This window comes from Gadus chalcogrammus, chromosome 8 (assembly GCF_026213295.1).
Source record: "Gadus chalcogrammus isolate NIFS_2021 chromosome 8, NIFS_Gcha_1.0, whole genome shotgun sequence".
NCBI lineage: Eukaryota > Metazoa > Chordata > Actinopteri > Gadiformes > Gadidae > Gadus > Gadus chalcogrammus.
In genome coordinates, this window is record NC_079419.1 from 739,278 (window position 1) to 804,277 (window position 65,000).

At 47.8% G+C, this 65,000-nt stretch overlaps 6 protein-coding genes across 6 annotated transcripts in view; 3 read left to right on the top strand and 3 right to left on the bottom strand.

Annotated features, from left to right (window-relative positions):
• The window catches only part of exoc3 (exocyst complex component 3), a 15,871-nt gene extending 9,618 nt beyond the window's left edge, over positions 1-6,253 (bottom strand). The window contains exons 1-7 of the mRNA XM_056596797.1: positions 6,122-6,253; positions 4,938-5,123; positions 3,980-4,199; positions 3,171-3,343; positions 2,311-2,523; positions 1,599-1,777; positions 1,139-1,255 (exon numbers count right to left, since the gene is read on the bottom strand). Coding sequence (XP_056452772.1) covers positions 1,139-1,255; positions 1,599-1,777; positions 2,311-2,523; positions 3,171-3,343; positions 3,980-4,199; positions 4,938-5,081 — 1,046 coding nt within the window. The 5' untranslated portion in view covers positions 5,082-5,123; positions 6,122-6,253. The remainder of the gene's footprint in view (positions 1-1,138; positions 1,256-1,598; positions 1,778-2,310; positions 2,524-3,170; positions 3,344-3,979; positions 4,200-4,937; positions 5,124-6,121) is intronic.
• Positions 6,254-28,387: 22,134 nt separating this feature from the next.
• mcm6l (MCM6 minichromosome maintenance deficient 6, like) lies at positions 28,388-39,328 on the bottom strand. Its single transcript, XM_056596790.1, has 17 exons — positions 39,061-39,328; positions 38,684-38,830; positions 38,429-38,539; positions 37,747-37,996; positions 37,217-37,382; positions 36,922-37,067; positions 36,249-36,399; positions 35,294-35,435; positions 34,736-34,877; positions 33,839-33,946; positions 31,892-32,047; positions 31,243-31,371; positions 30,631-30,792; positions 30,207-30,318; positions 29,515-29,700; positions 28,917-29,056; positions 28,388-28,560 (listed from the first exon to the last, which is right to left on the bottom strand). Exons 1-17 carry the CDS (start codon positions 39,162-39,164, stop codon positions 28,444-28,446), a joined length of 2,469 nt encoding a protein of 822 aa, XP_056452765.1. The 5' UTR covers positions 39,165-39,328; the 3' UTR covers positions 28,388-28,443.
• Positions 39,329-39,415: 87 nt separating this feature from the next.
• cul1a (cullin 1a) lies at positions 39,416-55,510 on the bottom strand. Its single transcript, XM_056596795.1, has 22 exons — positions 55,315-55,510; positions 55,134-55,183; positions 54,562-54,739; positions 53,471-53,638; positions 52,784-52,834; positions 52,522-52,612; positions 51,060-51,227; positions 48,707-48,865; positions 47,995-48,125; positions 47,563-47,670; positions 46,379-46,485; positions 45,528-45,576; positions 45,099-45,230; positions 44,506-44,623; positions 43,736-43,812; positions 43,461-43,592; positions 43,109-43,201; positions 42,968-43,015; positions 42,404-42,486; positions 42,126-42,231; positions 41,356-41,469; positions 39,416-41,050 (listed from the first exon to the last, which is right to left on the bottom strand). Exons 1-22 carry the CDS (start codon positions 55,405-55,407, stop codon positions 40,970-40,972), a joined length of 2,337 nt encoding a protein of 778 aa, XP_056452770.1. The 5' UTR covers positions 55,408-55,510; the 3' UTR covers positions 39,416-40,969.
• Positions 55,511-58,809: 3,299 nt separating this feature from the next.
• LOC130387635 (retinol dehydrogenase 12-like) lies at positions 58,810-62,364 on the top strand. Its single transcript, XM_056596827.1, has 7 exons — positions 58,810-58,897; positions 59,131-59,246; positions 59,402-59,557; positions 59,698-59,802; positions 60,402-60,611; positions 60,923-61,109; positions 61,432-62,364. Exons 1-7 carry the CDS (start codon positions 58,875-58,877, stop codon positions 61,532-61,534), a joined length of 900 nt encoding a protein of 299 aa, XP_056452802.1. The 5' UTR covers positions 58,810-58,874; the 3' UTR covers positions 61,535-62,364.
• Positions 62,365-62,405: 41 nt separating this feature from the next.
• On the top strand, positions 62,406-63,943 carry LOC130387649 (protein transport protein Sec61 subunit gamma-like). The gene is made up of 4 exons (XM_056596849.1): positions 62,406-62,541; positions 62,730-62,852; positions 62,996-63,098; positions 63,706-63,943. Exons 2-4 carry the CDS (start codon positions 62,759-62,761, stop codon positions 63,713-63,715), a joined length of 207 nt encoding a protein of 68 aa, XP_056452824.1. The 5' UTR covers positions 62,406-62,541; positions 62,730-62,758; the 3' UTR covers positions 63,716-63,943.
• A 1,005-nt stretch (positions 63,944-64,948) lies between these two features.
• cntnap2b (contactin associated protein 2b) overlaps positions 64,949-65,000 on the top strand; it is a 27,330-nt gene continuing 27,278 nt past the window's right edge. The window contains exon 1 of the mRNA XM_056596788.1: positions 64,949-65,000. This exon is cut by the window's right edge and continues 400 nt beyond it. The gene's annotated coding sequence lies outside the window, so the exon portion shown is untranslated.

Sequence of the window (65,000 nt, forward strand, 5' to 3'; positions counted from 1 at the left end):
GATAATTTTTCTTATAAATAATAACTAAAAACCTACATTATTTTTTATCAAAAATAAATTAACTTGTTGGCGTTGAACAGGGTAGTTATGCTTGAACCAAACTACCACAACTACTACTGCAACTCTCAAACGTGTAATTGTGTGAGAAAAGAGAATTGTTTAGTATTTTGGTGATCTTCAGGGATGCACTAAAAAGTCCAACGATGACGTAAAACATACGAATACCTCAGGGCACTGAGGGATGAAGGTTTCGGCTAAAAAGTAACAAAGGCAGATAATCAAGCAAATAACGAGGATCCCTCGTGATTAATAAGATGTTTCTGAGTTGTGGTAATGGTCTGAGACATGCTTGCATGTCGACAGCCTGGTATTGGACATTTACATTCAGGGCAGGCAGCAGACTCTTTTATCAAACGTGACTTACAATAGGTACATTAGTCATAACAGAACATCAAAGACGGGCGTGATTCTTGCACATTTTGGTTTGTGTTCATAGTTGAATGAAAATATTGTAAGTCAATCTTTCAAGGAATATCTCTGAGTGGTATTGCGTAGGCAAAACGTAAAGACCTTGATTTATAGGGATTTCTCTGTTCTACAAATGTGATGAGAATAGACAAAAATAAGAAAAATATGGTTCTCCACATGGTGTGTGGAGGGCAGGCCGCCTGTACCTCTTATAGGTGTTGAGCACCCAGGTCACATGGTGTGTGGTGAGCCGGCAGCCTGTACCTCTTATAGGTGTTGAGCACCCAGGTCACATGGTGTGTGGTGGGCAGGCAGCCTGTACCTCTTATAGGTGTTGAGCACCCAGGTCACATGGTGTGTGGTGAGCCGGCAGCCTGTACCTCTTATAGGTGTTGAGCACCCAGGTCACATGGTGTGTGGTGAGCAGGCCGCCTGTACCTCTTATAGGTGTTCAGCACCCAGGTCACATGGTGTGTGGTGAGCCGGCAGCCTGTACCTCTTATAGGTGTTGAGCACCCAGGTCACATGGTGTGTGGTGGGCAGGCAGCCTGTACCTCTTATAGGTGTTGAGCACCCAGGTCACATGGTGTGTGGTGAGCCGGCAGCCTGTACCTCTTATAGGTGTTGAGCACCCAGGTCACATGGTGTGTGGTGGGCAGGCAGCCTGTACCTCTTATAGGTGTTGAGCACCCAGGTCAGCAGTGAGACGATCTCATTGGCCTCCAGGTCCTCAGACGCCAGCTCCTGGACACGAGCAGACACCCCCCGGTGGTAGAGGCAGAAGAACCTGAACACACACGCACACAAACACACAGTGATTGACCCTCAATCAGTATTGCTTTGAAAAGCTGCTTTGATATACAATAGAGAACAACCAATTATCTTCAAATGTATTGAATTGTGTTATACTTGCACACTTATATATTATAGAATAATGAATTGATTTAGTTCATTTGTTTGAATAGTTGATTCCAATAAAACACGGCCGCAGCCATGTTGTCTCTTTATGAAGGAACTTCATTAACGTCTAACCGTATTGGTCGGACAGCGGCCCACTTAGAAAGCAGCACAGAAGAAGAAGCTCTGCTGATTGGCCACCCTCTGCCATCGGCCCCTCCCATTGGTCCTACCTGTGGAAGGTGTTGTAGTGCGGCGGGAAGCACTGGGTCATGAGGTTCTGCACCACGATGAGGTCGTCCAGGACGTACTTGCGGGTCAGCTCCAGCAGACGGACCAGCCACATCTTGTCCGACTCGCGCGTCTCCGACTGGGTGCCTTCGATGCGCGTGCTCACCGTGCTCTCCAACACCTGGACCGTGGAGCACACGTTATCACACTACCACCCTCAGGACGTGTTCAGAAGGAGAGGAACACAGTGAGGCCCGAAGGCTTGGTCCACTGTGGACCACTGTGGTCCTTAGGATGGACAGGGAGAGAGGACAAATAAATAAAACAAGGAATAAGTACTTCAAGGATCTCTTTATAGTTTATGAGTTTGCTAACCATTTGAGATCAATGAATAGCCGTTCTTCTGAGACGTACTAAACCCTGCTGCTGTTGTACAGCGCTGTGTTGGGCAGACAGGTAAGACTAGGAACCATGCATGTAAAGATTATTCACATCATCAAAATCCAAACATAACAGCGCTCTAACATACGAAAACAAAATGCCACACACCCACGTTCTCACGGTCGACTGTTAGGCACACACCGTGTGAAGAAGACATAAAAGAGGTCCAAAGAAACAAAGCAAGTGTTGCCTTGTTTCTAAACTGATCTGTAATCAGATCCCGATCTCGCGCGCCCCGGTGGGTGGGGGTGCTCGGCGCCGCCGGGGGCGTACCTTGAACATGTTCTCCTTCCACTGCTTGGGTCGTCCGGGGGGGATGAAGCCCGTCTGCTTGTTGCGGTCCGTCATGCGCCGGTCGATCTTCTCCTCGCGCTCGATGATGCGGACCACCGACACCAGCATGGTGGGGTCCCGGCGCACCGTGCCCATGGAGCGCTGCAGGACCATCCACAGCTGCTTGGCCAGCTCGTCAGAGAGGGACTGCACCTGGGGGCGGGACAACGGCCTCAGGGGGGGGGCGGGACAACGGCCTCAGGGGGGGGCGGGACAACGGCCTCAGGGGGGGGGCGGGACAACGGCCTCAGGGGGGGCTCAGCTCAGGAGGTAGAGCAGTTGTCTCGTAACCGAAAGGTTGCTAGTTCGATCCCCGGCTCCTCCTATCTGAGTGTTGATGTGTCCCTGAGCGAGACACTTAACCCTAACTGCTCCTGACGAGCTGGCTGTCGCCCTGCATGGTTGACTCTGCCGTCGGTGTGTCAATGTGTGTATTAACCGATGTAAGTCGCTTTGGATAAAAGCGTCTGCTAAATGCCCTGATTGTAATTGTAATTGGGTCGGACGCGGTCAGACTGTGGGTCTGTTCTCCTCGTTAAAAGCGTCGCTCTTTCCCTCGCTCTCCATTGGCCATTTGTTTTTATTTATTTTACTTATTTTTCGTAACATACACACTCACACACACACACACACACACACGTGTGTCCCTATATATATATATATATATATATATATATAAAATATAAAATAACATAATGTTAATTTTCTATTGAGCAGGGAGCGGTTTGAGCTCTTGGTCTTAATTCGTCCCATTATCAGTAAATAATTTTAAAAAAAGTAAATAATTATCAGTGGCTCACGTCTTCGAAGTAGATGCGGATGAGGCTCATGTCGCTGGTGTTCTTGCTGTCCATGCGGTACTGCTCGTACATCAGGTCGTCGCGGGAGAACTCCAGGTCCATCAGCTTGCGGTGGGCCTTCAGTAGCTCTGCCTGCTCGATCAGATGCTTGGTCTCCTCCACTATCTCAGGTACTGCTCAGAGACACGGGCACACAGCGGGGAGATAACAGAGGAGACGCTTTAACAATAGTCCAATGAGCTGCAGGTCCGTAGCCTCTTCAGAACATCAAGGGTGCATCAGTGTAAAGCTGAAGATGGGGAACATCTTAAAATGTTAGTTGCAACTTGAACGTTCACTCGGGACGTCTACATCATGGATATTGGCTCTTTATTTGCACACTCTCACTGTTCATAGGGATATGTACGTATATATATATAGATAGTCATACAGTTAATATATACAGAACATTACTTATGTATCGGTATTCCATCAATCCTACTAGATAACACCTCATTCTTGGTGATTTGCTAAATAAATCATTTCTTCAGCTACCCTCCCAACCACAGCAACAGTAAATGTGTCTTGGATCATGTTTTCAAGCAGACCCTGTCTGCTGGAAATCTGTGTCTGAATTGGAGGTGGGCCAGACACATAAGCCAGGGCAAATAAAAGATGAGCTTGTAGAGTAATTTTACAGCTGACACGCCTGAATTTCCCTTGTGGGATAATAAAGTGTCCTTGTTCATTGATTCTTAAAACACTGGCAGCATTTCAAATGGCCTCCCCCCGATCCCATCTGAGTTCGGTACTCCGGGTTTTGGTTTTACCAGAGAAGATGTTCTTGAGGTTCTCCACGGCGGACGCCAGCTGGCTGTGCTGCACCACGGCGTCCTTCACGTCCTTCAGGCTCTCGATGGTGTTGATGCTCTGCCTCCAGTCCTTGCTGACGTCGGCCAGCGAGCCCTGGATGTCTTTGACGTCCACCAGGGCGTTGTGAAGCTGGGTGAGCCCGGTGCGCACCCCGTCCAGCTGGGACTGGATGGCCGCCTGGAGGGGGGGGGGGGGACACAAGGAACACGATCAGGCAAGGAGAAGGTAGGGGGAACAGTACCTCAAGGATTGCACATTCAGAGATAAAAGACCCCAACATGTGATGAATGTACTCCTGGAAGGAAAGGTCCATCCTTTGAGAACGGGGAAAGGTTGTGTTAGGCAAAATACAAAGAGACTTGAGAATCTTCTCACATGCGTCACTGACTGCTTTATTCAACCCACTTCCTAGTGTCGGTCATAGTTTAGGTGGCACTACAATACTGCATTACCGGTGTTCTTTACACTCATGATGAAATGTGCCGAGAATAAACTGTGCTGTTGTATAGTATTTTAACTTCATATGCACAGGGACTCACTTCCATAAAACTCCAAAAGATAAAGCTTAAAAGAATAAGCGATGAATATGAGGATATGAAAACATCTGCAGTTTCAGAAAGTGGATGCCGAATTTCGATCGCGTTTTAGATTATTGGGTCAAACAATCTCCAAACTGATATAATCGAGTTGAAACGATTATTTTTTAGTTATTTTTAAGTATAGTTATTAAATGTTTTTTAGAAATTGCTGGATACATACTCCTAGCTTATTTTCGATTTGAAAATTTTGTGTGTATTTTTAAGGGTTTCTTTTGGAGATTATTATGGTCCAACATTGACCATAATAACCGTGGCCCTGTTCCTCCCTGACCCGGCCGCCCTGACAGAGAGCCGCGGCGGTCGGCGGCGCTCTCACCTTCAGCCGGGCCTCCACGGAGGCCTTCTTGCGGGCCTCTCTGCGTCGGTACTGCTCCACCTTGTCCAGCTGGTCCGACCGCTGCAGCATCCCGGCCACGCGCTGCACCGCCGTGGCCTCCGCCTCGCGGTTTGTCTCCTCCATGGCGCCGAGGGACCGGCAGCCCGGTCAGATGATCAACCCCGCCTGGGAGAGAGGAACCCGGTTCAGGGTCTCATGGAGGCAACGCTGTTGCTATGGTGGCTATAGATCCGATACCCGGGACTGGAGCAGGTCACTTTTGGAAAGCTGCAACTGTAAATGTGCTGTAATATTATACTGTTTATATATAGATATAATTATAAGAGATGTCTACTGATACATATAACTTTGACCTCCATCTTCTGATGAAGGACCGCCCCCTCAAACAACACAAATGCATAGTCCTTAGCATTTCAGTCATCCACACTGCACTATAGTCAAAGAGGGGTGCGTGTGTGTGTGTGTGTGTGTGTGTGTGTGTGTGTGTGTGTGTGTGTAGTATACCAATTGGATTTCTATGTATCATTATCAATGGTATCATAATCTGATATGATTTATTTATTTCAATCTGTGACTGCTGTGTGGCATATTTGTACTGTACAGCACTGTGGTCAATGACGGTACAAGTAAACTCGATTTGATTACCGATTTATATTTTTATATATATCTCAGCAGGGGTCAGGCTACCTGGTGTCACATTACAGTAATAGCAATGACATGACAACAAAGCCACTCACTAAATGTACTTCCTTACAAAAATGAATGACCATTGTGCACATTTCTTCAGTGTCTGTGTGTGCAATTTTTTAAAATATTTCTATATTTGAATAAATTGCTGAACTTGCATTGTAAAATCATTTGAGTTTGCGGCTATAACGATGAAGGTTGAAGCTTTATGCAGCTGGATGCCTGGCGTTAATGAACAAAGGATGAACTCACTAAGAGGCCAATTTATCTTTCTCGTTTTTGGTATCCTTCAACTTAGGAATGCTGATTGTAATAAAACATGCATGTCTTCTCGACCAAATTGTCTAAGTTAGCCAGCGATGCTCAAAACAACCCATCTAAGATATAGCGCAAGCTAAGCCCAGACGAATTGACATTGAACGGTCATTGATGCGATTTATCGGGCTGACTATTCAAACCATTTTAAACGTTCTTACCGATTCAAGTCAAAACAGTAGCGAATGCGAAGACATGTCTCTTCAATCACTGCTAAAAGAATCGATGTTTATGTTCAACAGTCAGGGACAGTTCCTGGTGAGTGAAGCTAGCACCTCGCCCAGCATCAGCTGATCGCTAGGTAGCTGCTCAGGCACATCAGTGCTGCGCATTTTCTACGCAGGACGCAGAAGTATTTGCGCAACTGATGTTTTGAATTCTAGGACCATCATTCAATATCCTTCAACATATTGCGTATTGCAAATTGAATAATCTGCAATAAAAAAAAAGACGAATATTTTTGGGAAATACTCAAAACGATATTAAAAAAATATATATAGACATAAAAATACTGTGAAAGTGTGTGAAAAGTCATTTAGCAAATGGTATCAAAGATGCAACTGAAATTGTTTTATAAAACTGATTTTATTAACAAAATGATACTTCACTCAATTCATTTTATTTCAATAACAGGGGGGCACCAAAGCAAATAATAACTATACGAAATGACATCATTTAGTACAAGATTAGAATAGAATAGAAATAGAATAGAATAATCTTTATTGTCATTGATTACATTCTACTGATAAGCATGACGCAGAGAAATATCCAATAAAAACATATGCTCCAAATCAGGGATGTGGAGGCACCACTTCCTTACATCCTTACACTGCAATACAAACACCAACAACAGGCTGTCATTTCATCATGGTAACCCTTTCTTCAATGCATCTCCCTGCCTCGCCATAACCGCCAAACCTCCATGTCACAAAAAGGTTTGAATGGCAATAGTTACGCTCCCTGGCACAGGCTTCAGCCAATCACAGCAATAGTAATAAACTATGTTTCACCAGAGACGGTTTTCCTCCTGCTTCGTTTAAGTGATTTGTCCATTTTTAAAAATATGTGTCTCTCAAACTTTTTTCATCCATATATAATTTTATACCTAATATAACATTGAACAATACAAAGAAATAAAAATAAATGAATAAATGTATGAAAACTTGCCATTTGCTAAAGAATTAGGGAATTTTGTGTCATCTGAATTCTATAACGTGCAATTGTCTAAAAGTAAACAAATAAACAAGATTTCTGTCTGTACACAAAAATATATTACTATTCTGAATTCATTGCCTTTCGTTACTATAATTTTCACAAAATATTTCCTTCTTCTTTAGAACTCTCAGTATTCTTCAGGAATATGTCTGCATCTGGCAAATTGAAAACTCACTTGAAATGTTTACAAAAGTAAAATATAACTCCCGGAGATCCAACCCTCAAGCCACTGTTTCTGCATCCCTCCCATCAGCTGCTTGGGAAGAGGGAAATCAAGCTGAGAGGGGAAGAGGAATTGTCATCAAACTGTACACACACAACGCTGTCCCAACCATAGATAGGAATAGAGATACTGTATATACATATTGTACATTGTACAAAACAAGGGCCGGAGAGATCAAGGATTAATTTCTCCAGTATATTATTCAGTATCTACTTTTTGACCAATATGTTGTCTCCTGTCAATCACTAGTGCTATGTTTTATTGACTAGTTCTTGGATGAATGGTAGAATAAGGTGTTGGACAATTATGTTGATAAAATAAAAATAACCTGACTGCCAGAGCTGCCACACATACTCATGTGCGTGTCCTGTTGGTAAAACATTTATTCTTCCTCTCATTTGTCCTGTTTGCATCAGGCACAGAGTGCGTGGCACAGCTGATAACAAAAGAGCAATATGCTGGAACGCAGCTTCGCTTCAGGTTATTTCTGTCCATGCATCGTCAACCATCAACCCTCCATTTGGATTATTCATGTTTGCATGTGATTCGTTGATCCAAATTGATTGGTGCAGGGCAAACGGGGGAACAAAATGGGATATTTTCTGGATGTGCATGTCCGTTGGATAAGGTAACGTTTCATTCTTTTACATCTTCTTTCCCTCCAATCATCTGAACTCGGTACACATCTACACAATTCTAAAAGCCAAACACTGAGTGGTCACTAAATACATTTCAAATACAAAAATAATTGTGAGCAGCATGTTTTTGAGGTTACAGTGTGAGTGATGTTAAACTTTTGAGGCAATTGCAAGACCCTGACAAGCAAATACAAAAGGATGGAGTACTCCCAGAAACATACCAAAATACTTCCTTCATATCGATCCACATTCCATGTAAAGAGGACTTCTATACAAAAATAATTAAGGTGGGGGGGGGGGGGGGGGAGAGGGGGGGGCACAGTCTGCGTGACGGCGCCTACTGCATGTAGATGTACTGGTGTGGTATCCTCCCCAGAGCGTTGAGGCCACAGAAGGCCGGCTGGCCCCCGTCCCCCCTCTGGCCGTCCGACCAGGGGGGCGAGTCCAGCGGCTCCCTCTTGATGGCCGCCAGCCCCCCCCCCCTGAACTCCAGGTACCCCAGCTTGTCCGCCTCGCTCGCCCGGCCCCCGTAGTCCTTTGGCTCCGCCCCGCCGTAGCCGTCGGCCCCCGGGTAGGCCCCGCCCCCCGGCGACGGCCCCGGGCCGGAGAAGGGGTCACCGGGGGCGGGGGGCGGGGGGCCGAACAGCGCCGGGCCCTTGTTGGCGTACAGGGACCTGGAGGAGAGCCGGGTCACGGCGGCGGCGTACAGGTACTTGTGATGCCCGTTGAGGGGTCCGCCGGAGGGGGGGCTGAGGGCGGGGGCCCCGCTGCCGCCCTTGGCCCTCTGGCAGGGGCTGTAGGGGTGGTAGAAGTCCTCCTCGGTCTTGACCTGGTGGGCGGGGGGGTGGTGGTGGTGGTGGTGGTGAGGGTGGGGGTGGTGCTCGGGGTACACGGAGGCCGAGGCGACGTAGTGCTGCTTCTCCCACGCGTCGCCGTACGGCCGCCGGCCGTCGCGCCCCCCCGGGTCCGGGTCCTCCTCCTCCGTCTTGACGGCGGGGGGCTCGGGCAGCAGCAGGCCGCCGAAGCCCTCCACCCCCCCGCCGTACCTCTCCGCGGGGTCGGGGACCCCCCGCTGTGTGCACCCCCCGTTGGAGGCCCCCCGGACCCCGCAGCCCTGCCTGCCCTGGGGGGGGGCGGGGTACCTACCCAGCTGGCCCCGGGCGGGGTCCCAGTAGGGGAGGGGGTCCCCGGGCGGCGGGGGGGCTTTGGGCCCGCCCCCCGGGGAGGACAGGCAGAAGTCGAGGGGCTCCTCCTGGGGGTAGAGCCCCCCGCCGCGGCACCGCAGGCCGGGGGCTCTGGGGAGCGGCGACCAGGCGCCGTGGCGGGGGCACGGCTCGGCCCGGGGCCCCGGGGGGCCGGCGCTCCAGTTGGGGAGCAGGAAGTCGCTGCTGTCACCTGATCCCCGCGAGGAGGGCGGCTTCCTGTCGCTGCGGAGAGAGAGAGGGGCGATCAGGACGGACGGACCGACAGCAGGACGGGGGGACGGGGGGGGGGACGCTGGGGGGAGGCTGGACGGACGGACGCTGGGGGGAGGCTGGACGGACGGATGCTGGGGGGACAATCAGCACCGCTCGGCGTCGACCTCAGGGACGACGTGGATAGGGTTGTTTTATCGATAAGATATTGGCTGACATCTTATTTACATATTGGTTACCCAGCTCAGAAGGAAAGAAACCAAGAAGACACACGTACAGTCGTTATCTAAATATACTCAAATCTAATTACGATTCCTTGCATTACACACGATACATACGACAACAGAGGAGTTCAGATTCCACAATGCACTATAATCAGGAGATAAATACAGATCCTAACTCAACGTTTAGCGCGTCTCTTTTAAGTATCATTTCTATCCCGCTTTGTAATGCAGAGAGAGAGTATTATGTTTCATTGATTGATGTATTTTAGGTAGAATATACAGTATATCGCTGCCACTTCATACTGCAACCGAAGACACAGCGATCCTCAGTTGTGCTCCCTGTTCCGGGTAACGCCCCCCGAACCCCCTGACCCCTCGCGCAGCACCCCGCTGTCTACCTGCTGTCCGGGCTGTCGCCCGCGGGCCCCTTGGACTTGCTGCGGCCGGCCACGCCCTTCAGCCGGAGCTCCGTGCCCGAGGGCGCGGCCAGGGGCACGGCCACGCAGAACAGAGCCAGCTGGGGCGGCAGCAGAGCCCCGGACTCCGTCCTCCTCTTCTGGCCCTGCAGGAAGCGCAGGCTGCCCTGGAACTGCATGCTCTGTGGGAACGACGCGGGAACGTTCTCTGTCAGCGGGGGCGCTAACGGGGAACGTTCTCCGTCAGCGGGGGCGCTAACGGGGAACGTTCTCCGTTAGCGGGGGCGCTAACGGGGAACGTTCTCCGTTAGCGGGGGCGCTAACGGGGAACGTTCTCCGTTAGCGGGGGCGCTAACAGGGACATCGTGCTCATGTTAAATGATCACAATTATCCCAGTGTTGTAATGCTACCTGATTGGACTGGTTTGGGGCCCTGATGGTCTTCGTCAGATTCCTTTCTTTTTTATTATGTTTATTATTATTTTATTATTAAGACATTGATTTTTAGGTTTGTGTTACTCGTGACCAATCGGACGAGTAGAACTCAAGTTTGTGTCCAATACGTATTGCACATTTTACACTCCATGTGACATGACGTCATTCCACACATACTCCCTTGTATCTTTGACTTGGTCACTCTGGTGACCAAGTCAGGTGGTCAATTGGTGATATTGAACACATGAATAAATACACACACACACACACACACACACACACACACACACACACACAGAGACACACACACACACACCAGGAAGCCGGAGGTGCTGTCCAGGAGACAGCGGACGCGGGCGATGAAGCAGCGAGTCAGGAAGGACGTCAGTTCTGACGGAACGCCGTCGGGCTCCTTGACGCTGAACAGACTGCCCACCAGGAACTCCTCCCCTTAAGACACACACATGCACACGCACGCACGCACACGCACGCACACGCACGCACACACACGCACGCACACGCACGCCCACACGCACACACACACACAATTTGAATATTGAATTTATTTTTATATTTCTATATGTTTATTTATGGAAAACAATGCACAGTGATGACCAAATTGAAGAACATACATACCTGTGTCAGTCAGAGTAGACATGTCCAGTGCATTGCACCCATCTTTGAAAAAAAAAAAGATTATAAACACTTTGAAAGTATCCATCCACAAAAGACGAGATAGATTCAAATGTTGGTTTTTAAATGGTGTAAGTGTTCCATGTGTTAAGGTTCAATGTAAACCTTGTTTTTCGCTCAGTTTTATAACTGAGCGCAACTTAAATCATTTTAAGGAAAGGCACGCTTTCTCATAGAGCACCATTCAAACACGAGGCAAACACACAGCACCTATTCTCAGAGAGGGGATCAACGGTAAACGACTGTGAGTGAGTGAATGTTGAGTGACTGAGTGAGTAGAGAGTGAGTAGAGTGAGTAGAGAGACCTGTGGCTCCGGGCTCTCCGGCCTGCTGGAGGGAGGAGCTCTGGGAGAAGGGCGGACTCATGGCCCAGTGGAGCTGCCGGCGGAACTCCTGGCGCTCCTCCACGTGGATGTAGTCAAACACTTTCTGGTGCATCACGTCCGTCTGGGGAGCACATGTGGGGACGAGGAGGGCTTTAAAGTCTGACTTCACCGTCTACTGGAAACAAACTCACTGTTGTGGTATGAAGGCTGGCCTTTTGACACCACACTTCACCTCTTCATTCTGCACTCCATTGCACCACAACAAGCGGTTTGAGACCAAACTAGAGTAGTCTCACATCAGCGGTCAATGTGTATGTATATATGTATGTCTGTCTCTCCACCCTTATTGGTGATTGGTTGACTGCAGCTGAATGATCGCCAAACTGTGCCGTCTTTGCGTATCTGTGTGTCGTTGTGTATGTGGGACAATACAATGAAAATGAGTCTCCAAGAAAATATATAATTGCTTGTTTAAACAGACCGCATTCCGAGAGCGAGAGCGAGGGAGAGGGAGAGGGAGTGAGAGAGACAGCGAGAGCGAGAGCGAGAGAGAGCGAGAGAGACCAGAGAGAGAGAGAGAGAGACACAGACAGACAGACAGACAGACAGACAGACAGACAGACAGACAGACAGACAGACAGACAGACAGACAGACAGACAGACAGACAGACAGACAGACAGACAGACAGACAGACAGACAGACAGACAGACAGACAGACAGACAGACAGACAGACAGACAGACAGACAGACAGACAGACAGACAGACAGACAGACAGACAGACAGACAGACAGACAGACAGACAGACAGACAGACAGACAGACAGACAGACAGACAGACAGACAGACAGACAGACAGACAGACAGACAGACAGACAGACAGACAGACAGACAGACAGACAGACAGACAGACAGACAGACAGACAGACAGACAGACAGACAGACAGACAGACAGACAGACAGACAGACAGACAGACAGACAGACAGACAGACAGACAGACAGACAGACAGACAGACAGACAGACAGACAGACAGACAGACAGACAGACAGACAGACAGACAGACAGACAGACAGACAGACAGACAGACAGACAGACAGACAGACAGACAGACAGACAGACAGACAGACAGACAGACAGACAGACAGACAGACAGACAGACAGACAGACAGACAGACAGACAGACAGACAGACAGACAGACAGACAGACAGACAGACAGACAGACAGACAGACAGACAGACAGACAGACAGACAGACAGACAGACAGACAGAGAGAGAGAGCGCAAGAGAGGGAGGGAAAATGGGAGAGAGAGCAACACAGAGAGAGAGAGCGAGAGCGAGAGAAGGAAAGAGAGCGATAGGATGAACGGCCATTAGTGACAGTCGGCCAACAGACCCAGCAGGGGTCCCTGCTCCCCCATTAACCCTGGCATCGGGGGGTCGGCCGGCTTTGTCTGAAGCTCCGGCGCGTTGACCTCTCCTCTTAACCCCCATCACCCATTGCTCGATCGCCCCCCCCCGTCCCCCTGTCCCACGCTAGCGAAGGTATCCACCAGACGCCGGGGGTGTCGTGACGAGGCCAGCCGAGCGTGACACGGGGCCCGGGGGGGGGGGGGGGGGGGTAACAGGGAGGGGTACAGGAGGAGGGAGAGGGGAGGAACACTATAGGATGGGAAGGACCCAGAGCTGGAGGCAACCTGGGCCAGGGAAGAGAGCAGCTGAAATGAAAGCCTGGGTGTGTGCGTGTGTCTGTGTACGTGTGTGTGTGTTTGTGTACGTGTGTGCGTGTGTGTCAGTTAGACGTGTTTCAGTTCACAGTATCTCTGGTCATCTCTCAGTGTGTTCTCCCGTCGACCCATCAGCCTACAGGAGGCTCTGTGGTGTAACTATATAACCTTCGCTTCCACACGGTTACCAATAGACGTCTCACTTATGGACCTCCTCAACACAGTAATCCTTTCCATTCTCTCACTCTCCCCCTCTTCCTCTTGTCCTTTCTTAACTCCTCTAATTCGTGGCAGTGCTTCGCGTGCCCCCCCACCCTAAATCCGCTGGCATGTTTGGGGTAGGAGGGAGAGGGCGAGGGAGAGGGAGCAATTGTTCTTCTAATGTTCTAATGGGTCCATCCCACCCACTTCCATCTCTCTCCCTCTCCTCCCCATCGCCCTGCCCGGCCATGAGAACAACACCAGCCATGCCTTTGTTTCCATGACGACGGGAGGGTTGGAACACAACGCATTTTTCGCATTCACACGCATTCAACGTGTTTTCAACTTAGTCTCCTGTTACTGACGTGCATTATATACCTAGCTTTGTTCCACTTCCTGTCTCTGCCCCGGGTCTGAGACTATAGAAACCGGGGTCGAACATGTTGTGGTGCTACCATAACCTGCTCATTATCTATATTATTGTTATATTATTACACGGAACCAACAAGTGAGGAACGGAAGGAGGCATCTGACATAGGCGTCCGGCCCCCGGCCCCAGTGTGGGGGCTTGGGGCCCCAGTCAGGGAACCCCTTTTGGCTTTTCTCAGCTAATGGCGCTAATAAAGTGACTTGTGGGCTTACTTTTAATACCATATTTATTTGGGTTTTTACGCTTTATCCTACAGTGAGCTAGAGAGGAAGGTCTGGGAGACAGAGGGGAGGACGTGCAGCAAAGGACCCCGGACGGGAATCGAACCCGGGTCGCTGCCCTCAGGACCGAGCCATACGGTACCGCTCTACCTGGGGAGCCACCGGGGCGCCCCCGGGGCCTACCGTCCACCGGACTGAGAGCTGGAGGTCAGAGGTCACCTGGTGGAAGCCCAGGTAGTCCACGATGCTGGCGGAGGCGTAGAAGATGAGCCCTTCACTGGTGATCACCAGGGCGAAGCCGGTCAGACACTGGGACCCCGGATGAACCATGAGAACAGAAAGACCCCAATAAACCAAACAGCAGAACGAGACAAAGAACTCAGAACATTTACTGGAACGAAAACAACAACAAGCCGATTCCATCAGTGGCAAAAATGTAACTTTGTCCCGCCGCCACCACATCGCTGAGAAAATATCTGACGAACCACAGCAGCGGCGGTGGTTAAGATAAACAATATGTGAGGGTTAATAGTTTTATTGGCATTTCCTGACATCAAACTGTCTCAAACTCTCATAACTGTCTCACACCCTCGTAACTGTCTCACATCTCATAACTGTCTCACACCCTCGTAACTGTCTCACATCTCATAGCTGTCTCACATCCCATAAATGTCTCATAACTGTCTCACATCATAATAGCTGTCTCACATCTCATAGCTGTCTCACATCTCATAACTGTCTCACACCTCATAACTGTCTCACATCTCATAACTGTCTCACATCTCATAACTGTCTCACATCTCATAGCTGTCTCACATCTCGTAACTGTCTCGCATCTCATAGCTGTCTCACTGTCTCATCCTAACTGTCCTCCCTCCAGTCCGTCCTCCTCACCTCCAGCAGCATGTCGCTCTCCACGGGGCCGGGGGCCAGCAGGGGGCCGGGGGCCAGCAGGGGGCCGGGGGCCAGCAGGGGGCCGGGGAGGCCGCGGCTGTGGGGGTGCGGGGGTGGCCCGGCTGGCGGTGTGTGACCTGGGGGCCACTCCGACCGGAGCCCCTGGCTCGGCTTCTCCTGGATGACTGGATGGGTGGGGGGGGGGGGGGGTATGGAGAGTGAGGTCAGAGCGCGGGGAGGAGGAACGGGGGGGCGACGTGCCGCAGCATGGAGGGCAGCGGAGGAGCCTCGCCAGGCGGTAGTAAAGTCAAACATGGGACTTTATTGGTTGCGCTTTTCATTAGGGATTTAAAGACGCTTTAGAATGGAGTAGTGGCAGGTTAAACTAAATGCATAAGAATAGGTCTCCACACGCCTCTAGACAGAGATACGCAAGGCTAAACAAGTTAAGAGAGGACAGGGACGCATAGAATGCAGGGAATATGAAAGCTACACAGAAACTCACAAAAACATGACATTTAATTACTAAAGAAAGGCCTATTTTTTTTACATGTAGAAAGAACATTTGAAGAAGACACGAGACATTAGAGGAATAACACCAAATCCTGTTTATTTATGTTACTTGACTCAGAACAGACAAACATGTGCAGGACGGGACGACAGACTAATAGACTAATGCTGGAGCAAGTCAAGAGGAAGGAACGACATCACAGAGAGGGAGAAGCACACTAACGACTAACTGATGTGTGATTGAGTTCCACCACCAGCCACTTTCCATTCACTTCATCCGCGTCGCTCTGGGTTTTCCAGCGCCAAAAACGTGCGACCACACCTCACGATAGCTCCTCATCACAAGAAGCACCCACACACACGCAAACCAACGCACACAGAGACAGACGCACACACACACACACACACTTAAACAGACACACACTTAAACAGACACACACAAACACACACACACGCACACACACAGAGGATGTACACACCAGAGTAAACCAGCAGTCTGAACCAAAACACAAACACTAAAACACACTATGGGATGAAATGCAGAAAGCAGCAGGAGGCTATGAGTCACCGCAGTGAGAGAAAGAGGAGTGATTAAGCTTTTGAATATCGTGACAAAAAGAATCTCAGCGGTCACGCACACCCCGACGGATGGCTCCCTATTGGTACAAGCCGAGAGCCTATCCGAGAGCAGGAAGGCTACATGGGCGGGGCCAACTGATTCATGGCAGTGTGGTTTAGTGCTGTGAAGAAGCAGAGTGTAAAGGGGCAGGGTGTCTACTCCCAGATGGGCGAAGGCTCCGAGACAATACCCGGCCTGTGGGACCTTTACTGTGGAAACTGAGATTTGAGGATAAACCAATAAAACAGTTTCGGGAAGAAAAGATCAAACTGCTTCTGAGCAAGCACAACCACGAGTTTTTGCTGTGACTCACACCTACTGCAAGCCCATCGAATACAAGAAATAAGAGCGAGAAAATAAGGGTGTGTGTGTTTTAGGTAAGACTGGGGAGCCCCTAATATCCCCAGCCCAGCTCCAGCAGCGCCTCTTGGCTGTGGCCCTGCCACCATCTCCGTCCTCAGAGACGCGTCGCGGGAGAGACGTTTACAAACGGATCGGACTGAAATTAACTAAGAACCAAAACACCTCAATGTGGATGGAAACCAAGAAGCAGTTGACTGAAGAGACATTCTGAATAACGTCTATGACACCTAAATACCAGCGGCTGTTTCCATACTACCGAATGTGCATATCAGTTCATCATTCATCATTTGCATAATACGGTTTGACAAACGAGGGACTTGAGCTCCCCCAGCGTAGCGTCAGAAGGCTGAAGCAGCTCCTCATCACGACCACCAGTACACCTTGAGCTCCCCCAGCGTAGCGTCAGAAGGCTGAAGGAGCTCCTCATCTCGACCATCACTACACCCTCATCTCCTTTTAATCCTCTTTGATTTTTACTTTGACCCTTCAGTGCTAATGAGCGGCCCCTCCTGAGTGGACGGGGGCCCCACACCGCCCCCGTCCACCGCTGGGAGCCCTCCCGGGGGCCCGGGGGCCATAAGCGCTGAGAGGATCCGGGGCTGGGTCCTCTTGGCCCCTCCTACCTCACAACCCTCCATCGCTGTCACCACCGTGCGCCCACACAGCCGTCTACACACAGGCCCCACCCCTTCCCCCCCTCCCCCCTCCCCCCTCCACCCCCTCCAGCGAACACACGAAGGCTTGACTCCAGTCACGCAACCCCTGGGGGGGGGAATGAGTGCGTGTGTTCACATCCCTATTTGTCCGTCTTTGTGTGTGTGTGTGTGTGTGTGTGTGTGTGTGTGTGTGTGTGTGTGTGTGTGTGTCTGTGTGCATGTGTGCGTGTTCGTGTGTGTGTGTGTGTGTGCGTGCATGTGCATGTGTGTACGCGCATGTGTATTTTTATGTGTGTGCTCGCAAGTGTATTTGTGGATTTATCGTTTTACGACCGATACGTCGGCGAACAAATGAACCGACCGATGTTGTGCACTGCAGCGCACCGATCACACACACACAGATGATACCCCACACACACACACACACACACACACACACACACACACACACACACACACACACACACACACACACACACACACACACACACACACACACACACACACACTGAGCACAGCAAGGACTGTTCTTTGTTAGGACACTTTAAGAGTATTAAGCATTGGTATCAGAAGACTTTCATGACGTCTGCCGGAACACAAACAAACCCACTGAGAAGTTTTGGAAAAGGCCTCTGATGTAATGGACTGACAACTCATGGATGCACACACACAAACACACAAACACACACACACACACGCACACAAACACACACACTCATACAAATATCTTTTTGCAGTGAACTTTACAAAAAATGCAAACACTTAACACCAAAATATGCAAAACAACCCCAGTTTCATACTTAACATCTTAACCTTGTGAATTTCCCAGGATTTCCCATTTTATAATTGTCCTCCGTTGGGCAGATTTTTTCCCTCAAAACTTAAACGGCCAATTCCCCATAAAGATCTAAACATCATTCAGGCCAACATCCCTTCCCAGGCCAACCTCGGGGACAGTGTACGGCGGCTGTATGTGGGTGCAGCCGGCTGCTGCACCCCAGGGTGCTGCATGTGGGTGCAGCAGGGTGCTGCACCCCAGGGTGCTGTATGTGGGTGCAGCAGGGTGCGCTGGCTGAGCCCTAGAGCACGGATCCTAAACTACAGGTCCCCGGACGGGTCAAATCTATAATCCTCCTTAAAGCAAAACATCACGCGAGGCCTGGTAAGCAGGCCTGCTGGGTCTTCCTTGCGGCTTCGCCCAAACCCTTTAAGAGAAGAACGCAGCAGAACAAAGCCCAGCCTTCAACCACAACAACAAAGAGCAGGGAAAAATCCATTTTACCAGCCTGAGTGTTGCACGCCACAATGACACGGTTCAACCCTGAGTCTGAATATATGGGAGAGAGGAAGGAGACCACAGGAAGAGGGTTTGTACAAGAGCTGCACAACAAACGGTTCATGAGAGAATTCAGAAGGTCTGGAACTTAGTCGGGGCACAGAGAGGTCAGGAAGGGGTGGAGATCGCCTGGGCCGAGGCACCGGAATCACAAGGGTCTCATTCATCCACAGCCATCCGTCCATCCATCCATCCATCCATCCATCCATCCATCCATCCGTCCATCCATCCATCCATCCATCCCTGCAGGAGGCAACCAAACCCACCAAAAGGAGGGAGGGTTACTGCTCCTCATCACAGGGAGACACGGAGAGGGCACACATGAGACCACCGGTCTGCACGAGAGACATGGGAGAGAGTGTGAAACGCGAGAGCGATGGAGGGAGAGAGACGCCCGAGAGAGTCCAGCAACCGGCCTTAACAGGCCCTCCCACCATCTTTGTGAACGGACTGTAGTTTGAGTGTGTGTGTGAGTGTGTGTGTGTGTGTGTGTGAGTGTGTGTGTGTGAGTGAGTGTGTCCGTGTGTGTGAGTGAGTGAGTGTGTCCGTGTGTGTGAGTTAGAAGGTGTGCGTGTGTGTGTGTGTGTGTGTGTGTGTGTGTGTGTGTGTGTGTGTGTGTGTGTGTGTGTGTGTGTGTGTGTGTGTGTGCGTGGGTGTGTGTGTGTGTGTGTGTGTGTGTGTGTGTGTGTGTGTGTGTGTGGCGATTGTAAGCTAAGTTGACAGCTCAAAGTGTTTGGGCGCTGTGAGGGGGTTCCTCACAGCGGGCTTTTAACCTGAACTGTTCAGGCCTCATTGACCACGTCCAGAGCTGGTGGGACAAACACACACACACACACACACACACACACACACACACACACACACACACACACACACACACACACACACACACACACACACACACACACACACACACACACACACACACACACACACACACACACACTGTATCCAGCACCTTGTCTGATTAACGGCTCCACACCCACAGACATGTTGATACCGGATTGAACACACAGACATGTGCCCATACGTATGTGCACATGTCTGTGTGTTCAATCCGTACGTATGTGCACATACATATGTGCACATACGTATGTGCCCATACATATGTGCACATACATATGTGCACACACTCTGTGTGCACATATGCACACAGAGATTAGGCATCACCACATACGGCGAAATTAATGCAAAGGGGTGTAATTAATCAGGGATGAATGAAGAATATCCATAAGTGGTAAGACTGGTGGTACCTGGTACAGATTGACCTATACTGGTGTTTGACCTCAGAAAAGTTAAAAAATATTGAAAGTGTTGAACTATTTTCCACTACTTTATCGATTTTTTAATTCCTCTATGACTATTTTGATGATCCCTCTGCTTGTAAGTTAAGAATATCTTGAAAGCACAAAGCTAAAGTCCTATCTTCTATCATATGTTTAAATGAACGGAGCTGAGGCAGAACCGGAACCGTGATTGAATGTCATAACTTCCTCCGTGAGTTTAAAAAATAAACCAATAGCTGAATGGACTGCACGTGATCTGGTGATGACTTCAGGCTGTTGACCGTCCCCCTGTCACCCTCTCTGTGACCGTCCCCCTGTCACCCTCTCTGTGCCCGTCCCCCTGTCACCCTCTCTGTGTCCGTCCCCCTGTCACCCTCTCTGTGTCCGTCCCCCTGTCACCCTCTCTGTGTCCGTCCCCCTGTCACCCTCTCTGTGTCCGTCCCCCTGTCACCCTCTCTGTGTCCGTCCCCCTGTCACCCTCTCTGTGTCCGTCCCCCTGTCACCCTCTCTGTGTCCGTCCCCCTGTCACCCTCTCTGTGTCCGTCCCCCTGTCACCCTCTCTGTGTCCGTCCCCCTGTCACCCTCTCTGTGTCCGTCCCCCTGTCACCCTCTCTGTGTCCGTCCCCCTGTCACCCTCTCTGTGTCCGTCCCCCTGTCACCCTCTCTGTGTCCGTCCTCCTGTCACCCTCTCTGTGTCCGTCCCCCTGTCACCCTCTCTGTGTCCGTCCTCCTGTCACCCTCTCTGTGTCCGTCTCTGCTGCTCCACGTTCCTCTCAGGCTCATTTCTGCCTGCCGGGTCCTCCCCTCTGAGGCCGCTTCTGGCTCCGTCGCCCACGGATCATTTTCACTGCATGGTTGAGGTCAGACCCTCAGTCTGTTCCAGTCACGCACGGCACTGCCTGCCTCCTCCGTCACCCGGTCACTACACCACCCAACGCACCGGGGCCCTGCTGCTGCCCGTTCACACACACACACAAACAGGCGCGCGCACACACACACACACACACACAGGCGCGCGCACACACACACACAGGCGCACACATACACACACAGGCAAATATATGTGTGAGAGAACACACGTGCACATCAACACCCACCAGATCTAGTAGGTGGGGGGGGGGTGCTACTGCCTCATCAATGAGGCCCTGCCTCATCAACTGCCTCATCAATGAGGCGGTTTCGAGGTCAATTAGGCCTTGAATCACGAATCACTCGCAATACACAACGAAGAGGGACATCTGCTGCTGAGGTCTGAATTAAAGATGAGCTGATGAATGTGCCGGGACGGTGTGGAAAGTCCTCTCTCTCTCTCTCTCTCTCTCTCTCTCTCTCTCTCTCTCTCTCTCTCTCTCTCTCTCTCTCTCTCTCTCTCTCTCTCTCTCTCTCTCTCTCTCTCTCTCTCTCTCTCTCTCTCTCTCTCTCTCTCTCTCTCTCTCTCACAAGCCTGACCCTCGTCCAATGAGAGACGCCCTGCATGTGGGCTTGGCACCACGTCACCACAACTCACACACAGACGCACACACAGACGCACACACAGACGCGCACACACAGATGGCGTCGTGCTACCGGAGGACCATAGAAGCAGCAGAGGTACTCATGTGGATGTTTAATTGACGGTAGGTCTGGGTGGGCGTGGCCAGAGCTCTGACAACACATCCAGACTGCTCCTCCGGACGGAGTCTGAACAGGGGCGTACACGACAGGGGCAGTTTGGGGAGCGCATGTAGTACATCCTGTTTGGCCCTTACCGAGTAAGGGCCAAACATGTACGATATAGTGAGGGTGAACAACGTAAGACATAGTAAGGGCCAACAACATAAGATATAGTAAGGGCCAACAACGTAAGACGTAGTAAGGGCCAACAACATAAGATATAGTAAGGGCCAACAACATAAGATGTAGTAAGGGCCAACAACGTAAGACGTAGTAAGGGCCAACAACGTAAGACGTAGTAAGGGCCAAACAACTGAGATAAAGTAAGGGCCAACACAGTAAGATATAGTAAGGGTAAATCCCGTAAAAACTAAAGTAAGGGCCGACCATGTAGGGGGGGTGTCGTGGGGGTCCGGACGTGAGCAGCTCAACATCAGACATGTGGCGCCATCCCGTCAACGCCACAAAGGAGAGCGCGGCGTCCACAGACGACAGCCGGCCCTCACACGGTGGCGTTGTCATCCTCCAATTAGGACCGGGTCCCTGTTGACACCGAGGCCGATGGAGCTCTTTGTGGGGCTGATAGATGAACTCATTACCGCTGACCCCTGACCCCTGACTGACGGGACGGGGTGTGTGCTCCTCGTGTGAACGTGTCATGGTTCCCTGCTGGCGTGCGTGAGGGGCCATGTGTGTGTTCGTGTGTGTGTCTGCGTCGCTGCGTCACCAAGCATGTTGAAGCCAATGAGCCCAGCTCTCCCGTTTTAATAATTGACCAGCGTGTCAGAGTGCCTTTGTGTGTATGTGTGTGTGTGTGTGTGTGTGTGTGTGTGTGTGTGTGTGTGTGTGTGTGTGTGTGTGTGTGTGTGTGTGTGTGTGTGTGTGTGTGTGTGTGTGTGTGTGTGTGTGTGCTGCCACCATGAGATAATGCCCCTCACCAATCAGTGTTTTCAGACGACCTGATGAGGAGCTAACCCTAACGCCCAACCACGTCCCGTCATCCTCTAACTCAGTTCATTGTGTGTGCACATGAAAGGAATTTAAATTCAGCAAGTACGAAGAGGCATTATGATTAATATTCCAGGGATACGTCGTAGCTGCAGCGCAGAAAGGAGTTCAACGTATGATGTGTGGTTAAATTGGTTGAAGTTGTTGGTTGACATTTTTAGCAATTCAATCTATTCTAAAGAATGATTTTGGAAATGTGGTTCAACAAACTGCCTTCATATCAGGTTGGATTTGTTCAATGGCAAAGCTTTAAAAGAAGAGGGAAATGTACTAAAGGGATTTCTTAAATTCTTCCCCAAACTCAAGCATATTCAGCAAAGGAGACAACGCAATCCTCTCCATCAGGTTAACCTAACGCCGTTTACAGACACGTCCACAAAACCAGGACTTGTGCTTCCACTTGAGGTCCACCAGATCTACAGAAACACAGCTCATCACGCCCAGACGGAGACCCAAACCCCAGTGCTGGGGGTCGTGGTGGGGCTGTTGGGAGCCCGATCCCCGTGTGGCCCGGGCTGTATCGGGGTCACGGCTACCTCACGCGATACGGTGACAAACAAGACCCCACATGTTTTACTCTCTGCCGTCTGTCTGCCCAGGGCGTCTGTCTGCCCAGGGCGTCTGTCTGCCCAGGGCGTCTGTCTGCCCCGTGGCTCAGAGGACCAGACTCCACCGCTACAGCGTCTCGTGTCGTCACCCCTCGCGGGGCCGTTCACACGCGCGTGTGAGCGGGCGCTAAGTGAATTGTCTTGCTTCACGTCAAACTACTGCTAGTGCTACATGGCGCTGCTACATGGCGCTGCTACATGGCGCTGCTACATGGCGCTGCTACATGGCGCTGCTACATGGCGCTAGCAGTGAAGTCAGGGAGGGATTGAAGCTAACTTTTTTTCTTTTTTTAAGGAATAGGCACTTATGTTTGGGGTTTTGTTTTAGGGCCTGGCTACAAATGGTTGATTTGATTCAGTCCCCCTAATGGAAGCACTTGGGCCCTTTTTTTTTTTAAGCCAAGCTGGTGCTGCAGCACACATAAATAACACCGGCCTTAAGGTCGAATTACAGGAATAGGAAGTTACTTTACCCTATTGGTGACCTGTGATAAGGGACCAGACGGGCACTCACTACCACGACACTGATAAGCATCAGATCAAAGCTCATCTCAACTTGTGTCTGAATCACACATCCTGTCCACAGCAATGCTCTGCTTCACCCGTCTCTGCCAGACAGTGGAAAGTGACAAAAGGGATTAGAAGGGATGCTTTAACATGTTAATGTCACATGTGCAACTACTCTACTGTAAACCGCTTCACACGCCATGGAGCTAATGTGAGAGAGAGAGCCTAAGGTATCAAGGGTTCTGCTATGAGTAGTCACGCTATTCCACCCTACCCTGTAGGGTTGCATGGGTACATATCCCTCCCAATACAACTTAATTACTCTCAATACTGTCTAATATAGATATATATGAAAATACATTAAGTATCCAGAACCTTAATGTTGGAGCACTAATGTTTTTATATATATATATATATATATATATATATATATATATATATATATAAAATGAACGTTCTGGAAACAAAATGTATTTTTGTTTTGATTTACATCCATTATTTTCAGATGTAATAGTTTAGAAATGCGGTCATATTGAGGGAATCAGATTGCAACAATCTCTGAGTTGCTGCCGAGAAGGCTTCAAAAGGAAAACGATATATATCCTATGTAATCAGCCTCAGTCTCTCCTTCCTACCTTCACTGTTCATACTGCATGACTCAACCTTCAGGCCGACAGGATGAACCCATGAGGTGAATGAGAGAGCAGACTGGGTCCTTAAGGCCTGGTAGAGTGAGCTGAGGTGATGCCTTTGTATTGCAAACACTCGCTAGGATCTAACATAAGGTGATAGGTCAATGTTTGCCCTACCAGAGACTTCTAGGATGGATGGGTAGCCTCTAATTTCAATTTTTTTTGGTCAAATCACTTTACAAAAGGTTATAATAAGGTTCATGATTAGCCATTGATTAACAATAGATTATGCCATAATGAGCAATAATGAGCATGAACCCAAACCCTATTCAATAATGTATAAATTTATATCTTAGTTAACATGAATATTATAACTGGACCATTAGAGAACTAACTTATTAAGTTACTGCTATTTAATAGTAAGTTCATGCTTATTACTGCATTTGATTATGTGGCTTAATGATTAATCGATGTATTCTAAAGTGTAACCAAAGCGCCTGAAAAGAAAGAAGTGGATTCTGAAGCGATAGATTCCGCTGGGCGACCGCGGGACGGCCGTTACCCATGAGCCCACGGGGCAGGTCAGCTGTGCGGAGCAGCAAAGTCATGTGTAACCCAGCGGGGTAGAAGCCGCGCGGCCGGACTGACCCATGTCCCCGTCATGCTGCAGTCGGCCTTCTGTGTGATGTGAGTGAAAAGGACAGCAGGATATCTGCCGTCCTTCGGGATGGTCAGAGCTGTTCTCTACAAGGAGGGGGAGGACAGCCACACCGTGGTCCGATCGCGATCACACCAGGTCCTTTAGCACACATCCTGGGGCTTGGGGAGGCCTCTGCATACTTCTTTTGCTAATAAATGGTATATTTACCATTTATATTTACCATTTATATTTACCATTTATATTTGCACAAGTCCTTCCAACTTCTACCATCAGGCCGCCGATATAGAGTACCCCTATCGAAGAAAACTTACACAAAAACTCATTCATACCCATTGCCATAAACAGCTTAAATAAACAATGAATAATGGCCTAAATAACCCTGACTCACTGTCACTTTACACATATCCACAGATTTTTTATTGTTTATTTTTCCAATTTTTAATATTTATACTTGTTTTAAGATCTACGTATACACACTATGTGTGCTCTCAGAAATCAATTTTGTATGACTGCCTATCAGTACATTGTCCTGTTTGTATGTCGAGCCACGTCAAAGATGGTTTTCTGTTACGACAGACAAAAAAGTTTTCTGAATCTGAATCTGAATATAAGTATATAATATATCACATGGCTATTGATTTATTGTTTACATTATACATGGTACATTTTTATTGGAAGGAGAAAATGAGTTGGGTTGAGTTGTTTCTGTGCAGTGTCATTTCATTTCAAGCAACTGAATAGTAGTATGCTTGAATGTTGATTGAAATGTTGCATTTTTTTATATAAGTTTGGAAGAAAATGTGCAAAGATTAAAATAATGTAAATAACATGAACCAAACGCTCCTTATTCAGCAGTGAGTCCCCTATCCCTCACTAACCGTCCGTTGAACATGAATGGATAGGGTGTACAGGCAGGGCCTCACAGGCTGGAGAAGCTGACGTTATGCTCAGGCTTCTGTCCACAGAGTTTATAGGAAAAGAAAAGATTGGCCCTTCCACCCCTACTCTGTATGAAGATGAAAACACCTTCCTATATATTTGGAGGAATAGAATATGATGAGGGAATACGATAAATGCACTACAATAAAGTGTTTTTCCGCATGTAAACACTGATATAAGAACAAAAATAGAGATGCAATCTGAACCTACGAGTGAATACAGCACCATCTCCGGTGAAACAGGGCTGTTGTAAGGATGCTTCTAATTGCCACTCAACTGTACCAATCACAGACAAAGAGACCAATCGATAACCTCATTCTACTACAAATAGTGCTACGGGTTACAGGTCCTACCTTGTAGTCTACTACGAGGGTTATTATGTGTACAGTGGGCTGATACTTCATTTATGTTTTCCAATGGGTTGGTTTAGGGTTTAATTGCCAACACTCTGCCAAATTCCCCCACGAGGAAATACAGTTATATTCTATTACATTAAGGCCACAGGTGGCACACACACCTGCACACACATTTAGTGACAAAATACATTTTTTAAAATCAAACTCAATTAAAAAAGGTAAAAGACAAAAGCTATTTTTTTTGCCGTGTCCGACCACTGACCTTGGAAGAAGCTTTTGACCTTGAGGTAGGACACGGCCAGGCGTAGCACCGACAGCTTGTCCAGCTTGGAGATGACGTCGGGGCTGAAGGGCAGCATGCTGGCCAGCCGGTCCAGCTCCGCGTTCAGCCGGTCCCGGTGCCTCTTCGACGGGTTGGTCTTCACGCTCGCCACGGACTGCTTTCTGCAGGGATCCAATCGCAGGACAGGATGGGGGTGAATTGAGAAGCAGGGGAATGTCATCTGAGTTTTTAGTTTGTTTGGGGAGCTTCTGTTGAGGACAGGACCGTCTTGTTTTAACCACTTGGAACGAGAAGTTGACGGTGCTGTCCTATATCAAAACTTTATCTGGAATACTCAAAACTACTGTCAACTACTAATTATACATGGCTAAACCAAAGTTAAAGTGTATGGCATGCCATAATTATAGAAGTATTATTTACTCAAAATGTTTATTATATATTTCTGAAAAGCGACATTTTATACAGGCTAAAATATATGTATTGCAATATAAAGACCAAAAGTGCTGCAGTTCATAAACAAACTTTTAGTTATTAGTTAAAAAGTAATAGTATTATTCTAAATTACTTTACGTATGTTGACAAAGGTTTAGATTTATGTAGGATATTCGATCTGTTATTACGAGGTTTTTGGGCATGAACAAATAAAAAAGTTTTGTTTTAGTTACAAAAAAAGTCAGTCAACGTTAACTACCTCTTCCTCCGGAAAACATGCCGAGACTAGAATCAGAAAAAAAGGAAATGATGCCCACCACAAAGGTTTGCCTAATTCCTTAAAATAGAGAATAACATGCGGAACATCAACTCAACTGTTTTTGGACGGGTTTCCTTCTCTTTCGACCAGCGTACAGACACTCTCCCGGTGGAATCATCATCTGGTGAGAAAATATAACAAATAGCCTACAAAAAGACATTTCGGTGTCATGAAAATAAAATACAAAATATATACCTTATTTTTAAAGTGTCATTGATGACTTCGAACTATAAAATAATAATAAAATACGGTCTTACCTAAATCGTTTGAAATGTCCAGTAATTCAAATGTAAACAAAGTGTAGTTCAACTATCTGGTCCAAAATGTTGTTAAAGTCACAAAAGCTTCAGGATCAATGCAAATGTAGCTGCACAATGCTCTGGGAAGAGATGCAGCTGTAAAACGGGCTTGATTGAGATGCTTAAATGCAGTGACAGGGCAGGGCTGCCTTTTAAGCGTACTCCTATTGCAGGTGGCGGATTGAATCTCATTGACCCCCCCCCCCCCCTCCCCTTGCGTCTTTCGCACGCAACCTTCCTCGGCACGCGAGGAGGAGGGCTCCCGTGAGCTCATCCACAAGCACGCGCTTCCTCTGGGGACTCGGAGCGGCGGACGCGCCATCCTCCTTCAGGGACGGTTACAACGGACCGCGCCTCGCAACGTGCGGATGGAGAATGAAGTGGTCGGGATGTATTCGGTTCAGCTTTGTTTTGTTGACGTGTGGTGAGTGTGCAGGCATTTCGATTGTTTGATGTAGGCCTACTTGTAGTTTAAACTTCAAATATGTATCTAACGTAACACTACTGTATCCACTACTACTGTGGATAAGTGCGTTCATTGCTAAAAGTAGGCCACGTATTCGTTGTCAGCGAGAAGTGCCTCTACATATAAGAGCAATAACATTACTCTGGGTAAAATGTATATGGTGCATTATATATTTGAGTAAAGCTATAATAGTTGGCATAAAACAAATGGCATTAATAGTGAAATGCATTGCCGTTTCATCTGGGCAGCCAGCCGGTTTGCCCTCGAAGCATACGGATAGCGACACCCCCCCCCACACACACTATTCTGACAGGCCAATATAAGCAGGAACCAATGTGCTCTTCATATATTAGAAAGCGTAAAGTGATGGTCGAAAGACCTCGCCAGTTAGTCAACCCATAGCCTAAAATGAAATAATTTGACATCAGAAGACTAGTTATGAAAATACAATTTTTTTAATGTTATTTTTCAAAGCACAGATAAGAAAAAATGGGTTATTCTAATGTGTAGTTGGGATTGACCACCAAGACGGGGTCCTCTTCAGTCGTCGGAGCCTCCCCGTTCTTCGACTGTTTGAGGCCCGTTTGAGTCAGCTCAATAATGACGTGGTCCTGAACGGGTGGAGGAGAGAGAAGGCAACGTCTTAAAGCTACGCAACAGCGCCATCTCCTGCTTGACACTGAAAACGATATGCCTTGATCATCGATTTGTAATAGCAGGGCCGTTAACAGCTGTAGCTCATTAGGTTAATTAAGGATCTATAGGCAGGCTAGTGGCCATAATTAACGCCATGAGATACACTCATTGGATGTGCACCCCTGTGATTAAGGTTTAGAGAACTGATGCAACTGTAAAGATTTGACATGCACAATACATTCAGAATATATTATCAAAGTTAAAATTGAAATGATGCGAAAAAGTATGCAGGGCATGAAGACATAGAATAACTCTTGACAGCATTTCTTACATAGTTGATGAGCCGGTGAAGGACTTTTTCAAACAGCGTTTTCTTTGAGATCAGCTCCTCCTCTGTTTCAATTTCACTTTCCATCTCTTTCAGATACCAGTTGACCAATTCACTCTTTTTCAAAGAACCCTCCTCATCGACTGTGGATGGAGAAATAAAAATCAACGCCATCTCCCACTGAAACATATTCAAAGCATTCGCCTCAACTTGCATTAAAGATACACATTGCAAAATGTTCTTCCTTGATCTAATGACCACATAAAAAAAACAGATCCTCCACAAAGCAACATCAGCATGCATGCATTTTAAATGCGGTGGTTAAACCGATGGGTTAAAGTGGTTGCCCACCTGAAAGTAAACCCAAATGAGACCACTAATGAACTGTGGTACCGTCATTTGTCTTGAGTAGAAAGTCGTTATTAAAACTGGGTTTTCCCATAGATTTAGAGTAAGCCTGCCCTCATCACTATATCTAGAGCTGTACTTTGCCTACACATCAGTATTTTGAAACACCAGTTATATCATGCACATTTACTTCTTATGCAGAGATCGTATAAGGTCCCCATTATATGCAGGTCAGAAAAAGGGTTGAACTCACCCTCCTCCATCCTGTGCATGTGGAGGACGATGAGGTTGGAGATCTTGCGGTACTCTGCGAACGACATTTTCAAGACCGCCTTAGGGGCAGAGGTGCTCTCTGTGATTGGCTGTTGCTCCTTGTCCGTCACCGCTCCGTTGACCCCATTGGTTCCCTTCTCTCTCGCCTCTGCTGCATCGTTCTGGTCTGCAGAGTGAGAGCAGAGGGTGACTGAGGTCGTTTGGCCGTCACTGCTTAATGTTAAAAGTTTAAAGGCTAAGGCCCAATCCCATTTCTACCCCTTACCCCTCCCCCTTGTTTTGAAGTGGTAAGGGGAAGGGGTAAGGGGTAGAACTGGGATTGGGTCTAAATATATCGCCTTTAAAAAAGGGCATTTATTTAAGTAGCTGCCACCATCTGTTAAAGGCTACATCTTGATGAGGGCAACATGGTGAATACGGTGGTAACAATACTTTACTCATGACAATATAGATGGGACATTTTCAGCGTGCCATATTACAATTCATTTTATGCAAGAAAAATAAACGGTACACAAACAAATTGATGTTATACAGCGTCAGTGGTCTTTATTTTCCCTCATCTGTACCCCAACAAGTATGACAAAACCCAAACTAATCGTTACCAGTATCTCGCCCTTATTCCCACCCCCTACGGACACACACACACACACACACACACACTTTCCCTAGTACCGTGAATCTCCTGCTCGTCTTCCTCGTTGTCAAAGTTGATGTCGGGAGAGTCCACGCGGATGATGGATTTGTTGAGCAGACGAAACGCCTCCTTCACGTGTTTGGGCTGGACCTGGGGACGAACGGCAGGCTGGAGAGAAGGTCTCTGGGTTCGGCTCTTCACATTACAACTAGCAGGTTGCCATGGAACACCCATCTGGGGTGAACAAAGCAGTACCCCGTTCTACGCTATGACGCCTTTCTAGTGCCGTGGTGCGACCGTCTTCTCCCAGACGCTGACCAGCGGTCTAACATCAGCTGGTCTCTGTGTACACTGCAACCGTCCGCTAATGGGGGGCACACGTGATTCAGAGACCAGTGAGGGGGTTTGGGTACCGGGCTGGGGGGGGGGGTACCGGGCAGTGGGGGCAGTGGGGGCCGGTACCTCGTCGGAGCAGTACATGCGGGTCATGGCCTCGGACAGCCGCAGCATGCTCTCCAGCTGGCGCACCGTGATCCTCCAGGCCGACTTCATGCTGCCCGTGCTGTCCCTCTGCCGCAGCAGCTTGTACTGCTCCACCACAAACTCCCGGGCGGCGGGGGTGATCTGGGGGGGGGGGGGGGGGGGGGCGTGATAGGGTCATCATGGTACACCATTCACAGAGAAGGGTCAACTACATCGGGATGAATCTATATATTTATAAAAACTAGAAGCTACATAAATGTGAAGCTCTTGCCTCGGATGGAGTACCATGTTAAATGGATCAGGGCCTGGCCCGGTATTTATACGCCGGGACAATGATAATACTCTCACTCTGTAGCCCAAGCTCAGTGTTGAAACGTCACATCAAGGCCGTACACTTGCTTCAGTTCTATTCCATCCAGGGCTGTCCTGTGACGAATTAGCGGGAAATCTACCCCTTTTCTATAACATTAATATCATACTACACTAGGGTTCAATAGTGATGCAGACAACGAGAGTCCACACAGCCTTAGAAAGTGGAGGAGCTGTATCAAAAGTTCATACAAATAAAATAATAATAATATTAGAACTGACCTTGGGTTGGAACTGCCTGGCAAAGAGAATATACCTCTGGACCTCATCCGGGGAGTAGACCCTCTGCACAGACTCCATGTTCCTGCAGTGCAGGTCCACAATACGCCGAGCGATGGCGTAGTCCGTTACCTGGGATACACATCACACAGGGAGCGTCACCTTAAACCAGAGGGACTTCACCAAAACAGAGACAGAACTGACACATTAAAACGGCAATTATTTGAGCTGAAGCACTGCACACTAGATCTGTCAAACATAACAGGTTTGTTTATGTACGTTTGAGATTGGGCCCTTCACAGAGTGCAGGGAGTGATTTGATAGAACCATTCTTCAAACAAAATGAGAGGTAAGCATTGATCAGTTATAGAATGTGGTACTATTGATAACATAATTGAAATAACCATCGACAAGCATTGACTAAAGATGATCAATTTATAATATGTTAGCTATCAGCTAATTCAAATGTCACACATTGTGACTTTAATTCCGGTACGACCATCCAGCAAAGATGGAGCGCTGAAATGTGTCCAACGCCGCCCCCAGGTGGGGGGGCCCCCGGGTGGGGGGGGGGCCCCCAGGTGGGGGGGGGGGGCCCAGGTGGGGGGGGGGGCCCAGGTGGGGGGGGGGCCCCAGGTGGGGGGCCGCCCACCTCATTACACTCGTCCACCAGGATGAAGAAGAGGTCGAAGCGGGACATGATGGGGGCGGACATGTTGATGTTCTGCTTCAGGGACTTTGAGCGGTTGTAGTGGCCGTCGATGGGGTTGGCCGCGGCCAGGATGGACGTCCGGGCGTTGAGCGTGGCCTTCAGAGAGGAAACTAACGTTACCCTCCAGTCATTGGTCGGTCACTTCACACGGTGTTAAACTAACGTTACCCTCCAGTCATTGGTCGGTCGCTTCACACGGTGTTAAACTAAAGATACCCTCCAGTCATTGGTCGGTCACTTCATATGTTAAACTAAAGTTACCCTCCAGTCATTGGTCGGTCACTTCATATGTTAAACTAAAGTTACCCTCCAGTCATTGGTCGGTCACTTCACACGGTGTTAAACTAAAGTTACCCTCCAGTCATTGGTCGGTCGCTTCACACGGTGTTAAACTAAAGTTACCCTCCAGTCATTGGTCGGTCACTTCACACGGTGTTAAACTAAAGATACCCTCCAGTCATTGGTCGGTCACTTCATATGTTAAACTAACGTTACCCTCCAGTCATTGGTCGGTCACTTCATATGTTAAACTAAAGTTACCCTCCAGTCATTGGTCGGTCACTTCATATGTTAAACTAAAGTTACCCTCCAGTCATTGGTCGGTCACGTCATACGGTGTTAAACTAAAGTTACCCTCCAGTCATTGGTCGGTCACTTCACACGGTGTTAAACTAAAGTTACCCTCCAGTCATTGGTCGGTCGCTTCACACGGTGTTAAACTAAAGTTACCCTCCAGTCATTGGTCGGTCACTTCACACGGTGTTAAACTAAAGTTACCCTCCAGTCATTGGTCGGTCACTTCATACGGTGATAAACTAAAGTTACCCTCCCGTCATTAGTCGGTCACTTCACACGGTGTTAAACTAAAGTTACCCTCCAGTCATTGGTCGGTCACCTCACACGGTGTTAAACTAAAGTTACCCTCCAGTCATTGGTCGGTCACCTCACACGGTGTTAAACTAAAGTTACCCTCCAGTCATTGGTCGGTCACATCACATGGTGTTAAACTAAAGTTACCCTCCAGTCATTGGTCGGTCACTTCATACGGTGATAAACTAAAGTTACCCTCCCGTCATTAGTCGGTCACTTCACACGGTGTTAAACTAAAGTTACCCTCCAGTCATTGGTCGGTCACCTCACACGGTGTTAAACTAAAGTTACCCTCCAGTCATTGGTCGGTCACATCACATGGTGTTAAACTAAAGTTACCCTCCAGTCATTGGTCGGTCGGTTCATACGGTGTTAAACTAAAGTTACCCTCCCGTCATTAGTCGGTCACTTCACACGGTGTTAAACTAAAGATACCCTCCAGTCATTGGTCGGTCACTTCACACGGTGTTAAACTAAAGATACCCTCCAGTCATTGGTCGGTCACCTCACACGGTGTTAAACTAAAGTTACCCTCCAGTCATTGGTCGGTCACTTCACACGGTGTTAAACTAAAGTTACCCTCCAGTCATTGGTCGGTCACATCACATGGTGTTAAACTAAAGTTACCCTCCAGTCATTGGTCGGTCACATCACATGGTGTTAAACTAAAGTTACCCTCCAGTCATTGGTCGGTCACCTCACACGGTGTTAAACTAAAGTTACCCTCCAGTCATTGGTCGGTCACCTCACACGGTGTTAAACTAAAGTTACCCTCCAGTCATTGGTCGGTCACCTCACACGGTGTTAAACTAAAGTTACCCTCCAGTCATTGGTCGGTCACATCACACGGTGTTAAACTAAAGATACCCTCCAGTCATTGGTCGGTCACATCACATGGTGTTAAACTAAAGATACCCTCCAGTCATTGGTCGGTCACATCACATGGTGTTATGGTGACTGTTAAATTGGTTCCTAACATTTAGAGAGAGGTGAGTGAGTGGGGAGGGAGTGAGGGACCTTGATTCCAGCCTTGGTAATGGAGATGGTTTGCTGCTCCATAGCTTCATGAATTGCCACCTGGTCCTTCAAGTCCATTTTGTCAAACTCGTCGATACAGCACACCCCCTAGATACAGACGGAAACACAAATAAAACCCATCAGAATCAAGGCTACTGGCACACAAGAGAGCAGCTAATCACTAACACACAGACAGCAGTAAACACAGGCTACGCCTGAATTTCAGATCATGCATTCTCCGTGGTATAGGGCTGCAACGAATCTTCGATCGACAATCACATTTATTAAAATTTGTCTTGTTCAATTTTATAAAAATCGACCAAATGAATGAAGTACAAATGACAAAAAAAATGTTGCACTTCAATTCAAATATTTGGGTCATTGATCATTATTAAAGGGCTAGATGACGGGTACTGGTTAAAGACAGGAGGGCGGGTCGTGGTTAACAGGTCGTGGTTAGCGACAGGGGGGGGGGTCGTGGTGGTTAACAGGTCGTGGTTAGAGACAGGAGGGCGGGTCGTGGTGGTTAACAGGTCGTGGTGGTTAACAGGTCGTGGTTAGAGACAGGAGGGCGGGTCGTGGTGGTTAACAGGCCGTGGTTAGAGACAGGAGGTGGTCGTGGTGGTTAACAGGTCGTGGTTAGAGACAGGAGGTGGTCGTGGTGGTTAACAGGTCGTGGTTAGAGACAGGAGGTGGTCGTGGTGGTTAACAGGTTGTGGTTAGAGACAGGAGGTGGTCGTGGTGGTTAACAGGTTGTGGTTAGCGACAGGAGGGCGGGTCGTGGTGGTTAACAGGTCGTGGTTAGCGACAGGGGGGGGGGGGGGGGGGGGGGTCGTGGTGGTTAACAGGTTGTGGTAAGTGACGGGGGGGGGGGGGGGGGGTCGTGGTGGTCAGTACGTTGTCAGCCAGCATGAGGGCTCCGGCTTCGATGACGAACTCGTGGGACTCTTCGTCCCGGACGACGGCGGCCGTGAGCCCGGCGGCGCTGCTGGCTTTGCCGCTGGTGTAGATCGCCCGCGGCGCGAAGTCCACCACGTGCCTGAGGACGGGAGGGGCGAGGACGGGAACACAGAGCAGAAAGGAAGGTCCCGTACCATACCGCCAGGTGAGAGCGGGATTAGCCTTTAGGAGCCGTTTAGGAAATCGGCCTCTTCTGACATCACCTGCGGGCGCGTCCAGAGGTGCGCTGATAGATCAGTACCATCGCACCCAGTGGACTGGAGAGAACGTTGCTCATCTGTCCGTCACACATCTAGGTGGACACGCCCACTTGTTATCTAAGGAGAGGTCGATTTTCCAAACGGCTAATCACACGCACACCTGGTGGTATACTGTCCCCTTTATCACCCACCGGTTCCCATCCCATCAGTCTACTCTGTTGAACTGATGGATGCAATCTAGAGACTCTTGCGGCACAATTTGAGGAAATTAAAGGAGTGTGTGAACGGGTCGTACTTGAGGAACTGGCTCTTTGAGGTGCTGGGGTCTCCGACGATACAAATGTTGATGTCCCCCCTGAGGGATGTGCCCTCCATGGTCGTCTTGGCAACGCCGCCAAACAGCATCAGCAGGATACCACGCTTGATCTCATCGTTACCTGGCAACCACGGGAGAGTCATTAAGTAACTTTTTCCCGTGGTAGAAAAAACTAATTGGTTTAGTTTTACAAATGTAGGCTTGTTTTCTTCAGGTTGTGTAATCTAGCCCCATCCCCCCCCCCCCCCCATCTGTTAACTGGTGTTATCTAGTTCCTCTTTGTTAATCTCTTTCCTGGGGGGGGACCGGTCACAAGTTCCCTTTATCTCTACCAGAAAACCCCTGCATGTCAACATTTCCCCTCACATGACACATGGACAAATGCCTTGCGGGGAGGGGGGGGAACTGTTAAAAGGCCGTTTGAAACTTTATTCTAGGCTCCCTCTGCTAGAGAAGAGACTAGTGTATAAGAACTTGAATAGGTTCATCTTCTAAAAATATTGAGGGCTTTTATGAATTTAGACACTCATCTGAATTGGACACTGCATCTCATAAAGAAATTGCCACAGAAGTGGGACAAACAAAGATCAAACCATTATGCATGTAGTTTACTTGAAGCAGATTTGTGCAGGCTGATGTTTGGAATGTCAAACTATAGTACTTTAATTCAACCATAAAAAAAGCTGAAGGTGTAACCAGTGTTTGGTTAACCTTTTGTTAATTAAAACGTAGCTCCACTAACCATATTATGCGATTAATAAATATTAAAGCTATGGGAACACAAAACGAGAATACATCCAGCTGGAGTCATGAGGTGAGCATAACACAAGATGCTTCTGAATGAGTCAAAAGCCCAAATCATCCAACTTGGTTGAAAAAAAATAAATAAATAATGGGATTTCGATCCTTCAGATCCTGTGAGGAGCGGGGTTACCGTGGATGGTGGGGAAGAGGCTGGTGCACAGGTTGTGGTAGAGGTTCTTGTCCTGGGTCATCTCAAACACCTTCTCCCACTCCTCCACCGTCATCTGGTTCTTCACGCTCTCAGCCGTCTGGTCCTCCTGTCGCAGGGCCTTCCCCCCAAACTGACCACACACAACGTTACGATGACATCGGGCTGCACTGCATCAACGTCTTCATTAGAGAGATGATCCTCCTCCATTTGTACACGTCTACCACAAACACATTGTCATTTAACTACACAAACACGGGAGCTTCTCAGCTCGTCAGGGAGCATCCTGGGGGTTGGTGGGCTCGGGCAGGGCGAGTAACCACATCTTTATTGTGATTTTGATCGTATTGAAATTATTTTTTCTATATTTTGTTGATTTAAATGTATTTATTTTATTCATTAATTGGTTCGTAGATATTGCAGATCTGTTGCTGGATACATATTTGTACATTATTCTCGATTTGACCATTATGTATTTTTTATGCGCGAGAGGCTGAATAAATGCATCCTGTTCTCAAACTCGTTTGAATAATCATGATTTCAATAATGACCAAAACTAAAATCGTGATTATGATTTTTTGTATAATCGAGCAGCCCTCGTGTAGGCCGATCACACGGGGTCAGACAGGAGGTAGTCCCCCCCCCCCCCACTGACCCTTGGGTTGGTGGGGGCCACGTGAGAGGCCAGGAAGGCCAGTCGGTAGGACAGGTCCCGGACCCCCAGCGCCTTCAGGCCCGCCACGCCGTCCGCGTCGAAGCCCTCCCTGCCGGTCAGCCGACTGCTGGTCTCTGAGCGCACGGCTAGGGGGGGGGGGGGGGGGGAGACGAAGAGGAGGAGACGAAGAGGAGGAGACGAAGAGGAACGCACATCAGACGAGGACAGACTTCAGACGTGAATCAGGAGTCTGCTTCGTGAGCGAGGGGGGGGGGGGGGGGGGGGGGGGGGGGACCTGCGGACGCCAGCGCAGACACGTCGGGCACCACGATGAGCGTGCCGGTGAAGTCGCTGTGGTCCCCCGCCTGGGCTGTCTCCACCGCCTCCGCCCGCAGGACCACCTCCACGCTGCGGGGGATGGAGCCCCGGGGGAGCTCCGCCTGCGTCTCCTGGATACGCACCTGGGGGGGGGGGGGGGGGGGGGGGAGAGGACATCATTAGAGAATACAACCCAAACACACAAGTGTTCAGGTAAGGACTGAAACTAAGACACACACACACACACACACACACACACACACACACACACACACACACACGCACGTTTCTTTTTACATTTTTATGCTTGATGATAGAATGAGAAGGACAAAGGTACGGGAGACGGAGGGAAGGACGTGCAGCAAAGGACCGCGGGCAGGGATCGAACCCGGTCGCTGCGATCAGGACCGGGCTGCGATGACCCGCGCTCTACCCGGAGAGCCACCCCCCCATAGGGGGGCTTTGGTAGCCAGTGTACTCCCATCACTCCATCCACCCCGAACACACCTTCTGGAAGTCCACGAAGCGCGACTTGTTGGCGTCCAGCATGAAGCGCTTGCGGTTGGCGCACACGGGGTTCTTGCAGATGTTGGGCTGCGTGTAGCGGAACTGCTGCTCCACGTCCTTGACGAGCGACTGGCAGTCCAGGCACAGGAAGGTGCCGCTGACCAGCTCGGGGTGCACGGGGTGCGTGCGCACCACCTGCCCGCTGATCCGCAGCAGCGAGCCGATACGAGCCGCCGTCAGCTCCCGGATCCTGGAGGGGGGAGGGGGGGGGCGCCACGGTTCACGGTGAGAGGGGTCCCGGGGAGACGTACCACAGCGTGACCCTCCATTCATTGAACGAGGTGCAACGTGCAGGCCGCCTCCAGAACAGATACACAGTACACATCTCAGTCTGTGGCCGAGGCACGTCATTTGGTGCCACAGAACTTGGTGATTGTATCCATTTTGTATGAAATTTGAAGTAGGCCTCCTTACAACAATTATTCAAAAGAAAAGAAAACGTGCAACAGTGATTTTTTAATAAACATAGCATGAGGAGAAGAATAAAATTAACAAAAATAATTTAAAATAAACTCAAGTCAAGGGACCATTACTTTTTATTGCCACCAGAAAGATGTATGCCCTAAATGCCACCATAATGGTGTCGATCCGGAGTCCCGACACGTAAAGAAACAACGCTTACTTTTGTCTGGTCGGAAATTCAGAGAAGGCAACGTAGAACTCCTTAGACGCAGGGATGTTCCCGTGGTCTCTGGCAAAGTGCCGCACAGCCTGACACAGAAACGGATAGACCCTGTAGGGTGGGAGAATGGATCCTGTTGGAATCACACACACTGAAATGGCATTTATGTTGCATCTTGAACCCAAACAGATGCAACATTCAGTAGGATACTCTTCTAAAAACAAACACGTGGGCGTGCGTGCGTGTGTGTGTAACCTGTAGTACTCCTCCTGGATGGTAGTGGCCAGCGGTTGGTTGTACTGCTCAATGTTCACGAAGCTGACTGTCAGCGTGTTCCTCTCGGGACGGATGAGTTCCTCAGCGTCCGCCAGGTACACCAGCTCACCTGTCGGGCTCTGAAACCTGAAACAACCTTTCTGGTCAGTTCTACCTCGAGGTTACTGGTGCACAACAAATATTACAATCATCAATTCAGAAGTATTCAGTGGAAACGGCAGACTTTTTTCATGTGCACAATATTTAGACTCAATTAAATAGAAAGTATTCAAGGTAGATTTACAATTGAAGTCGACTTCACACACACGCACGTCGGGTATGATCACCAAAATACGCCTTTATAGAGCAATACTCACTCTTCCAGGAACTCCAAAAATAATTTCTGACATTTCTCAGACAATGCGTCTTTCACGTGGACGCCCCCGTCCGGCCCCGTGTCCGTGGAAAGTGCAGGATCCATCACGGCGCTGTTACTGGCGGAGGAGCAGCGAACACCGGCAGTGGACTACCGTGTACCTGGGTCTAAATCACTGTGGTGGTGGTGCAGGTGTGCTCACTAACCATCCGATTGAATTTATGAACTCCCCCGAACTTTTCAACAGCATGACGCTTAATTGACACCTTAATGACTTGCTGCTGCTCCACGATGAGAAGCGTAGGCGACTTGTAAAGCTACTTGCATTACAGAACCCACCGAATTGACAAGATGTTCCCAATTTACAAACGTCAACATATGTTAAGATTAGCTCCTTGCAAGAAAAGGTTTTCCATAAAAAAAAATGAACACCCACTTCGTCCCAAATTGTACAATATACCAGTTATTTCACATATTGTATTTTTATTTAGTCCTGTCAAGTTGCACAAAAATACATTTGACACAGAGAGGCCATCAGGGAATAACTACGTTATTTATAAAATAAGGTATTTATGTAGTCATGTGTTCAAAGTAAAAGCAGACCTATAAGCTGAACAGTAAGAAGACGTCACCAACATGTTTCTGTCAGAGTTGTCGTCAAGAGAATAGCACAAAATTCTGAAACATTTAACACACATTAGAAAGTCTTCAGTTATAATAGTGCAATTAATGTGCAATAAACTTATATTTATAGGTGTATAATACTAGGTCTGCACAGTGATGGAGAGGAAACTGGAGGCTTCCGCACAGTGACGAGCTACTAGAGCATCTACATAAACATCTGCTCCACGTTCAGAGTTCACTTCAGGAGCAACAAGACTACACAGAATGACAGGACGTCAGAGATTGTATTTACAAACTTTTTATTAATGTCCTTTTGATTCAACAAAAGACAGATCACTTCCTCTATGATGATGCTTCAACATGGATGCCCTGCTTCAAACCAACAGATCACTTATATACACACACACACATACACATATATATACGTATATATACACACACACGTATACATATACGTATATAAATATATATAAACACACACGCACACATTCACCTTTTGCTGAAGGAGTGTTTCCTGCTAACCACTCCCCTCCCAAAGCCGTTGAATCAAGCAAGCAAGCAACTCATTGATGTGTTTTGAGTGGCATGCAAAGTTCATGTAACTCAAGGTAAAGTTTATTAAGTAATTGCACTGTAAATGTCAAATTTACAAAGAGAGTGACAAGGTCTTCAGAGTGACATTGGTTGTCTGTAATATTTTCTTACGTTAAAATATGTTCGATCTGTAGGCGTTTCTGGTCACTTCCTAAGTGGGGGGGGTCGAGGGTGGGGTACTGACAACCACAACGCAGTCAGGTCCCGGGGCCAAGTTTAAAAACACAAAAAATTACAGGGATATCCACCATGGCAACCGGATTGCTTTTTGGTGCTCTGAACTTCCTTTCACATGTATGTGTGCAGGGATACGAGTGTGTGTGTGTTTGTATGCATTTTGTAGAAGTATGTGGCCAAATCATACATCAGTAACACTAGATAAACCCCCCCTGCTGGTCAAACCGATACTGCAGCAGGGAATGCACAACGTTTTGGAAAAGGGGTGTGTGTGTGTGTGACTGCGTTAGTGTGTGTGTGACTGCGTGAGTGTGTGTGTGACTGCGTGAGTGTCTGTGTGTCTGTGTGTCTGTGTGTCTGTGTGTGTGTGTGTGTGTGTGTGTCATCACAGGGCCTTAAAGAGGGGAGGCGCCGTCAGTGGTGTTCCTAGCGCGAGGCCGGTGGGCGCCGGGGGTCCGGTATAAAAACAAAGGGAATGAAGGGGGGGGGGGGGGGGGTGGGGGGGGCTGGCCGCGTTAAGCCAGGTAGCTGTAAGTGTCTTTCTCCCCGTCGACGCGCTCCAGGTATTCCTTCTCGATGAGGATGTCGATGCATTTCTGGAGCAGAGAAGGGGAGGAGGAGAACAGACCCGTCACCCCTCAGGTACGCAGCTCGCTCTGAGGTGGTGAGGCCGCCCTCTCAGGCACACAGACTAAACCCCGCCCGCTTTCTTAGGTCATGTGTTTTTTTTGTGTTTTTAGTGTCATTAAGATACCTATTATATCCTTCCTTTATATCCTAAGTTATGAATATTTCTGCTCATTGAATCTTGACTAAAAACTTCAGCTTTGGTTCTAAAATACTGACAGTAAGTGGGGTAGTAAAGAGTGCGAGTGTGTGACGCGTGTGCACGTCCAAGCACCTTAATAACGGGAACCCTGGGTTTGAATCTGGATGACAGCTGGTTGAGGACCTCGGCCAGCAGCTGTTGGTGCTTCAGCACCTTCCTCATCTTCATGATCCTAACGATGGCAGCCTGGAGGTCAGAGACGGGAGGGCAACACGCTGGGCGTCAGACAGTGATGGGACAGTGGAGGAGCCGCGGCCCAGTAGTACCCCGTAACGTTATCGCTAATGCGCAAACTTTAACTCCATTTCCAAAGCAAGACAAGGGCTTCAGTCGGGGCTACAACATTAACACGGGACGACACAACCTTTAATGATCTGTCACCTAGATAGGTTTATCTCATTTACTTTTAATGTTTAAAGGTGACATATTATACCACCAGGTGTGAGTGTGATGAGTCGTTACAAGCCGTTGTCCACCTGGATGTGTGCTGGATAGATCAGTCTACCAGCCTACCCAGTGGACTGTACCAAACGTTGCTCATCTATCCGTCACACATCTAGGTGGACACGCCCACTTCTGATGTCAAAAGGGGACGATTTTCAAAACGGCTTGTAACGGCTAATCACACTCACACCTGGCGGTATAATATGTTTTCCTACCGTCTTTCCAGATTTCGGCTCATAAATGATATCCTTATCCAATGTGGTTAACAGTAGATAAGCACAGAGGGCCATTTTATTCATTTATGTTTGTTAACCTGTAAACACTACATTGAGCCTGGGGAAACGTCGTTACGGGATCACTCTGCAGTCTGACTCTCGTAACACTGAGGGAAAGCGCACCTGTATTAGTAACTTCCTGTCTTCCTCGATGTTCTTGTGTGTGGTTTCCTGTTCCTGTTTCTGCTCCGTCTTCATTGGCACGTTGATATTCACCCGCAGTTTCTTACTACAGTGGGAGACAATTAGCGTGCGTTTAATGAGCTGGTACTTCATCCAGGCATCCCAAAGAAAAGGTTCAAATGAAAACAAAAAGAAAGAACAAGCTTCTTTTTTGTACAAATACTGAAGAAGGAAAGAAGTTGAAAAAACTAAGACATTAGAAGTCGGCTTGAACTTACTTCTTATACCCTAGGAAGAGTTTAATAACGGTTTCTGGTTTGAAATCGGCTTCGTCCATATTGGTACCATCATCCTCAAGCACCTTGAACACACAGACATACACAGATATGAAGGGTGGCTGCAAACAGCCAGGTGGCCAGCACGGCCGTTCCTCACACTGATCCCAGTCCAGCACCAAGCAGCGTTCCTACCGAGCCATCGGGCACTGGGCAACGTGCAACACAACACCTCATTGATTATTAAGAGGCCAATCCCCATGGGAGTCTGTAAACCGTTCTACACTCCTTGCCAAGTACAAAACATTCTGGTGTGTTGAGTCATTTTGGATAAAGTACAAACTCATACAATTTACAAAGCCTACATCAGGAGCAGTGTCAGACATCCGTCTGACACTGCAAATGTATGCAAGACATGCATTCTGATCCAGCCTAGGAATCCAAACGATCCATAGGCATCCATCGTAAACTATGACGTATAGCATGTTCTTCTCTGGTTGTCGTGGTGTTACATGAACTTAAAGCATTCGGTGTAAGATTCCATGTCAATAAAGCGCAGAGACCTACCAGAAGTTTGGACTTCAACAGGATCTGCAGCACTTGCGACAGGATGTCCTGAAAGCAGAGCATGAACGAGACCTCGTCAGATACACACACACACACACACACACACACCTTCTGGATGAGTGAACGGAGCGCTCCGCTTACGATCTTGATGTGCGTGCTGTCGGTGAGCTGCTGCACCGTGTAGACGTCCTCGGCGTTGTACTGGAGCAGGATGGCCATCTGGAAGGTGGACGCCTGAGGCACACAGAGCCACCGTCACAACGTGAACACGCCCCGGCTGGTGTCAGGGTGGGCGTGAGGGAATGGGGTCTGACTATTGATACATTTGGAAAGTATAATGCGCCGCTTTTATCACGCCACACTCTCTTAGCGCACACACACACACACACACGCGCACGCACGCACGCACGCGTTGAGGTTAGGTCTCTTGCCCTGAACTACCACCGTGCCGATTGGCCCTGAGGTTCATCCGGGGGGGGGGGGGGGGGGGTACCTGCAGGGTGTAGCGGTTCTTGAAGCAGTTGGTGACCAGCTCGCCCTTGGACAGGTGGTACAGCCAGGTCAGCTTGCGGCCGCTGTGGCGGCTGGCGTAGAAGGCGGTGAAGCGCTGGTAACTCCGCTCCAGCTGAGGGGGAAGGAGACCCGTTAGTACCCCGCCCGCGTTAACACCCCCCCCACCCGTTAATACCCCACCTGCGTTAATACCCCCCCCCCCCCCCCCCCCCGTTAATGCCCCGCCCCCCGCTGCATTGCGCAGTAGAGCTTTACCTCTGAGGGGAGAGCGAAGGTACAGGACTGCTGGAAAGGCCACGAGCCGGAACTGAGCACCTGGATGCTGAAGTCCACTGCGCGCACACACACACACACACACACACACAGTAAATGGTCTGCATTCATAGCGCCTTTCTAACCAGTGTCCTCTCAAAGCGCTTCACATTATCACCCAACGTTCACCCCTCCCTGCACACCCACGGCGGTGTCACCCAGCAGGGCGACAGCCAGTCGGGGTGAGGCGTCTCGCTCAGGGACACCTCGACACTCCGCTAGGAGGAGCCGGGGAGCGTACTGACCACCGTGGGGTTACCAGCAGCCCCGCCCCACCCCGTGAGCCTCACGGCGCTCTGCATCAAGGTCTTTGTTCTACTTGTGTGAACCTTATTTCCACCCTGCAGTGCACTGGTGAACTCATTTTATAGAGAGCTTCAAGCAATCCAAAGATGAAGTAATCATTAAGTAAATCTAAACTATAGGAGAATATAGAATAATTACATTTGGAAATGGAATGATGCATTATTAACAATGAAACAGCCCTTTCTTATATCATGCATTATTCATTAAACCAGCCGTAGACACAGCGAACGGCTTCCATATTCCTGACTGTACCACGAGCGGTCTGTATCCTGGAGGCAGTGATCATAGCGAGTGGTAAGCCTTTATTAGATTAGATTGAATACTTGCCAACACTGGCAGGAAATCCACCAACGGTTTTATTTGTGACTCAATATGGAAACAGAAAGAAAAGCGAGCCGAACACTTACAGTCTAAGGGGTCGGAGTTGAGCAGGTGCTTCTTGAACTGCTCGTTGAGGTCTTTGCTCACTCCAATGTCCTGGAACATGCGCTGCAGTTTCGACGTGTACTCGAAGCCACACGCTTGCTGTTGAAGGACAGAAGCGAGGAAATCAAGCCACACATTCTGAATGCCTCATTCCTCAATAATGGAGCTATAGTAAGCAAGTCAAATTTATTTATAAGGCACATTTAAAAACAGATTTCACTGGCCAAAGTGCCGTACATGGTGCAAAAAAGGCATATAAAAGAACACATACCACATACATAGACAGTACATGAAAAAACATAAAAATAAACAACATATCACAAAAGGGGAGGAACGGTCAGAGAGAAGAGGTGTGTTTTGTGCCTAGATTTAAAAATGGTGTCGGAAGCGTCTCTAATTGAAGGCGGCAGTTCGCTAGGGACAAATACAATGGATGACGCCAATTTGAGCGAAATCGGATTCGGCCCAGATATGATCCCTTTGCCGCCTCACACATGGCACACAGTGTGTACCTAGAGCTCCCCCAGACTGAGCAGGAAGTATTGAGGTCCACGTGTCATCATGGCGGTCCTACCTTGAGCTTGGAGATCATGCTGGCCTCAGCGTCGTCACTGGCGCTGTTCTGGTGAACCAGCCTCTTGGCCAGCATTTTGGCGTAGAACTTCTGAAAGACGTCCTTGTCTTCTATGTACTTGAACACCACCATCTGACCACAGATTAAAAGAGAGGTTGCGTGATGGCAACGGTTTTGGGACGTTGCCTTCGCACTCGAAGAATCTGAGGATTTTATTCAAATACCCTGAAAACTACAAATTCTCTAGTATCACTGGAAGCTACAACACGCTTTAAATGAATTGCACTTTCCCATCAGCAGGTATAAATCACACTGGTTGTACTCAGACTGGTAGTCGACAGATATCCCCAATCAGCGAGTTATTCCATGACAATGGCGACATCCTCAGAAACATCAAACCGTCTCCATCGAACGCCAGGTCGCACTCACCACCTGATTGAGCGTGTCCTCAAGTTCCGCCTCCTCTGGGTTCTTTGAGCTGTGGAGACAATAACACCGATGTAAAAAACACAGAAGAAGAACACGGACGTAACGCAATATCACACAGGACACACATTCTTGCAATCCTAATTTGGTGCGACAACTGGCATGTATTGTGGGTTATGTGCTCAACTGTTTAGCCAAATACGCCTCAACTTCAAGGAATCCCACCATTTAGGTTAGCATGGAAAACGATGTGATGAATCTTAAAGTATCGCAATGTATTGATCAAGGAACAGACTGCTTTCTTAACGCATTCAGATTTCTCAAAAAAGATTTTACAGAAAAATCTCTGAAAACAAATGTCACACCATAAATACATTAAACCAACAATCCAACTGAATTGAGTCTAGGTGTGTTGTGGGTCAAGCATATTTTTACAGGTACACACATTTTTGGTTTCTAACTTCATTACATTTAATTTGATAATGTCAAAGGCTTTGGAGCGGGTTGGTTACATTTATAGTCATGGCATGTCACTTCTGCGGTTGAATCGGTTCAGGGCCCTATATTGTGGCCTGTGAGGCACTGTGAGGCTGGACCTGTGATTCAGGGCCCTATATTGTGGCCTGTGAGGCACTGTGAGGCTGGACCTGTGGTTCAGGGCCCTATATTGTGGCCTGTGAGGCACTGTGAGGCTGGACCTGTGATTCAGGGCCCTATATTGTGGCCTGTGAGGCACTGTGAGGCTGGACCTGTGATTCAGGGCCCTATATTGTGGCCTGTGAAGCACTGTGAGGCTGGACGTGTGGTTCAGGGCTGTGTGCCCTGCAGGGCAGAAGGCCCGTGCTGGGACCGACCTCTTCTTCAGCAGGGAGTCACAGTAGCGGGCCAGCAGCTCCGGGGACTTGCTGGACGACTGGACCATCTTGGTCACAGCGTTGTTGTTGATGAACCGCCCGCAGGCCTGAAGGGGGAGCAGACCCAGAGCGAGGGAGGGAGGGAGAGGAGAGGGAGACAGACCCAGAGCGAGAGAGAGACAGAGACAGAGACAGAGAGAGAGAGGGAGGGAGGGGGGGACAGAGACAGAGACAGAGAGGGAGAGGGAGGGAGGGAGGGGGGGACAGAGAGAGAGAGAGAGAGAGACAGAGACAGAGAGAGAGACAGAGACAGAGACAGAGACAGAGACAGAGACAGAGACAGAGACAGAGAGAGAGAGAGAGAGAGAGAGAGAGAGAGAGAGAGAGAGAGAGAGACAGAGACAGAGAGAGAGACAGAGAGGGAGGGAGGGGGGGACAGAGACAGAGAGAGAGAGGGAGGGAGGGAGGGGGGGAAGGAGAGAGAGAGAGAGAGGGAGAGGGAGGGGGGGACAGAGAGAGAGAGACCCAGAGCGAGAGAGAGACCGAGAGGAGAGGGGGACAGAGAGGGAGAGACAGAGACAGAGACAGAGAGGGAGAGACAGAGACAGAGACAGAGACAGAGAGAGAGACAGAGAGAGAGACAGAGACAGAGAGAGAGAGAGACAGAGAGAGAGACAGAGAGAGACAGAGAGGGAGAGACAGAGACAGAGACAGATAGAGAGACAGAGAGACAGAGAGACAGAGACAGAGACAGAGACAGAGACAGAGACAGAGAGAGAGACAGAGAGGGAGACAGAGAGGGAGAGACAGAGACAGAGACAGAGACAGAGAGGGAGAGACAGAGACGGAGACAGAGACACAGAGACAGAGACAGAGACAGAGAGAGAGACAGACAGACAGACAGACAGACAAAGAGGAAGGGGCAAAATAGTTCACATTGGTTAAATAAAGCGCATGTGATGCAATTGTATCGTTCAAAAGGAGACCCACACATTTCGTAAGGATACAGTGCAATGTGCAACTTCAGAAAGACCAAGAATTTACAACGTTATATTGAGAATATTATAAATACAATTTAAAAGCCTTCATAATAAAACAAATATTCAGAAAGGCATAACCAAATACGGTTTATTAAAAGCACTGCACTGCAGCCTATCGAGGGTAAAGGGGCCCCGGGGCCTCACCTTGTCCAGAGACGCCACGAAGCCCGCGTCGTTGTTGAAGGCCGACATGACCAAGGCGTTGTACTTCTTGTGCACGTCCAGGATGGTCTGGACGTACATCTTGGGGTCCTGAAAGAGACAGGTGACAGCCGTCAATCACTCGGCCCCAGAAACTGGGTCAGTACAAGCCAGCATTCCTTAAAGGGTAATTCCGGCGAAAATTTAACGCAGGGTCTTTGTGCTGGCTTGTAAACCAATCAAATAAGCCCTCCAGAAACTTGTGTCATTGAAAATCGAGTAAAGGGGTTGCCCGGCGCAATGTCAGGCCTCCGTGTTATTGGCTAAAGGCACAGCTAACGCTGTGACCCTGGGTTCAATGTTGGCCGGAGGAACCCTTTAAGGGTCGAGGAGTGAGGGAGGGCTCGGTGCTGCCCCCTAGAGGGGGTGTCTTACGTTGAGGGCGGAGTCACCACACTTCTCGATGGCGGCCAGGCCCTGGTTGAAGATGTGCGTCTCCAGAAGCTTCTTCAGCTCCCCCAGGCCGTCGGCGATCCGGGACACCAGGTTGTACATGCGGCCCAGGTCTGGGGAGGGGGGGGGGAGGGAAGAACAATCTGTGGTGTGTTTCAAGGGGAACACGTTATGAAGAGTGTCTGCATCACATGACCATCCCCACAGAGGGTAGACCCACCCCCCACCCTAACCCCCCCCGGTTTCATTCAGGGAGGGGTCCTTACAGGTGAGGACATACGCATTGAAATGTGCAAACGCATTCTCAAACCTCTGATAACAGAGGTTTGAGAAGAGGCCACCTCCAATCATCTCCTCTTTACCATTAGGATTATTAGAGTGAGAATGGAGAAATTACTCACGATTGCGTGGTTATCCATAACCCAATAAAAAACAACCTTAAAAATAGTTATTTGCACCTTGTTATGTCAGCCAGTTGAGGAAAAGCTTTATACAATCATTTCATGGCCATTAAGGACTTGGACTTGCTGTTATTGTGCACATGACAAATAAACTTCACCCTTGATCAATTTACCAGCAGTCAGTGCACCACTTGATCCTTCCCTCCTCCCCCTCCCTCTCTACCCCTCTCTCTCTCCCCTCCGTCTCCCCTCCCTCTCCCTCTCTCTCTCCCTCCCCCTCTCCCCCCTCTCACCTTCGTTCTTGTCGGCGTCCAGAAGGTTCTGGAACTCGGTGTGGAAGATCTCCAGGTGCTTCTCGATGAGGACCTGCTCACACTTGCGGGCGAGCTCGTCCTGGGTGGACTCGTGGAGGTAGACCTGGACCCGGCGCTGCTCCTCCAGGAGACGGCCCTCTGCCTGCAGGGGGAGACCACCGGGGGTTAGACACTGAGACCACCGGGTTGGACACTGAGACCACCGGGGGTTAGACACTGAGACCACGGGGTTAGACACTGAGACCACCGGGGGTTAGACACTGAGACCACAGGGTTAGACACTGAGACCACGGGGTTAGACACTGAGACCACCGGGGGTTAGACACTGAGACCACAGGGTTAGACACTGAGACCACGGGGTTAGACACTGAGACCACCGGGGGTTAGACACTGAGACCACCGGGGGTTAGACACTGAGACCACCGGGGGTTAGACACTGAGACCACCGGGGGTTAGACACCGAGACCACCGGGGGTTAGACACCAAGACCACCGGGGGTTAGACACTGAGACCACGGGGGTTAGACACTGAGACCACCGGGGGTTAGACACTGAGACCACCGGGGGTTAGACACTGAGACCACGGGGTTAGACACTGAGACCACCGGGGGTTAGACACTGAGACCACCGGGGGTTAGACACTGAGACCACGGGGTTAGACACTGAGACCACCGGGGTTAGACACTGAGACCACCACAGGGTTAGACACTGAGACCACCGGGGGTTAGACACTGAGACCACGGGGTTAGACACTGAGACCACCGGGGGTTAGACACTGAGACCACGGGGTTAGACACTGAGACCACCGGGGTTAGACACTGAGACCACCACAGGGTTAGACACTGAGACCACCGGGGGTTAGACACTGAGACCACGGGGTTAGACACTGAGACCACCGGGGGTTAGACACTGAGACCACCGGGGGTTAGACACTGAGACCACCGGGGGGTTAGACACTGAGACCACCGGGGGTTAGACACTGAGACCACCGGGGGTTAGACACTGAGACCACGGGGTTAGACACTGAGACCACCGGGGGTTAGACACCGAGACCACCGGGGGTTAGACACTGAGACCACGGGGTTAGACACTGAGACCACGGGGTTAGACACTGAGACCACCGGGGGGTTAGACACTGAGACCACCACAGGGTTTGACACAGGGCTGCTGCATTATGGAACAAAATCATAATCACGATTATTTTGGTCAATAATGAAATCCCCATTATTGAAACGATTATTTTTGAGTTTGAAAACATGATGTATTTATTCAGCATGTCTTTCCCAAAAAAACACGTTGCAACTGAGAACTGAGAAAAAAAAAATAGATAGTTTGACGCCAAAATTGAAATCACGATCAAAATTCGATTAATGGGCCATCCTGAGTTAGACCCCCTCCCTCACCGGCCGGCCGGGACACTGGCCCGTTGTGGACGGGGAACGGTACGGTACTCCGTGCCTGAGATCCTTTAGACGCTTACACTTGGTCTGATGGTCAATAATGTTTAGCTTTTCAATAATGTAACATTTTCTTTCAGTAATGTTGAGATCAACTGTTTTTAATGCTGACATTCATTTTTTTGCAATTCATTAACATTGGTAGTAGTCATATTGGGTATGTGGATTTATTTTGTGAAGATGATGTTATTGATTGTTTATTATATACTGTATATACTCATTTGATTAATTATTTATACTACAGTTCTGTGCTTCGGTATTCCCCACCAGGAATGAGTAAAGTAGCATCTCCTATAACGCCCAGTGGTACGGTTCATCACACAGCAGCAGCAACCAGTGAAACACAAACCCAGTGAGGCCTACGTTCCCCGCTAGTGTGAACGAGAGGCGTGATGCTATGCTGGCTGCACTCTCGCCTCAACACCCGTTCTTCTGCGGACTTCTTGGGCAGCAGCCGTCGCAGGTCAAGGGTCATTTAAAGACGGAGCCGAACCATTTAAAGGTGTCATATTATACCACCAGGTGTGAGTGTGATTAGCCGTTACAAGCCCTTTATTAAAATCTGCCTCTTCTGACATCACAAGGGGGCGTGTCCACCTAGATGTGTGCTGGGTAGATCAGTCTACCAGCCTACCCAGCGGACTGTAGCACACGCTGCTTATCTATCCTTCATACATCACAGGTGGACACGCCCACCTGTGATGTCAGAAGAGGCTAGTTTTCAAAACGGTTTGTAACGGCTAATCACACTCGCACCTGGTGGCATGATCTGGGACCTTTAAAATCCCACCATGGTGGTGAGACTTGACAGTGACATCAAGTGCAAAACAGCGGGGGGGTGGGGGAGGTGGGGGTGCAAAACAGGGCGGGAGCGACTTGCCTTCTTCATGTATTCGGTGACGGGGTTCTGCTGCAGGAACTCGGTGCTCTCCCGGGTGTAGAAGCGCTCCGTGTCCGCCAGGAACTGGCTCTCAAAGTACTCCTTGTACACCGACAGCGTGGGGCCCTTGGCGAACGTGTCGTCCTCCTTCAGACCCAGCTCCACTGTTGGGGGGGGGGTGGGGGGGGGGGGATCGGTCAGTCATTGAATTCATCCGTCACTGAACCATTGATGTGATTTCACAGGGCTTTGTCAATACGGAGCAAGGGGTAGGAAACTTGCAAAACCCTTTCCCTAGTTTTCAATTCTAAAAAAAGATTTTTGGAATTCATCAATGCATTTTGATTATGTGTATTGGCTGTTTGTATTATTATGTATAGGTTTTTTGTGTTATGCATGCATGCATGACACATTCACATTGACTACTGGGACAGAATGGAATACTAGTTTAGATAACAGCCTAGATACGGACACAAATCCAAAGTCATGTTTGTATGCTGCTTAAAATACATCATTGCATATTCTTATCTGAAGAAAATTGGTCCAAATGAACACTGAATATTTTGTGTTCATTTATGGAGTGGTGCTAAAATCAATATTAAGGTATTAGGTGCTAAACAGGCTGTATTGTATGGAGGGCAATTTTTTAGTTTTTGAAGAAGAAATAGGATCAATGCCTGGAAAACTATCAGTGGTACCATTATGTTTTAAATTCAAATTCATTCTAGATGTATTTTTGAAATCCTTTGAGTGCCTGCATGGCCACAAGCATATATATTATGTTTGATTTATAGAGGGTTACTGTGTTATTGGCCTCATCCCTCAATCTTCAAACAAGCAACAATAGTACAAGTTTAAAATAGCAGCCTCATTTCATCCTTGATCCTAAAGCCAGAACATGAGTTAAGAGCCAAACCAGTGTGCCAGATTCAAGCATAGCCTAGGGCATGTCCCTACTCTGTGAAGCATAGCAAGAAGCTACCGTATGAAGCATAGCATGAAGCTACAGTATGAAGCATAGCATGAAGCTACCGTATGAAGCTACCGTATGAAGCATAGCATGAAGCTACAGTATGAAGCATAGCATGAAGCTACCGTATGAAGCATAGCACGACCCTACCCTATGAAGAAAAGCATGAAGCTACCGTTTGAAGCATAGCATGAAGCTACCATATGAAGCATAGCATGACCCTACAGTATGAAGCATAGCATGAAGCTACCGTATGAAGCTACCGTATGAAGCATAGCATGACCCTACCGTATGAAGCATAGCATGAAGCTACCGTATGAAGCATAGCATGACCCTACCGTATGAAGCATAGCATGAAGCTACCGTATGAAGCATAGCATGACCCTACAGTATGAAGCATGGCATGACCCTACCGTATGAAGCATGGCATGACCCTACCGTATGAAGCATAGCATGAAGCTACCGTATGAAGCATAGCATGACCCTACCGTACGACTGCACCACTCCACTGATCAGCCTGGTGTTGATGGTTTCCCCGTTGCGCTCCTTCTCTATCAGCTTCAGAACAGCGTTGGTCACCTGCATTCATTCACACAAAAAGTTATTTTACAACATGAATTAAAAAGATATTTAATTCCTTCAATGAATTTCAGATTTTTTTTTTATTAATAAAACTTCTTCATAGTTTGCCTCTCTTTTTTGTTTAAAGGTTTTCCCAAAATATATCAGAAATGTTCACCCGCCACTCACCTGCTTGTTTAAGGGCCTAAAGAGACACTCCCTCCAGGTCACCAAGGCCAGCTGCAAGAGAAACACATGAAGGCATGTTAGACGTCTCTGAAGCCCCACCACATCAGAGTAGGACTCAACACATGAAGGCATGTTAGACGTCTGTAAGCACCACCACATCAGAGTAGGACTCAACACATGAAGGCATGTTAGACGTCTCTGAAGCCCCACCACAGAGTAGGACTCAACACATGAAGGCATGTTAGACGTCTGTAAGCCCCCCCACAGAGTAGGACTCAACACATGAAGGCATGTTAGACGTCTGTAAGCCCCCCCACAGAGTAGGACTCAACACATGAAGGCATGTTAGACGTCTCTGAAGCCCCACCACATCAGATCAGGTCTCCATCTCCAGGTTCCAGCTAGCTCAGCCATTTAGGCACACTGATAATGTGGTGGTTCGTTCCACCCCAAATAATAACATTCATAATACTCATAAGCTCCAACCCTAACCCATAGTAGCAATAATGTTAATAATAATACATCTAATAATTATTAGTAATAATCATAATATTGTTATTATTATTATTATTATTATTATTAATAATAATAATATAATCTTATTTTTTTTATATTTAACTAACGATAATATAGAGTAGTATTAGTACTACTGATGTGAACAGCAGGGGCGCGGTTCAGCCCTCTCACCGAGTAGATCTCGTAGATGCCCTTGCGGCCCTCGTCACACTCCCGGCGGACCCAGTGGCGGTTGAGGTAGGCACAGATGCCGTTCAGCACCTTGCTGGAGAAGCGGTAGTCCTCCCACTGCTGCGTGTAGAACTTGAGCACGCCCTCGTCCATCAGGTCCTCCCCGTCCTATCACAGCACAGCAGGGGCACCCGGATTGGTCAGGGGAGGGAGAGTGAAGGTCAAAGCATCCAATGGAGAGGGGGCAGCGAGGGGGAGGGGTGGGCCAGGTACTGACTTTTATTCGTGTTGCAAAATACGGTCGAGTCCATTAGTAAGAATTTCTTAATAAAGCATTTGCTTGAGGCAGTTGTAAAATACACCATAAACACACACCTTTGAACACGTAATAATTCATGGTTAGTATTAAGGTGAAGCCAGTCTCGAAGTTTGACAAGTTGACCATTTTGCTGTACAAATTAAATGGCATGGCAGAAATTTGTATTGGTTTTCAATAAATGTTTGCTGTGTATTTATTTTGCGAACTCTAGCAAGGTACTACAGCCCAGGTATGAGTCAGTGTTTACTCAGCCTCACGGTGTCCCTAGCTGTTCTCCAATCCCGGTAAAGCGCGGCCTCTCGTAGCTTATGGTGCGATCCAGATGCCTCGGACACCAGCCTTCCGAGTTGCACTTGTGATGTAATTTCCACTCTCGGAGCACTTATAGCGTTCCCGTTCGTCTTTGGGATTGTGTCATGAAATTGGCTAGTCTGTGTTTATTGTTAGCTACATTAGCCTCTTAAGAAAACCAGCTCGAAAACAAACACAACTTTACGTTGTATTGCACGCACAGCAAGACCGCGCAATGCGACATTAAAATGACCGACGTGGTACAAATACAAAGAAAATAAATCTCTTCACGGGTGCAGCCGTTTTTGTTGAGAACGTCACCACTGCTCTCGGTCTACCCTCAGAGTTCAGAGGGGGGGCGACCAAAAGGGGGCGTGGCACCGTGAAAGTGTGGAGATTTCCCCACTTCCAACTCGGGAGGCTGGTGTCCGAGGCAACTGGAACGCACCGTGACTCACCTCTGGAACGCAGCGTGACTCACCTTGAGCAGGTTGATGAGGTAGGTCTTCAGGAACTCCTTCAGCCTCTTGTAGAGCTCCAGGCCAACGAACTGGGCCCCCCCCGGGGTGGGGGACTTCTTGGACGGCTTGGAGGGCTGGGGTCCCGACCCGCGGGCCTGGTTGGACTGGTGCACACTGGTGCAGTAGTTATACACGTGTCTGGAGGGCACGGGGCGGGTCAAGGCCACAGACAACCACATTGGAGAACCACGAGGGCATCATTCCTAGCGACAGAGGGCCTGTTGGGCCCGGTTGTTTTTACATGATCAAATGTATTTAACGGTATACTGATAAAGAATACCCATTAATGCACGGCACTCGTTTCAATCTTTTGTCCCGAGTAGAGCAGGCCAATCAATTATTTATTTCGCCAACATCCACTCGGGATCATGTTGTAGTTTGGATAAATTAGCGACCGCTAACAATTTGAGTGGTGGCGGCGTATGTCCCCCCACACAATTTCAGCGGCAAGTTGACAACACTTGCTCAGTGATTTTCACGTAAATAACTGACCCCCCCCCAAACGCAGACCCCTTTAGTCGGTAAAGGATACGTGTAGAGTTCCATGTAGCGGGACTTGGCCATGCTCTGTCTGGTATAGACCTGCGGAGAAAGACGTGATTGACATCGATATTATACCAATAAACATCACCCGGCTCCAACCAATGGGAGCCTTTTAATCAAGCACCGTCCCTTCGACCCCGAGACACAGTGGACACGAGAGAGGGGCCGACCTGTTGGATGCCTGCCCGCAGGTCGTCCCATATCTGGTCCAGACCGATCTGCTTCAGCCCGTGGGGGTTCTGGCTCCTGTTGGACGACGACATGGCCTCTCCCGAGGCTCCCCGCGGTCTCTTACGTTGCAGAGCAGTCGCTGGCCCAGCTCACAGCACCCTCATGAGGAGCTGAGGGTGAGGGAGGAGGAGGAGGAGGGGGGAAGGAGGGAGGGAGGGAGGGAGGGGGAGGGTCGGATGGGGCGAGGCGGTCGAGGGTAGCCGTGGGGGTCAGGGGGCTTGTCTGCATACGTCCCCCAAAAGCGAAATCGACGATCAGGGTGTAGTGTTCCTGTGGAGCTGCGGGGATCGAGAGCACACACAAGAAACAACGATTAACCCTAAATGGGTTCACTGGCATTCGCTGTAGGCAGTGAGGGCCTAGTCATCTGCGTGGTCCACTACTTGTTCCCCACTTGAAGACAATTCCAGTTTGTTTGCTTGCTAATCAACCCGCAAAGTGACCCGGTCAGCAGTTAGAACTGCTACCTCAAAACCGGAAAGCTAAGGCAAATTGGGTCAAATTTTTCCCTTAATTATACCAGACAACCTGTGCAATATAGCTGCAGCACTAATAATCAGAGACAACAGTAGCGTCACTTACGTAACCTTAGCTTCAGGTACATATATATGCTTATTTTATTACATTATTTTCTTCGTTAGATGCATATTTTATGTATATTAAAGATACATTTCTACATTTTTTGGAGTTTATATTGCTAGTTGGGTTTATTGCATTCTATTTAGTTTGATGTTTCTCCCTAGCTTGAGCTTAGCAACTGCCACCAATTATTTCCTCCAGGATCAATAAAGTAATTTGTATCCATCTGTTGTCAAATAGAGTAAGTTTCAAGTTGAAGGGTCAATGGAAAGTTCAAACACCTGATGAACAGATGCATATCCAAATACACTAGAGAAATAAAGAGCCCTTATCCTGACCGTACATACTACAAACCTATGCATTAAACCTCACAAATACGGATGCTGAACCGAGGGTTTGACGTGAACTGCGTACGATAAACCAGCCGCCCCTTGCAGCTCATGGTATGGACCCTGTTACGCTATGCTATGAAAAGAAATCAAGGGTCAGGCGTGATCTTTTAGTTTCGGTGATGTTGCATTGTTGTCTCAATGGCTAATATATTCAAGTTCATCACTGTCCGCTCGCACTCAACGAATGAACGCAGCTAGCCAAACAATCAAACCGTTATGATGTGAATACGAATAAGTGCCAATGAGCTATCGAGTCAAATATGGACGGAATAATAGATGGCAAGTTGGATTATATAACGATTTGCTCCATCACGCAGCTATTTAAAGAAAAGTAAGAGAAACCATCCACTACAGCGCTACTCATTTAGAGCTGAAGTTTGGCATGTTGATAATATAAAGGCCTGAAGATACTATAGACTACCCAACTTTTCGCGTGGCTTAGCAGGTCATAACGAGTAAACCGATGATACTGCTCCTTCATTTGTTGGAAAGATATTATTGGACTGGAATGCAATATTCCTTCTTTGTCTACAACAATATAAACCATTACCAGTGTACCCCCACTACTCCTATAAGCGGCGCCCAGTATCCCTGGGTGATAAGCGATTTTAAAAAGTGTCAGATATCGGTCTCGGACAGGTTACCGAGGTGGAAATCAGACCTATTTAAATAATAAATAGCAGGTTAAAGCGGGACTGCAGACGCCGAGGCCTCCTTACATTGTCAGCACTGTGGATTGATACTTCCGATCCTCAGACAGTGAAACACTTCAGGTCGGGGATCCATGTAGCCATCAGTAGCATTAAATCACATCATTATTTGTACGTCTCATTTAGATCGCTATGTTGTACTGTGTAGCTGACGACGTCGTAAGCCGAGCACCCCACTACACTGGACGAGTGACGACATTGGCTAAAGGCTAATGCGTTAGCGCCCTCTTACCATCGTTGACGATGCTGATCTTTAAGTTCTCCGAAAGGAAAAACACTAGAATTGATAGCACGTGTGTCTGGTCAGGGTTCTGAGTCTAATGGCAAAATATTCGTTCAAAGAAACAGCATTTATCAGACTGTATTTTTACACTTTCCCTGCCACAACAAAGCTGAAGGAGCTGAGCTGAACTAATGAGGGTTCACAGAAATACGTCCTCCCAAAAATTGCGGCGCTACTATTAGTTCCGCTTGCGGTTGCAATAGAAAGGCCATCAAATTAGCTGCTTAATTGTCTTAATAATAATAATAAAATGACATGAAGCTACTCATTATAGCCTTACATTAGTAAATATGTAAAACGTTTTGTATAAATGGTAGTTGTGGCATGCTGCATTTACAAAACTATTATTACAGCTTAGATGAAAATAAACTCTCAATAATACTCCATAAGCAAAATATAATTGTCTGAAGTAAGTGCATCGACATCAATACTCACGGCAAGTGTGTCCAAATGTTGATTGCAATAACTTTTTAACGACTAGCCCTGCAAAGTGGTTAGATCTACAGTATGGCATAAAGAAATGCCTCATTCTGGATACATTTTTACGTTTGCCATTTAACTTATAATATGTCACTATAACTCAGTGGGACCTATTGCAGTCCTAGCCACCAAAGGCAAGATGTTGCAGCATTATAATGTTTCAATAAAAGTTCAAAATGGGTATCTGGATTCCTGTGGATTGATGTGGGTTCATGTGAATTCCTGTGGATCAGACACAAAGGCAACTGCTAGTGGTACAGTTGCTGTGTACACAACCGGTTCTCAATCTCCATAATCATGAAATCCGACTGTGAGGGGAACAGGATGTGGGATCCAGGCTTTCTACCGTGTTGTTTACGTCGACTTTGGTCAAAAACTAAGCAGAAGGAGCTGTTGAGATTTGAAAGTTTTTGTTCAATATTTAAGCGAAATAGTGAAATTACATAAAATCCAAACTTTAAAGCTGCAAAGAATGACTTGCACTTTGGAAGTCCCCCCACACTTTCAAAGACAATGATTACTCTGAATGTAGACGTCTCATGTTTTGTTGATTGGTGCTTGGTCAAATTCACTGACAGCCATCAGTTATTCATTATTACCATATTCATATATTGTTTTGTAATTTTTCCCTTGGTTGATTTCAAGGCTTCAGGAGTCTGTTTATACAGCAGATGTTATTTATAGATTCATAGATTGTATGGCATTATATTCTAAAGCATTCAAAGCATCTTGCCTTTTATGCTGCAGAATAGAAGATTAGCTAGTCACATGCCACGATCCTAATCCACCCTGACACACAGCAACACTTGAACACATGCACATGAACACATGTAATCGTTGGTGCACACACACACACACACACACACACACACACACACACACACACACACACACACACACACACACACACACACACACACACACACACACACACACACACACACACACACACACAAAGCTCTTCGGTTTTCTGTGTGGGCTGGGGGTATTAACAGTATCGCCGTCTATCGCCGTCTGTTGTGGGGTGGACAGCATGTCAATGAACAAAGACATAAATGGCTAACATTTATACTCTAAGGTAAGCCCTTGTCCAATTTATATCTAAAGTTGTCTACGCAACAGTTTTGGTAGTGAGTATGGATAAGTTGTTCTTCGTTCATATATGTGTCCTAATCAAACAATATATACTGCCAGTCAGATCTTGACATTAAGAATGCCACAATGCACCAAATGTGTTGGTCTTGCCACAGAATTTAAACTGTGTGTGTGTATAGTATAGACGGTAAATATATGTTAAATATCTTGTTTTAGAGCTCTGTTGTGTGGCCAGTGGTCATCTGAGGCCAGGCTGACTGGTAAAACTGTTATTATCACCGGAGCCAACACTGGTATTGGGAAGGAGACTGCTGTAGACTTAGCTAAAAGAGGTTGGTAGGCTTCTACTATCTTGATAAGATATAGCCCAAAAAAAGTTTTTCATTGTAACTTTTGTTACAACAGCTGCAGCACATCTATCCACCTCTGTCTATGCATCTCCCTCTCTCTCTCTCTCTCTCCCCCCCCCCCCCCCCCCCCCCCCCAGGTGGAAGGATCATCATCGCCTGTAGGGACATGGGGAAGGCTGACTCAGCAAGAGCAGAAATTGTTGAGCGTTCCGGCAACCCGGATGTAGTGATCAGAGGTCTGGACCTGTCTGATAGCAAGTCCATCCGTGAGTTCGCTCAGATCATAAACAGGGGTACGCTCTTACATTTGTCCCATATCTAGTCAGTAATACATATCTATTGAATCAATAATTATCAATCAAGAATGCCTAAAGACATGAGAAATGAACCATAATTTCTCCAGTCAGTCCGTTCATGGTATTGTGTTTGGCAGAGGAGCACCAGTTGCACGCCCTCATCAATAACGCAGGCGTGATGATGTGTCCGTACGCAAAGACCGCAGACGGATTTGAAATGCAGTTTGGAGTCAACCATTTAGGTAAGACACACATGAAAGCTATTTGGGGTCAAGCTACTGCAGTGTTATAGGATTATCATTACAAGGACCCTGTTATAAGATACTGCCATTCCAACAACTGTTGGAATGTACACTACTGCGGCCTAGAAGTTTGTTCATATTCAGAAGGCACCCACTGCCCTGTGTGCGTGTGTATGTGTGTGCGTGCATGCATGTTTCCCTGGGTGTGCGCATATGTTCGTGTGTATGCGTTCATTCTTGTCTGCATGTTTGTGTGTGGGTGTGTATGTATGTGTGAGACCCTGTAATAGTTAGGGTGTCTTACGGCTGTTTGCTCAGGTTCAGGTCGGATAGGCTACCACGACCCCTGACCCTGCCCATTGTAACAATTATTAAAGAAGATTGCCCAATGGATTTATAGAGAACATAAAGGAAACATAACAAGATGAATAAACCCTTCCAGAATATTGATTACAACATTACCAAATGCTGTTTATATAACACCATCCCTCAATGCTATCCTTCAAACAACACTCTCTAAGATGCATTTTTAACCAGCTTAGTCAAAACGTTCAAAATACAAATGAAAGCCAGTTGGTTCATGTTCCTTCACCTGCTAGGTCACTTCCTGTTGACGTTCCTGCTGCTGGAGCTGCTCCAGCGCTCGGCTCCCTCCAGGATCATCAACCTCTCCTCCATGGCCCACGCCTGGGGGCGGATCCAGCTGGAGGACGTCCACAGCGAGCGGAGCTACCACCCCAGGCGGGCCTACGGCCAGAGCAAGCTGGCCAACATCCTCTCCACCAGAGCCCTGGCCAGAAGGCTGCAGGGTCAGTGCTCAGTGTGTTCCCGTTTTGAGCCCCACTTGTGTGTGGCTCCTCAGTCGCTCTTCAATGCATCCCATTGATTGTTTTCACTCGAAAGTCCCTTGCGAAGACCAAAGAATGCAGTTAAGTATATGTAACGTTAAACTAACCTCTGGAGTAATTAGAAATCGGCTTACTAGTTGGGCAATCCGATGCTCTTTTACTCCTATCAGAGGTATGTATGACGTTTCTTCATTTGAAAGTAATTTGCAATCATTAGGTTTCCGTAACAATCATGACAAGTGACCTGTCATGATTGTGGTGATCTGACACAGACAGTGGAGTGACAGTGTACGCCGTGCACCCGGGCATTGTGCGCACGGAGATCAAGAGGCATATGAATCTGGCGCTGCTCATCTCCTGGAAGATCGTACGACCGTTTACCAAAACCATCCAGCAGGGGGCCCAGACGACCATCTACTGCACCGTGGAGCCGGACATCCAAAGTGGTGGATACTACTGGTGAATAAGCATGCTTAAAATATAATTCAGTAAAAGAGTCGGGCTTGGATCAGGTGCACATCCGTTATCACATCCACATATCTAAAATGCCTTGGGTTGGCCTGGCTGGAACCACTGCCATAATTCATATACAATGGAAAAGAAGCAGTTTCTTTTTAAACCTAACCCTCTTCTACTTCTCTAATAGTCTTCACAACACCACTTGTAATGTATTTCAGAACTTTGCTTTTCTAATATTTGAGCCCATCTCTATTAGTTGAACTCACAATTGACCAACACAAACTAATTTGTCGCATAACACTTTCCTACACTTTCCTTTCAGTGACTGCAAATTGTCCAGCTGTACCAGTGCAGCAAGAGATGACGTCATGGCTGAAAAGCTTTGGGAGCTCAGCTGCCAGATGCTGGGAATCACCTGGGAGTGACCTGGGAATCACCTGGAAATGACCTGGGAAACACCTGGGAATGACCTGGGAATCACCTGGGAATCACCTGGGAATCACCTGGGAGTGACCTCACCTTACCTGCTGCCCTGTCCAGAGATGAAGAGGGAGTCATCTGCGTGGTCATCAGCTAGGAGAACAGAGACACAAGTGATAATTGATCAACCCTGCAGTTCGCCCTTTTTCTGATTGATAAATCATAGATTTACATGAATGTACTGCAAAATTATTGAATTGTTGTGATTGTGCGCTTTACATAATGCAGCATTCACAGAATCTGATGTTTTTTTCTGTAGGGATATCAAACAAACCATGCTCTGCTATTCCACCAAAGTGGAGAGAGGCAGACTATAAATGCTGATGGTGTAGAGGAGATTAGTACGAGAGTATATGTCGAATAATAATATAATTCGTACATCATGTCCGGTAATCATCATTAAAAAATAAAAAAGTCGACATAAAACCGAAATTCCTGACTTTGAACCTAGGTCTGAATCCGGACAAACTCCGCTATCAACTGATTACCTGACAATAATTCACCTTTGATTGCATTTGGTTCTTCTAAAACTAGAGTAGAGCAAAGTATAATTGATGGAGCAACGGTGCCATCTAGTGGAGTTTCTCACCTGACCATACGACCAAAATGATAATTTAGATAAATAAAAAACTAAAGCAGTCACAATTCCATTTTACGCTTTAGTCAGACAGGTAGGCTTACAGAACCCTTTGAGATTATAAACGTTATTTCAACAATCCGGCATAAATACACACGTATGGAATAAAAGCATAAAACAGCGATTTGGGAAATGCGTGCGGTCTTTACGTGCGTCATGGAGATGGGGGAGTGGACACAGGATATGCTAAAGTGCGCACGCGCAAGTCAACGTCAGCACTGGAACCCTAAACATACGTGGCTCTAGCTCTACGTGGACTGGTTTACAACTCAAGACAGTTGACATTATCCTCGGAGAAGGCATCTAATTGCTGCAGTGAGTATTTGTTGATAACTTAACATTTTATTCAATTTTGCCTTCACAATTGTGATCATTGTGTACATAGTGGACGGGTCTAAAGGAATAATCAAGTCCTGTGTAGCTAATATTGACTGAAATGAATGATGAACTGGCGTCGATCTGTCGCTGCAATTCACCTTCCATTTTTGCTATGTATGTTTCAGCCAGAAACCCTGAACAAATCACTACCAAGATGGACCAGATAATGCAGTTTGTGGAGCCCAGTAGGATGTTCGTCAAGGACTCCATCCGTCTGGTGAAAAGATGTACCAAACCGGACAGGAAAGGTAGGCCTTCCTAGAAGAGAATCATATGGAATGAGAAACAACCAGAAACACTATGTGACGATCATTTAGTGGATAGGAAATCTTTCAGATATGTTTTTTCTTTCTTTCAAACTGACAATGTCTTTGAATGTTATTCCTCTCAGAGTTTCAGAAGATCGCCATGGCCACAGCGATAGGATTCGCAATCATGGGCTTCATCGGATTTTTCGTGAAGCTTATTCACATCCCCATCAACAACATCATTGTGTAAGTGAATGATCCTGTGACACTTTAGGACCGCCTTATCCTAGTAGAAAGTAGATAAAACATAAAACAAATGTGTTATACCTCAGTGTTAACACATTTGTATAACACAACACAACTACAGCCTGGAACGAGAATCCTTTACGGGTTTCCCTCAGAACAATTATACAAACAACACCTATTCAACCCCTATTCAACCCCTATTCAACCCCTATTCAACACCTATTCAACATCATTTCATTAGGAGCTCAAAATAAATGTGAATACAAGTAGAAATGACATTTGGTCCAGAAACGAAATCCATCTCAACCAAAATATAATGGTAAAAGATGTGTCATTTCTTTTTCGCCTCTGCTTCCCGCAGTTGTCTTATTAGCTCTGTGTGGTTAGTCCCACGAAGTGCAGCCCTCACCCCCCACCACTGCTAGTGATGTTGAAACATTAATAGGGTTGTCTTTGCTTCAATTTCCACATGGTCAAACCCAGTTTGTGTATAGATCCATTCCACACACATATTGGGCTTGTTGTGACTATGAACAAACATTCATGTGACTCATTATCTCTCTGTTGATCTTCTTCTAACAACCCGTTGTCATGTTTTGTGTTGCAGTGGTGGCTGAACTGGTGAGCCTGACCAGTGCACCATCAACCTGACCAGTGCACCCATCTACTGGACCAGTGCACCCATCTACTGGACCAGTGCACCCATCTACTGGACCAGTTGTCTGGAAATGGACCACAGGACAAAAGCGCCCTCCACCATTATTCTCCAAGCACCACAATGTGTTGCTTTTCTGCTGTCCATTCCTTTGGCTTGTAAATAAACATACATTTTTTAAATGTGTTGTTATTCATTGAGCATGACAAGAATATTCGTATACATGCAGCAGCTAATATTTTCTCAGCTTTACTCTGAATTATTGGTGTTTCTGTAGGCAAAAATAATGGGCACAACCTAGGTACTAAACACGACTTACAACCAATCACACAATCAAACACCGTATGAACTAATCAACCCTCAAACACAGACAACAGAGGTTATCATGCAAGGAAACATCAACAGAGGAATGGCTGTCAATTGATTTACCTTGAAAAGATTCCAAAAGTTATGCTATTCTTCTGTTTACATGAATAAGGCTCTGGGGTTTTCCTAACAGTGAGCTAATTCACCCTCAGTTAATGTGTAATATTTGCTCTTGAATAATAACTATATATATATATATATATATATATATATATAGTTATTATTTGAATGCATTATTCACCTAAAAGCTATTCCAAAAGGAGCATCCACTCAAAGAGAACACAATGATGAAATGTATCATCTAACAGAAAGGGTGGGTACTGCAGCATATGGTCATTCTCATTCGAATGTTATGTGATCTTCAGAGTAATCGGAACATCCATTGCTTGAATGAGTTTTCCTAATAATACAAATATATTTTATCTATCTTTTTCTCCCACTTGAAATCCTCCAACGTCACACAATTCGTCACATTTTTGGGAGAAAATTGGGAAACTAAGCAGAAAATGTTCCCCATAGTCAAATGTTTATCGTTTAGGATTTAAACTAAATCTGTGAAGTCGCTCTCACGTATATATATATTTTTTTTTTTTAACCCTCATTAATGTCTCTCTCCTTTACCATTGAACCTAAACCCATGCAAATCGACCCATACGTGACACCGCGAGGTGGGATTGGGTTCTGCAGAGAATTTGCAATATGTTACAGCGGTACGTTTTGGTGTATGCTCGACGGACCGTACCACTAGATAAGATATAGGGGTGGAGCCAACCAGCAACAACAACCCCCAGCCAATTCAGCACCTGGATAGCTCCTGTCGATTTATTAGGCGGCTTCGTCTCCATTCCAGTTGGGCTACGTTATCTGACAATGCCGTTGGA

Excerpts from the sequence above, each read along its gene's own strand:
- mcm6l (XM_056596790.1), bottom strand. The coding sequence starts at position 39,164 with ATGGATCCTGCACTTTCCACGGACACGGGGCCGGACGGGGGCGTCCAC. Across the intron at positions 34,878-35,293 it reads TCAAAGAGCCAGTTCCTCAA|GCACGTGGTGGACTTCGCGC; the intron begins GTACGACCCGTT and ends TCCCGTCCTCAG. Across the intron at positions 30,319-30,630 it reads GCATGTACTGCTCCGACGAG|GTCCAGCCCAAACACGTGAA; the intron begins GTACCGGCCCCC and ends GTTCGTCCCCAG.
- cul1a (XM_056596795.1), bottom strand. The coding sequence starts at position 55,407 with ATGTCGTCGTCCAACAGGAGCCAGAACCCCCACGGGCTGAAGCAGATC. Across the intron at positions 43,016-43,108 it reads ACAGCACGCACATCAAGATC|GACATCCTGTCGCAAGTGCT; the intron begins GTAAGCGGAGCG and ends CTCTGCTTTCAG. Across the intron at positions 41,470-42,125 it reads ACAGGAAGTTACTAATACAG|GCTGCCATCGTTAGGATCAT; the intron begins GTGCGCTTTCCC and ends TCTGACCTCCAG.
- LOC130387635 (XM_056596827.1), top strand. The coding sequence starts at position 58,875 with ATGGCTAACATTTATACTCTAAG. Across the intron at positions 60,612-60,922 it reads CCTGGCCAGAAGGCTGCAGG|ACAGTGGAGTGACAGTGTAC; the intron begins GTCAGTGCTCAG and ends GATCTGACACAG. Across the intron at positions 61,110-61,431 it reads CAAAGTGGTGGATACTACTG|TGACTGCAAATTGTCCAGCT; the intron begins GTGAATAAGCAT and ends CTTTCCTTTCAG.
- LOC130387649 (XM_056596849.1), top strand. The coding sequence starts at position 62,759 with ATGGACCAGATAATGCAGTTTGTGGAGCCCAGTAGGATGTTCGTCAAG. Across the intron at positions 62,853-62,995 it reads TACCAAACCGGACAGGAAAG|AGTTTCAGAAGATCGCCATG; the intron begins GTAGGCCTTCCT and ends TATTCCTCTCAG.